The 72,089-nt window shown below is 38.8% G+C and overlaps 4 protein-coding genes across 5 annotated transcripts; 1 reads left to right on the top strand and 3 right to left on the bottom strand.

The window, feature by feature from the left end:
• Positions 1 to 1,607: 1,607 nt before the first annotated feature.
• LOC306854896 (uncharacterized protein) lies at positions 1,608 to 2,903 on the bottom strand. The gene is made up of 5 exons (XM_079393199.1): positions 2,842 to 2,903; positions 2,668 to 2,763; positions 2,372 to 2,518; positions 2,117 to 2,224; positions 1,608 to 2,021 (listed from the first exon to the last, which is right to left on the bottom strand). The coding sequence occupies exons 1-5, from the start codon at positions 2,888 to 2,890 to the stop codon at positions 1,810 to 1,812; spliced, it is 612 nt and encodes a 203-aa protein (XP_079249325.1). The 5' UTR covers positions 2,891 to 2,903; the 3' UTR covers positions 1,608 to 1,809.
• A 2,891-nt stretch (positions 2,904 to 5,794) lies between these two features.
• LOC306854818 (uncharacterized protein) lies at positions 5,795 to 10,695 on the bottom strand. Its single transcript, XM_079393051.1, has 3 exons — positions 10,631 to 10,695; positions 9,189 to 9,270; positions 5,795 to 6,809 (listed from the first exon to the last, which is right to left on the bottom strand). The coding sequence occupies exons 2-3, from the start codon at positions 9,268 to 9,270 to the stop codon at positions 5,986 to 5,988; spliced, it is 906 nt and encodes a 301-aa protein (XP_079249177.1). The 5' UTR covers positions 10,631 to 10,695; the 3' UTR covers positions 5,795 to 5,985.
• Positions 10,696 to 21,748: 11,053 nt separating this feature from the next.
• LOC306850618 (interferon-induced very large GTPase 1-like) lies at positions 21,749 to 41,486 on the top strand (the record flags this gene model as incomplete). The annotated part of the gene is made up of 4 exons (XM_079386337.1): positions 21,749 to 21,848; positions 21,963 to 22,577; positions 24,482 to 24,681; positions 36,705 to 41,486. The coding sequence occupies 4 exons, from the start codon at positions 21,749 to 21,751 to the stop codon at positions 41,484 to 41,486; spliced, it is 5,697 nt and encodes a 1,898-aa protein (XP_079242463.1).
• Positions 41,487 to 42,620: 1,134 nt separating this feature from the next.
• LOC306854573 (uncharacterized protein) lies at positions 42,621 to 49,379 on the bottom strand. Of its 2 annotated transcripts, XM_079392707.1 has the most exons (11): positions 49,245 to 49,379; positions 48,878 to 49,002; positions 48,662 to 48,706; positions 48,470 to 48,565; positions 48,249 to 48,383; positions 47,999 to 48,097; positions 47,767 to 47,901; positions 47,475 to 47,526; positions 45,251 to 45,274; positions 45,115 to 45,141; positions 42,621 to 45,006 (listed from the first exon to the last, which is right to left on the bottom strand). In XM_079392707.1, exons 1-11 carry the CDS (start codon positions 49,261 to 49,263, stop codon positions 44,480 to 44,482), a joined length of 1,284 nt encoding a protein of 427 aa, XP_079248833.1. In that variant the 5' UTR covers positions 49,264 to 49,379; the 3' UTR covers positions 42,621 to 44,479. The 2 variants fall into 2 exon arrangements, with proteins under 2 accessions (XP_079248833.1, XP_079248834.1); XM_079392708.1 differs by lacking the exon at positions 48,662 to 48,706 and having other exon boundaries at positions 49,245 to 49,333.
• Between the last annotated feature and the right edge of the window lie 22,710 nt (positions 49,380 to 72,089).

Below are 72,089 nucleotides of genomic sequence, written 5' to 3' on the forward strand. Positions count from 1 at the left end.
ACAGTAAACCTGCATGTCCCAACAAACCATAAATCATTGGACCCTGCAAAGCCTGTGAAAAATCAGTTGTTACATTTCCATGATTTTATGGTAGAAACAATATTTTTAAGTGATATGTATCCTAAAGAGGCCATTAAACATTGTTTAAAATATTGGTTTCATTTGTAGAATATTGGGAAAGGGGTGTCCCTCTAAACCACGATGGTGACAAGCTGTCCTCATAAACACTATACACTATAGTACACTCACCTAAAGGATTATTAGGAACACCACACTAATACTGTGTTTGACCCCCTTTCGCCTTCAGAACTGCCTTAATTCTACGTGGCATTGATTCAACAAGGTGCTGAAAGCATTCTTTAGAAATGTTGGCCCATATTGATAGGATAGCATCTTGCAGTTGATGGAGATTTGTGGGATGCACATCCAGGGCACGAAGCTCCCGTTCCACCACATCCCAAAGATGCTCTATTGGGTTGAGATCTGGTGACTGTGGGGGCCATTTTAGTACAGTGAACTCATTGTCATGTTCAAGAAACCAATTTGAAATGATTCGAGCTTTGTGAAATGGTGCATTATCCTGCTGGAAGTAGCCATCAGAGGATGGGTACATGGTGGTCATAAAGGGATGGACATGGTCAGAAACAATGCTCAGGTAGGCCGTGGCATTTAAACGATGCCCAATTGGCACTAAGGGGCCTAAAGTGTGCCAAGAAAACATCCCCCACACCATTACACCACCACCACCAGCCTGCACAGTGGTAACAAGGCATGATGGATCCATGTTCTCATTCTGTTTACGCCAAATTCTGACTCTACCATCTGAATGTCTCAACAGAAATCGAGACTCATCAGACCAGGCAACATTTTTCCAGTCTTCAACCGTCCAATTTTGGTGAGCTCGTGCAAATTGTAGCCTCTTTTTCCTATTTGTAGTGGAGATGAGTGGTACCCGGTGGGGTCTTCTGCTGTTGTAGCCCATCTGCCTCAAGGTTGTGCGTGTTGTGGCTTCACAAATGCTTTGCTGCATACCTCGGTTGTAACGAGTGGTTATTTCAGTCAAAGTTGCTCTTCTATCAGCTTGAATCAGTCGGCCCATTCTCCTCTGACCTCTAGCATCAACAAGGCATTTTCGCCCACAGGACTGCCGCATACTGGATGTTTTTCCCTTTTCACACCATTCTTTGTAAACCCTAGAAATGGTTGTGCGTGAAAATCCCAGTAACTGAGCAGATTGTGAAATACTCAGACCGGCCCGTCTGGCACCAACAACCATGCCACGCTCAAAATTGCTTAAATCACCTTTCTTGCCCATTCTGACATTCAGTTTGGAGTTCAGGAGATTGTCTTGACCAGGACCACACCCCTAACAGCACATCGTTTAAGATTCTCTCAGGACAAAACGGTCAGGTTTAAAACCATTTGGAGGAAGCGTCGTCAATAAAATTAAATCTTTGTTAGGGCCAAAGATTATTCAAAATCAAAAATAAACAAATGCAACAATAACTAGGTTATTATCAGTTGTGCAAAAAAAATGTAAAAATCTAAAATACCTGTTTATATTAAAGTCAAATTGGATGATGAACTGAGATGAGTGACAGCTTTTTAATGTGATTATAAAATAATTTTTTAATATGATTTTATACAACGGTTCAGTAAACAGTAAGATAATATTGTGATTTACATTTTAGTAACATTCAGTTATAAAACATTCAATTTCAGTTGTCAAGCAACTCTAGAGAAGAATAGTGTTACTAATCAGCTCAGTTTAGTTCAAACTTGATTGTTATTTCAGAGAGAATACAAGCTCTACTGTATATTCAGTAGAATGTGAAGAGCTGCTGGATTCAAGGAGAGCAGAGAGCAGCAGAGGAACAGGAAGCTCGGAGTGATACTCTCAGCACCATTACACAGGTTCCTCTTACAGCATGAGATCCTCTCAAAACCAAACATATTTGTAGCATTACAAACTGATTTAGAAACACAGCCTTTTGCAAGACGTAACATGCCTCCCAAATCCCCTGATGTAAACAAAGAAAAATGCAATTGGTGTGTAATCTGTATCAAATGTTTACAATGAATGATAGACAATCATAATACTCGTACAGATTCTCACCTGTTGCTGTAAAGCAGTGGTCTTCACTCTCGGAGCAGCGTAGTACGCTTGAGCAGCTGTGCCCTTCACAATGGTAACAGTGTTTTCCACTTGTGACATTTGAGGGATCTACAGAACGAAAACAACTCATGAAGCAACAATTCTTTAACTGCTCCATCCATTTAATCAGTTCACGACTGACAAGCCACATCCTGCATTGTTTTTACTGATTTTAGACAGTTACAGTTTTTTCACACGGTCAGAAAAGCACAATACCTGGAGCGTCTTTGTCGTTACAGAGATCTGTGTTACAGCAGGAAGTAGACACCTTTTTACTGCCAATGTTGATGAACCCACTTACACATTCACCTGCTGTAGCACATCCTTTATCCTTCTGTACATATGTATTGTATGGACTGAAGCCTGCAAAGCAGAAATGAAAAGACAAAATAGTATAAAATCACCAGTAATTATTTTTTTCAATTTAAAAATAATATACATTTTGCAGCACCAATAAATTACAGCAGCATCTCCAACAATCAAATATAAAAATCAATTTAAATCAAACATACTGGACTTCATAAAATATTTTGCACTTAAGCAGCTGTAGCATTGTTGCTGTACACAAGAGCCCTCCGAATGACACGAGTAACAGGTGAGAGAGTGTCCTTTAATAATAAAGAGACAGAGAGACATCAATTGTCTGAATTGGTATTTAAAAAAATAAATCCAATTTGTCTTTGTACCTGAAGTGAAAAGAATAAACAGAAGAAAAACTGAGATTTGCCGATCCATCTTTGACCAGGAGGTGAGTGAAATAATGAGTCTGTTTCAGTGCTCATTTTATAGCTTATCAGAAGGGGAGGGTCTTTATGAGAAAATGAAAGTTTAATAGAAGTAAACAGAGAATGAATAGGTCTAAATAAGCCAGTCAACAGCAAGACGAGACATAAAATTTTAATTTTAATGACATGAGGGTGAGTTCATGAACTATATTTCCCTTAACACACAAACAGTTTATTAGAACGTTTACAGTATAAACCTTTGAACTTTATAGTTAGACTTCAGTTACATATAGACTACATATGAAAGCTTAAGATATGACCAACGTTGGGTGATGAGAGAAAATTATAAAAATAAAAAAATGAGTCAAGATCAAGATGAGTTTACATCAGCTTTTCACTTAAATATATTGTATTGCTTTAACCAGCACTGGGTGCATGACTGATTGATGTAGGGAGTTGAAACATCCTTGTTCGAATGTAACTAAACCAGTTTAATTTCCATTGCAAATAATTTAGTCATTTAAATATTTTGGATGCATGCTCCTACAGATAGTCCATTGTCTGCATACCCAAAAAATGTGATCGACATGTGATAAATGAACAAGATGATCTTTTAACTTTAGAAGGTGAAGTGACATACTGCTAAGTATGGTGACCCATACTCGGAATTTCTTAGAAGACCAAGAAAACATCAGAGTGAGTTACTGATCACATTCTCAAGCACGTGACTAATGATGAACGGCAAATATGTACAGTGGTAGATAAATACTCATAAGTCTTTGCAGTGTTTAAGAGGAGCGCATATTTTGCTTGTTTTTCTTCTGTGGGAGAAACCAATCTTAAGCTTACAGTTATCTTGAAATTAAATATTGTTTTAAACAAGCAAATGGGTGTAGAGCACGTTGAACAGTCAAAGATTGTATGCACCTGCAGCTCCCTATTTTGGCTTGAGTTTACACAAGACTAGATAATGATCTGAGATATCATCGCTTTGCTGCAGAATTTCAACACCACTAACATCAATCCCATGTGACAGTATTAAATCTAGAGTATGATTTCGACAATGAGTAGGTCCTGAAACGTGTTGTCTAACCCCAATAGAGTTCAGAATGTCTATGAATGCTGATCCTAATGCATCTTTTTCATTATCGACATGGATATTAAAATCGCCAACAATTAAGACTTTATCTGCAGCCAGTACTAACTCAGATATAAAATCAGCAAATTCTTTAATAAAGTCTGCGTGGTGCTCTGGTGGCCTGTATACAGTAGCCAGTACAAACATCACAGGGGATTTATCACTAACACGTGTTTCTCTAGATAATGTTATACGCAGCACCATAACTTAAAACGAGTTATACTTAAAGCCTGCCCTCCGAGAAATACTGAGAATATTGCTATAAATTGTAGCAACACCTCCCCCTTTACCTTTTGGACATTTTTTGTATTTTCTAGTTCGGAGAACAGCCAGTTTCTATAGTGTGATATCTAGGTGAATGTAAATAAGCAATAATGTACTCGAGGCTGTGCTGTATCATGAATAAATCACGGCTGAAGGGCATTGTTAGGTGCGACGCGAATGTATAATGCACTATTATACATTATTTAACACACATATGTACATTTCAAATTTGCACATATCATAACTGTACATACATAATTGTATTTTTTACTATTTTGTATATTATTATTTTATTATCTGTGTCTTGTTGCTGTCATTCTGTTGCACTGTGGAGCTTCTGTCACTAAAACAAATTCCTGGTATGTGTAAACATACCCAGCAATAAAGCTCATTCTGATTCTAAATGAGCTCATTTTTAATTTGATGCCTGTTACAGGTCTCAGAAAAGTTGGCACGGGGGCAACAAAGGGCTGAAAAAGCAAGACATTTTGAAAAGATTCAGCTGGGAGAACATCTAGCAACTACCGTATTGACCCGAATACAAGACAATGTTTTTTGATGTTGATTGGCAAAAAGTATTTTATGTATTTAGAAAATACAAAAATACTAAGATTTAAATACAAAATACATTAGATTTTTTTCAAAGGTATTTAAATACAAAATAGTATTTTGTATTTCAAATACATATTTAAATGGCTATGGAAAGGGTTCACCATTTTCTCACAACTATAAACACACTTCTCAGGCTGTGTAGCCAATTAAAGGCTCGTTATTATGATTTATATGGTTTATTAATAAATGTGCGACTAATAGTCAATTAATGCTTAAAATGATTGACTACTAGTCGACCAGAACAATCTTCAGTTGAGAGCAGCCCTACAAAAGAGAATGTGTTTTTGACTAAAATGTTTGACTTTGACCTGGAAGTTTGTACAAGTGTGCAATAATAACGAGCCTTTAATTGCCTACACAGCCTAATAAGTGCTCAAGCTTGCCACAGTGCACCGGCAGATAGAATTTTGTGTCAAACAGCAAGTAGACTTCATTAACCTTTTTATTGAGAGTTTAGTTTCCACCTTCCTCCAACACACATACCTAGTTTTTTGGGTTTAGGAAATAGAATAAAATAAATTCCATTGCCTACTCTCTCAGGATACCTGGAATCAGTGTTACAAGTACCCCAAGGCACATAGTTTTTCCATTTTAGAAGCATAAACCCCATAAAAACGATGCGAGCTTCGGATCTTCCGATGTTTCTCTATGGCGATGAAACCTACAGATGTCCGAGTTCCGCTCCCCGTGCAACTGATACTCGACTGCCATTGGCTCATCTGCGTTCGATGGGCTTACCGATAGGTCAATTGAGTGGAAAAAACGTGTGGCAGCAATGCATCACCGTAGGTTTAACTTTAAGAAATTATAACAGTACAATGTACTTCTCAAAGTAATATTAATAAGGAATATCAAACAACTTCACATTTCCTTATCAATGTTTAAAAATTGACCAATTTTCAGTTTGTCATTTTATTTATTTGATCATTAATTATATTATCATTGAATTACACTGTGGCATTTCGCAGCACGACAGAAGTTTAACTAATATTTTGAATCCAAGTTGTCAATATCTAAGAAGTAAAAGAAGATTAAGAAGCGGTCATGAAGGTGGACAGTCAGATTTGACCCACACTCAGCAGCGTGAACGTTCACTCAGATTTGCAGGTGAAGGAATTTTCTTCAGTGTGAACTCTCATGTGGTAATTTAGGCCTACTTTACGTGCAAAACTCCTTCCACACTGACCACATATGAACTGTTTCTCTCCGGTGTGAATGGTCATGTGGTACCTAAGGCTTAGTTCTGTCGTGAAGCTCTTTCCACATTGATCACATGTGAACAGCTTCTCTCCCGTATGTATTCTCATGTGGTAATTAAAGGTGTTTTTATGGGTAAAACTCTTTCCACAATGAGTGCAAGTATAAGGTTTTTCTCCAGAGTGAAGTCTCATGTGGACTTCGAGGACTCCTTTTCGAATGAAACTCTTTCCACACTGTTTACAGATAAAACGTCTCTCTCCAGAGTGAATCCTCATGTGGACTTCAAGGTTTTGTTTTTGAGGGAAATTCTTTCCACACTGTTGACAAGTGAAGGACTTCTCTCCACTGTGAGTTCTCATGTGGGAATTAAGATTGCCTTTATGTGCAAAACTCTGTCCACATTGAGAGCAAGTATAAGGCTTTTCTCCCGTGTGACTTCTCATGTGGACTGTAAGGTATCTTTTTTGAGCGAAACTCTTTCCACATTGTTGACAGGTGTAAGGCTTTTCTCCAGTGTGAACTCTCATGTGAATTTTAAGGTTTTCTTTGAGAGAGAACCTCTCTCCGCATTGTTCGCAGGTGAAATTGACGTCTCTTTTTTGAAAGGAGCACTTTTCAGTCTGTGAGGATTTTTCTCCAATTTTGAAATCGTGATCTTTCTCATTCTGCTCTTTCTCTTCCATATGCTTCAGCTCTTGACTCTCCTCAATCAGGTCTAAAGTGAAAAACATACAAAACCAGTTTAATGGCATAAAGAAACAGACATCAAAACCAAGGAGTTTTCTGTATTTCAAATTCATGAAAATGTTCATATTTTCTTCAGAATATATTAAGTAGAAATTTGTTACTGTCATGAAACATATCTGGCTACAAACGCTTTGGTGGACACACGTTAATTGTATATTTATTGTTAGGCATATGGCCTTTTAATATTTTTTTCACAATTATACAATACACTGGAGCCGAACCTGAGAACCTCTGAGCTAAGTTGATTCCAAGCTACTCTGGCCCTTGAGGTCCACTGTCCTGCAGAGTTGAGTTCTAACCCTAATCAAACACAGCTGAACAAACTAATCAAGTTCTTCAGGATTACTAGAAAGATACTGGCAGGCTAAACATTTGTATATGTGATCCTGGACCACAAAACCAGTCATAAGGGTCCATTTTTTAAAATTAACATTCATACATCATCTGAAAGCTGAATAAATAAGCTTTCCATTGATGTATGGTTTGTTATTGAGAAAATCACCTTTGAAGTTGTCCAAATGAAGTTCTTAGCAATGCATATTACTAATCAAAACTTAAGTTTTGATATAATAACAGTAGAAATTTACTAAATATCTTCATGATTACTTAATATCCTACTGATTTTTGGCATAAAAAAAAATCTATACTTTTGACCCATACAATGTATTTCTACAAATATATCTGTGTGACTTACAACTGGTTTTGTGCTCCAGGGTCACATATGCCAATACAATGGGAATGACTGGAAGATGATGTCCGTCTGCCTTACCATCATGCCACTTGAAGACAGACATATCTCAAGACCTAAGATTTTATTCTCCACAATAAATTAAATAATTAATCCGAATTCCCAGTATTCTAGGGAGCTATCAGCAGGGCTCTGTGAGAAACTTTTGACATTTTTTGTTGATAAAGTGAGTGCCATTCACTTCTTTTATTTCACAGCTCTCAGACCTGTGTTTAAATTTGCTTGTTAGTCCATTTTTATTGTCATTTTCAACATGTCTCTTTAACTAAACTCTCTGATCTTGTTAACAAAATGAAGACTACTAACTCCTCACTGGATGTTGTTCCCCCTGAGATCATAAAAGTAGCCTTTCCAGTAATTGGACCCAGTATCCAAGTGTTGTTTAACTCATCCTTGGACACTGGTGTGGTTCCCAATTGCTTTAAGCATGCGGTTGTTCAGCCTTTGCTTAAGAAGCAAGGTTTGGATGAAAGTTGTTTTAACAATTTTTGGCCTGTCTCAAAGCTTTGCTTAAATGTGCTATATAAATAAAATTTACTTATTAATGTTGCTTTAAAGAACACAGGCATTTAAAGAGCTGTTGAGGCTGCGAGATGTCTTGTGGAGCACTTAAAAAAAAAAAGGTGAGCATGCCTTCAGTGAACTCAAAATGTGAATTTTATACGAGTACAACTCAACGCTTGTTTTGTTTTTTTTAGAAGCCAGAAGCCGTCTGGACAAGTGGTACCTCCAGTCGGACCGCAGCCAAAAGGACACCCCACGGAGCCCCTGCCCCTTTTCCCCCCGAGGTGTACAACAGATCTGGCCCTCAGAGCGATGAAAGTTACAGCTCGCGCAATCAGCCGCAACATGGGGAATGTTGAGCTGAAAGACTCTGAGAAAACGGCCTTTCTAGATGCACCCGTGAAAACATCAGCTCTCTTTGGAGCAGTGGAGACGTTGACGGACCGCTTCCTTGAAGCACAGAAACAGTCTAAGGCCATTAGCCACTTCCTGCCAAAACGCATGGCGCGAACCCTCCTACGCGTTCCGTTCCTCCTCAGCACAGGGTGCAGGAATACCACACACCTCTTCTGCTGCTGTTCGGCGTGAACATGAACCAGCGGTGAGGCCAAGACAGCTGTGGCCGAAGTGCCACAACAAAACACAGCTTTAATGAAGATTAATCTATTATTCATTTATACAGTGAACACTAAAGATTTTTGAGGATGAGAAGACAAAAATTACTTCAACAAATCCATCTTTTTGTGTTACTTGCTAAGTTAAGTGAATGAATAGTAGGGGTGTGCGATACTGACAAAATGACATCGATATTTTCTGGGATTTTTTCGATAAAATTAAGAAGAGGCTGTTACCAAACAAATGAAATCGGTATGAACAAAATTCATCTTTGCAGAAGTTGCATCTGAAGTGGCATTTAGATGTATTTACACACTGTTTAATGCAGCTCGGAGGGACATGGACACAATATGTCTGTACACATGAGTCTCCATGTCAAATAAAACCATTTAAATGAAGAAAGTTACATGACATTCTTCATAAATATCATTCATTTCTGCAGAGCCTTACATTTTAATAAGGATCAGAATGAAAACCCACCTGTTTGTTCCTCGGTATCTTCTTGTTTCACTCTGAATTCTTCAATCTTCACGTCTTCACTCTCCTCTTTAATAAACGCCATCTTTATAACAGTGTGAATGAACAAAAATAAAGCACAACTCAAATCAGCTCCCTAGTTCAGTATTCAGTGGACTGCTAACAGACTCAGTCAGAGTGAGAGTTAATGGTAAAAAAAAGTCATGCAATTATATCCATTTTGCTGTCAGGAGTGAGGCTTACGCTGAGCGCTACACCTACTGAACGCAATAGAATACGAGCGCAATCATTTTATACATTTCGCTAATATATTTGTTGTTGGAGATTAAGTGTGACGCATAGCATTTTAAACCTACATTTAAGTGTATTTTTATGATAGCATTAACTTCGAAATCAATGTAAGCTAGCTAATACTAGCTCAAAAGAGTTCATGTGTAGTCCTCTGTTTTTATTATTTCATTTTTAATTGAGTGATTTTAACTTTTAATTTAGCGCTTTAGAGTCATTTTAGATTGTAATGTTTTAATGTTAATAACCATAAAGCAAGTAGCAACTATGTTCAAATGTAAAACAACATCATTAAATCTTGGGCACAATATACATTAAATACAGTCAGTTTTAGCCTATATTTATTTGATTTATTATCAGTCCAAAAATAAAAGTATGCAGAAAATACAGCTTCAATAATCAAGTCAAATAACTGTATGAGAGAGAGTCGGTGGTAATATCATGGCCTTTCTTCTGATCAGTGTTAGAGGAGCGTAGATGTCATAATTACCGTAATACTGAGAGGACAACACTCAACGAGGTGCTGTTCACATGCTCTAAACTAATGCAAATGTGTTATTATTAGACTTTATAATTCTGTCTTTAGGTTGTTATTTCATAGCCTAGATATCTGACTCTGTGCTGCATGTCTTTCGTTTATGTTCATCACTTTCATATCAACACATCTATTGGCAAAAGTCAATACATAAATATAATGTAATAACCGCTTAATTACATTTTACTAGTGATGTGACGTTCGACTCAGACTTCAGTGATTAAATCAGTGAAATCATTGTGTGATTTGTATTTATCTCAAGGGCTTTTATAATGATTAAAGGGTTTAGAGTCACTCATGTACAGTACTCTGGTAGATATAACAGATGGTTGTTGTTTTAATTGAAGTTAGACTGGTAATGGGATTTTATTTGAATGATCAGAAATGTTCATCTCTTGCCAGAAGAGAGAAGAACAGATATGAATGTTTTCTTTCTCTATATTCAGATGAAAAGGCTAATGTTTGGAGACTGAATGCTTGTTTTCTATGAAATGAAGCAGCGCGTCTTTTACTGATGAGCTCTACGCTCACAAATAACGTGCACTAACCTTAGATGAAGCATTAAAATACAATTAAGACATTTTACATCGATAGCATTTAACTTAGAAAGTCAAACACAAACCTTTCCTCAGCAGAAGCACAGATGCAGACGCGCGGCGCAGCCTTATGACGTCACACCACCACACCAAAATAAAAGTCCTGCTCAAACTATTTTCTGTTTTGTGGTAGTTTCTAATAATATATATATATACTTTTTCAATGGAACAAATTATGGACCTGCTGTGGTGATGAAGATGTTACCCATGGTTCAGTTTATTGGTTAACGGATCACAAATCTCACGGTTCAGATCATATTATGGTTTCTGAGCCACCAAGAAAAGCAACAAAATATTTCAATGTAACTTCGCTTTCCATTTATTACTTATAGATAAGTACTTCTTCGATACCACAGCAAAAACCATAGCTCAACTAAGAAAAGAGACTAGTCAGTAGAAATAAGAATAAAAACACAAATTACAAGCATAGATAAATACAACAGAACAATGTTTCAAATAAAATATTCAGGTACAGAAATGTAATGTTCATAGTGTTCACTGTATAAATTAAATATAGATCCATCTTTGTCAAAGCTGTGTTTTGTTGTCTGATGTGCAATGATAACAGCTGCATGTATTTATTGTTTCATCTGTGTATCGACTATTCTGGAACAGGGAAAAGCTCATCATCAGGGCTTTATAGTGGAAGGGTCCAGTCCTATGACAGCCATTATAACCCCTGGGGGCTTTATGAGTGGGTGCGAATGCCCCTTTACATAAAGACGCATGTAAGAGTGCACTGAGGACCTGTCATCAAAAATGTATATTTTAATAAATTGAACCAAGTTTACAATCATAAAAGAAAACTCTGCCACAGATGTCATGTGACTTCAGCAAGCACAGACGGTTAAAGGTCAACAGAGAGCTTTCATTTGCTATTCAGGAAATGGATACACAGAGAGATCTCCACACTCAGGTATGTATTTAGTTCTTAATACAACAATGCAATACAACAGCATAAAGTTAGAACGACATTTTAAAATAAGCATTTGTTACACAATTAATACTGTACATATTAAGAAGCGTTTTATTGATCGAGGTACTTGATTGATTCGGTATTGATTCAGCACAGGGTCATTACAATGACACTGTTTAATTCTAGCCATCTATGTCATTTCAGTTAAAAATGTTTTAAACTAACATAAAAATGTAGTACCTTAAACTTTTTGTTATGCGTCGGGTGGTTGTGGTGAATAAGGCGCTCGACGACGGAATCAAACAAAAGGAGTATTCTTTATTAAGTGGCATCAACACACTTCTAGACATTAACTAACTTAAGAACGGACAGAGGACTAAGGGAAAACTCAAGATTTATAAAGGGATCGGGCAAACAAGGAAACAAGATAATTAATCTAACACAGGTGGGGAAGATCATTAATTAACAAAACTAGGTCAGGAACTAAAACAGGAAGAACCAAATATGTGCAAAACCAAACTGAACAGAAACAGAACCGTAACACTTTTATAACATACACATATGTATATACACATGGGAAAGCCAAAAGCATATATATATATATATATATATATATATATATATGCACCCGGTAACTTAAGTCAGGTGCATTGAGGGATTTTTTTATACCACAAGCTTTGTTGTGAAATGTTTAAAGTTTAAAGAATTTCAATACATTGACGAGTCAGTGTTTTGAGTGAATTGGTTTAATGAATAGAATATATATTGTCGCTCTCAGACGAAAACCTACATTCAAAACTGCAACTTTCAGGAAATGTGAAAGAACAGTTTTATTAGAATATTTCAATACCACATTGTCAAAGTTGGTATTAGGGTTTTATATATGGTTATACAATTATAGATAATTGTCTGATATTTAAGTGATTAATTAAATGATAATTGAGCATTAGTGATGACCACCTGCTGTAAACAAGCAGAATCACTGAAGGAAAGAGGAACAAGAACAGAAAAAAGGAGAAGAGAGGTGCAGGAAGACAAATACAACTCACGTACAGCCAGACAGCCTTAGATTAAAGGGGTCATATGATGCGATTTCAAGTTTTCCTTTCTCTTTGAAGTGTTACAAGCTGTTTGTGCATAGATAAGATCCCTGAAGTTGCAAAGACTAAGTCTCAAACCCAAAGAGTTATTCTTCAGAAAAGTTAAGACTCGTCCACGCCCTCCTAAAACGGCTCATTCAAACACGCCCCCACATGTCTACATCACGATGTGGAAATATTTGCGTAATGCCGCCCAAATGTTCACGCAAAGAAAGAAGGCATGGTTTCAGTAACCGCAATAGTGTTGATGCAGCCATGTCAGGGAGACGCTGTGTGTTTTTATGAGAAAGCAAAAGCACTTTATTTGACCTTCCGAAAGTAGATGCATTTAGGAATCATAGTTTAAGATTATTTACAACAGAACAGCACAACCCAAATGTTCAAATTTGTGCAACGCATTTTATGGATGACCGTTTTGTGACCCTATAGGAGAGAAAACTTTTTGAATTTGAAGATCAGGGTAAATTTAACTTAATTTGTCTTCTGGAATACATGTAAGTATCTTCTGTAGCTTCTGAAGGGCAGTACTAAATGATATTTAGGCAAAACAAGAAAAAGTTACTCATCTTCATTCTGTTCAAAAGTTTTCATGCCCCGGCTCTTAATGCATGGTTTTTCCTTCTGGAGCCTCAGTGAATGTTTGAACCTTCTGTAATAGTTGCATATGAGTCCCTCAGTTGTCTTCAGCAAAGATGGATCTCAAAATCATACAGTCATTGTTGGAAAGGGTTCAAATACACAAAAATGCTGGAAAACCAAAGAATTTGTGGGACCTGAAGGATTTTTCTTTCAGAAGTAACTTTGGGACTCATGAACAACTATCACTAAAAAAATAAATAAATCACAGCTGTGGATCATTCAGGTAACAACACTTTTAAACTTTTGAACAACTCAAATTCAACTATTATTTTCTCTTGTGGACTACATGTAAACATCTTATTCCGGTCAGTACTAAATAAACAATAACATGCATTTTGTATGATCCCTCTTACTTTGGTTAAATAATTAACATTTTGCCGATTCTGCAAGGTGTATGTAAAGTTTTGACTTCAACTATATATATATATATATATATATATATAATGAGTTCATTTGCAAAAACCAATAACTTTTTTTCAGAAATCACATTTTTTTTATTGCGCTTTCAAAGTAATATCAATCAAACTGCAGTTGGGTTGTTTTGATTAAGTAATAATAACTTATACAAATACAGGTAACTTACTAAATTAAAGTTCATTTGAAGTATGTTGTTTTTTTACATATAAAAAGTTTGTTTTATAGCATAAGCAGATAACTCCACATTTCATGTTTTAGAGTTTAAAAAAAACTTTTGTAATCTCCTCTGATGACAATGTAGATGCCTGACAAAGGTTGTTATTGTTGTGATCACAGACGGGATGAATGTGATTACACACAATACACGAAGCATTTCCCTCACCATTATAACGCGCTGCTTTTGCAAGGCTCCGTGAAAACATTTCAGCTTTTATTTTATTTTCCATCGAGGATGGATAATTTAAACGAACTTGATGAACATGTGATATCTTCTTCAGGGCGTAAAAGGAATTATTAATTATTGCTTTTGCTGTTTCATTTATATTTTGCAATTCTTTATTTTTATACTTTCATTTTCGTTTACAAAACTTTACTTTCTTTTGCAATGCTTCAAATCTCTTGCAAATATATACGGCATTAAATCGACTCCATACTGGTCGGCTTCTGCAGTAAAACGTGAACTCGCAATGCCTTGAAAGGCTTTTTTTTTTATGTGCCGTTTGACAGTTTTTGCGAATTTTTGCAAATATACCGTATATTAAATTCCCATGCCCCTCTTGACTGTATATTGACAGCAAAGGTTTCTCATTAAAAGCAATGGTGTTCCTAGTTCAATAATATACCACACCTTTAGCGTTTTAATAGTGGCACATAAGGGAATCTTCCTTTTTTCACAATTTAGGAGTGAGGACTGTTTGAAATATCATGTGGTTGTAATCCAGCCATATCTTACTTTGAAACCTTCTTCAGAAAATATTTCATACAATGAAAATAAAAAATACTGAGACATTCTTCAAAATATCTTCTTTCATGTTCCACAGAAGAAAGTCATTCGGGTTTGAAATGACATGAAAGTAAAATATTTTCATTTAAATTTTTGAGTGAAGTATCCCATTAATTTTGAAAAGAGGATCAGAAGTGACCAAATACAGCAGCATTTGAAAGACCTCTGGACACACCTAGAAAATCATTACCACCCTTGTTTTATTTAATCATTAACCCATACTTATCTATATAGATAGAGTATATGATGTTTTGCTTAAAAATGAATATTATACATAAATCATCAACCTTTTGCCATAAAAACATTGAACATGGTCAATCGGTTTTCATTATCAAGACATACAAATGTAGCATGATTTCGAGTGTGAGTGTGAGTCTCAGACTTGAATTTTCATCTTTACGGGTTTTTTTTTTTTTTCTTTTTAAAAAAATGTATCTGTAAATTTAACAGAAAATTCTGTTGTCTGATCTCCTGCGGGAGTCTTTGTCAATGGTATTAGATGACATGCCTTAGAAAATCTGTCCATCACCACCAGATATATTGTGTTACCTTAAGCTCTTGGTAGACCCATAACAAAGTCCAATGATATGTGAGACCAGTGGCATGTAGGGCTCAGTAGTGAGTGCAGTAGGCCTATGTTCTGGGTTCCTTGTTCTGGGCACACAATACAGGCAGTGACTCTTGAAACACCTTCACCGAGCCACGGAAGTTTACCTTGAGGAGGGCAGGGTAAATTTGCCTGTATTCAGCGCCTAGGGATTTTAGACATTTCTTAACTTCGTCAAACATCCTGCGCTTGCGAAGAATAGATGCAGAAAAGTCCTGAAAACATCACCGTGCTGTCTCTGAATTTCAGAGGGGAGCCACTGATCCCAAGCCCGCGCAGCATTTAACACTCACTGCTTGTCTTTTTTTTTTTTTGTTTTTTGTTTTTTTGAACAATTGTTTTTATTGAAAGAAAAAAAAAAAACGGCCAGACCCACACCACACACAAATTGTAAACAAACTACACATAAAAAAGAAGAAACAAAAGATTTAACAATATCCCCAAAAACGAAATACAAAAATGCACCGAGTGCCCCCCACGGACACAAACCACAACATGGGGAAGGCGACACGCACACAGAAGTGGCCCAAAGGGGGCAGACAAAGTCCATGCAGCAATCCCAAATGGATCATCCAATGATCTGGGCTCTTCGAGGATGATGTGATTGTCTCCCAAATCCGATCAGAAAATAAAGTTTGTAAGTCACCACTGATATCCTTAGACCAGATAATTGTTGTGGGTTTGTATGATTGTTTGAGGAGAAAAGAGTAAATATCTGAAGTAGAAATAACAGAATTATCAGTGGAGAGAATAACTTTTCACAAGGGATGTACAGGCAATTCTGTCAGCATTATCACCATTTCTGTCTAAAATGGAAATATTTAAATGTCTTCTAACAGTTATCAAAACACCTTTAGTTTATTGACCGTCGCAGCAAAAGAGTCCACCTCATAACATTCACCACTGCATCCATGAACATCATCCTTCCACAATGAGCTTCCCAGATTAAAGCAATGTCAACCTTTTTTCGTTGCAACAGTTCCAAAAAAACGTGTACATTTATGGAGGCCATTTAAACCACTGATATTACAACTTAGTATATTAATCTCAGTCATTACCATCAAATAAATAAGTGAACAAAAAATAAGAGAAAGGAATACCACTGCAAATTAATTAACTCAAGTCTGCCTCTAAAACCCCATTAAACAAAGAAAACCCACACCATAAAACTTTTGCAGACTGGGGTGAAAACCCCAGGCTGCCACCTTCCCCTATTTTAGTCAGTGTCAGTAACATGACAGCCAGTACCATTCTTTAGAACACCACCATTAGCCCTATTATAAGAGAACAGAATAACTTAAAATTCATACGAGCAATAAAGTGGGGTAAAATAAAAAAATCACAAATCAAAAGGGTGTATACTCTCCATAACGAGGAAACAAACATACTGTACATAATTGCATCATGTACATTGAAAACTGTACATTAGTGATACCAAGTTTCTTAGCATGAAGAACTGCCAGTAGCCGATCGTCCCATGAAGATCATTCTAGATTAATAAATCAGAAGTCGAGTCACTCGGTATTATCAAACCCTTATGCCACGTCCATCCCAGGAGAATGAGGAGCGGGAATGGAGCTCAGGAATTGACGCGCTTCGTCAGACCAGCAGTGACTGTTTCAGAAAGCCAATCGGGTCATCTTTCTTGGTCCCCTCAGGTAGTCCCAGCAGGCAGAGATTACTGCATCTGCTGCGGTCCTGTAAATCCGTCACTTGTCGCTCGAGGGCATCCAGACGGTCAGTGTGTTCGCCGATCACTTTTTTCTGCTCTCCCTGTTCCCCGATTTAAAAAGTCAACTTTAGAGCATATATTCTGGATTGTGGTCATGTGAGAGGCAAATTCGGTGCGCATCGCTGCTAATTCAGCCTTCAAAATGTCCTCAAATCGCTTTATAGTGCAAGAAAAGAAGATGAAAAACAGCAAAAGATGGGTTATTTACACGGAGCTCAGCTAATGTGCGTCTTGACTCATGAAAACGTCACGTGACCCCCCCCACTCGCATCTTGTCTTGAAAGTTGTGAAACCTCACCAAGATGGGTCGCGGTGGGTCGCTGCGTTGAGGAAGGTTTGGGGGCGAGTGATCGGTGCACTCTCTCTAGCTTTATACGACCCGCTTTCGAACCAATGCAAAGAGTCTTAGGAAGCCATGATTCGAAAAACTGTGTAGGGCTGTCACCTTCCACGCCCTCAGGTAACCCAACGATGCGGATATTCTTCCTTCTTCCTCTATTTTCAAGGTCTTCGGCCCGTTCACCCATGTCATGCACGAGCTTCACAAGGGATCGTAGCTTAGCCTTGATCGGGGTTACCACGTCTTCCATAGCATATATCTTGGTTTCCGCTTCAGTTATCCGCTTATCGTGCTCATCTAGCTCAGAACAATGCAGTTGTAACAACTGTGATATCGGGTCGGGATATATTGGCTGTAATCTCTGCAACCACATCACACAGCGGAGATGCAGACAAGCTCGTGTTAACACTAGTTAACGTCAGCTCGCTCGTCGGAACTGTTGGCAATCGGCGTTTTCTTGCGTGGTATGCTTTCTGATTGCCTCAAAAAGTAGTTATTTATACTCATAATGGAAAACGCCAGACATGAGCGTGTTAAAATTATAAAATGCGATTTGTAGTAGCAGGAAACTCAACGAAGGGACACTACCGCTTAACTACACACAGCCTCCCTTCAAGCCGCCATCTTGAAATACCCTGTGTTCTATTAGTTAAAAAAAAACAATATCCAAGCCACTAAATTGTTGCTCAACTTAAAATGCTCTAACAATCTCGTAGCTAAGATGTGAGGTTGGATAGTATTAAAAGCTGATGAAAAGTCAATAAACAACAGTCTAGCATACGTATTACTCCCTTCTAAGTGCTTGTACAGAAGATTTAATAAAGTTATTGTAGCATCCTCGACTCCTCTGTGTGCTCTATAAGCAAATTTCAAGGGGGCGAGAGCTTGCTCAGTTTGCATTACAAGCTCTTTCTTCACAAGCTTCTCAAAAGATTTCATTACAAGAGGTGAAGGCAACAGGCTTAAGATCATTTAAATCTTTGGGACTATTACTTTTAGGGACCGTAATAATAACATAAGGTACGCATTGAAGATATAAAGACATATTAAAAATATCAGTAAAAATCTGACTTAATTGGCTTGCACAATATTTCAACAGCTTGCCACAAATATTGTCTGGACTTGGACTCTTATTTAGGTTTAAAAAAAGTAAGGAGTTCTCAACTGCTCTCTGCTCCAGGACGAGATAATGATTGTCTTCAAGTTTACATCTCAATTCCTCAATCCCTGCATTAAAATCAAACAGATCAAATCTTACATAAAATTATTTAGAGCATTAGCAAGTTTAGTGTCTGACCTGAAGCCATCCATGGCAATATCAGTTTTATGCACACTTTGCTGTAAACCAACTATGGTTTTCATCCCAAACCAAGCTGAAGCAATATTCTTCTCAGCCAGTTTACTCTCTACTTTGGTTTTATACATTTGTTTAGCTTTTAAAATGTCCCCTTTAACATCTTTCTAAGGTTCCTCCTTGACTGTAAGACAACTACTTCTGTAGACTAAGCTTTACTGCTTTTGACATCCAAGGTTTATTGTTGGGATAGGCCTTAATATTGTTAGTAGTGATAATCATGCTCTCACAAAATGTAATATAAGAGCAGACTACATCAGTAAGTTCATCAATATCCTTACAAGAGTCTTTGAACCTCTTCCACTCGGTGCAGTCAAAACAGCCCTGAAGAAATGCAATGTATTCTTCAGACCAGATCTTTAACTCCTTGGTCTGATTTTTTTCTCTCTTAAGAATAGATTTATAAGTAGGAAGAAGCAATACACAAAGGTAGAACCTAAGGTTTATATGCTTATACTTACTGTATATGCCCTTAACGTCTTGTTTTGTCTGGTTGGGCAGGTCACATATTGATAAAAATTTGTTAAAGCCTTTTTTAGAGACACATGATTAAAATCTTCTAGAATAAAGTTGGGTGCTTCAGGTGAGATGTTTTGAAGTTTTTGCACAACATCAAATAAAATCCTCGTAGCAGTCCCTTGATTTGCTTTTGGATGAATATACAGAGATGTTATAAATATTTGCTGAAATTCGCGGGGCAGATAAAATGGATGAAGTGATACAGATAACAGTTCAACGTCAGACGTGCAGAGTCTTTCTCTAACAGTCACAGAGTTACAGTAACGTTTGTTAATGTTGAGACACACGCCCCCTCCACGGGATTTACCTGTTGCCTACTTTCCGATCCAGACGAAATGGAATCCATAAAAAAACTGATTGCTGTCCAAATACTGCTCCGTAAGCCAAGACTCTGTAAATGCCATGATGCAGATGATTCTATATTCCCAGAGGAAGCAAACATTCCCTTGTAGCTCATCAAGTTTATTTCGTAAGGACTGAACATTTCCCAACCCCACAGAAGGTAGTGGGATGGGGGTAAGCTGTTGTTTCCTTATTCGCAGTCTAATGCCTCCTCTTTTCCCCCACTTCCTTTTCTTAACTTTACATGGCTTATCTCCCGTCGCAGAGTTGAAATGATCCCTTCGATGAATGCAATCAGGGAACTGAAAATCCGACAGTAATCCAGTAATTAAATTCTGTGTATTCCATTGTAGCAATTGGTCTCTAGTGTATTGTATTCTCGGAGATTTAAATGTGATCCATTGACACACGATAGTCAAGTTGACCAAAATCCACAGAGCAACAATAATTAAAAGTTCCATAAGTACAGTGTCTAAAGGACATTGGTCATGACAAACCCAGGCAATCAAGCATAAAAAACATTAGTTAACTAAACTAAAACGTAAAAACAAACTAAAAACGTAACACAAAGGATGCCAAAAAACCTGCTGCCGGTCGCCGTATGTGCATGCACCCTAGTGCATTTTCTGCACTGAACCCCACAAAGAGTTTAACAACACTTGCAGCGCAGATTACAGTTCATATCCGCATCGGAGTGAGCATGTTTCAAGTTTTTATGGACATATTTCATAGTTAACATTTGGAAATTAAGAAATTAAAATGTAAATTTAACTGTTAATTTTTACAGTTGTACCATGAAATAAAATGTTTTTCTTAAATAATTAAGATTAAGCTTACAGTAATGTCAATTGTTTTTGTGTTTTGAAATAGATTAAATTTCAAAATGTTTTGGGCAATAAATGCCAGAGAGCGGCCATCCCTTAGTGATTGTGGCGAACGGTGTGCCCTGTCGATCTGAATCGGATGGTGAAAGCATATTCGCCAGAAGATTTGTCACAAACTCAGTAGGTTTACCATTTTCTGCGCCTTCTTTTATACCGACAATTCAAATCTTTTGTCGTCGAGATCTTGAGTCTAAGTCGCAGGTTTTTTCCTCAAGTTTTTCACATTCGGCCTCCAGGTGTGCACGCTGTTTCTCCAGTGACTTGATGTGGGTTTCGTGAACTTTTGCTGTCTCTTCAGTCACTGCCACTCTGGAAGAAATGTTAGCGATGGATACATGATGGATACATTCAGATCTGATAGTAGAAGTAGATGAAAGGACATCCTTTGACATTTCTGTCAAAGGATCCGCTCAATTTTGCTATTGCTTCCATTATATCTATGTTTGTCGGCACCGTTGCTTCAGCGCTAGTTTTATTAGCATTAGCAGGCAGCTCTTCATGAACATTATCGGTGCCTCCCGCTTCTTCAGTATTCGATTTTTCAGTTTTCTTATACTTTGACTGCATTGTTCAGAATGTTAAGTTAACAACTTATGATATTTAAGTGGCTACAAGGTGATTTGAGAGAAAACATTACAGACTTGTGGAGAGCTATAAAAAAAAAAAAACGTTCACTCCATTCAGTGACAGAAGCGCTCCCTCAGCATTAGCTTTTGAAACTTCACCCTCTTCTCTGGTACCACCAGCTTATTTGCATTTAAAGTGAAAGATACGAAAATGGCACATTTTGGCTCATACTCTAAAAGTGGCAATTTTAACAAGCTATTAAAAAAATTATCTGTAAGGTATTTTGAGCTAAAACTGTACATATAGACTCTGGGGACATCAGAGACTTGTTTGACATCTTGTAAAAAGAGCATAATAGGTCACCTTTAAAGCCTATAGGCTAATCAAGTGAAATCATTCAGTTTAGATTCATAGGCCTGGTTTCACAGACAGGCCTTGGCTTAAGCCAGGACTAGGCTTTAGTTAAATTAAGATATTTAAGCATCTTTTATAAAAATTCCTTAGAAGAAAACGTTACAGGTGTGCATCTTGAGACAAAACAATGTCACTGACATATTTTAAGATGCCCCTCTACCCAACCTCCAAGATCTTAAAGGGCTAAGGAAATCACTCTGGATCCCACACACCCAGCCCACCCCACCCAGTTTTGTTAATTCTAATCAAACAATATTGCGTGAAGCAATGTTTGACCTGTTTAATATTTTCTTTTCTTTCCAGTGATACAATGACAGATCTAGTTCTAGATGATGCCATGGACACTTCTCTAGAGACAGACCTTGGAGCACTTGAACAGTGTGACTCTGATTCATCAGATAACAGCATAGGTAAAAAAAAAACTGTATTTGCATTGCTGACTAAGACTTGTTCTTACTGTATTTTGCATGGTCCTGATATGTTTAACAACAGACATTTGGTGTTTTTTCTTTTTTTTTCTTTAGAGAACATAACTCCCAATCTAACCATAGTGTCAACTGGAAACTCTGCAGCCATCCAGTTTGGACATGACAACATTCTACTTGGAGAAAAACAACCAAATATTAAAAATGCAGAAATATACACAATTGTTCCTTTACAGAGGAAGATATCAGAACGTAACATCTCAGTGATCAACATGACTGGCTTACATGAGAATGAGCTTAACCTGGACTCTGCTAATCATGTCATTGGTCAACTAGTGAATGAAAATGAAATCCATGCCTTCATCTTTGTTGTGCGACTGGGCCAGTTAACAGATGCTGATAAAATGGGTCTTGAATGGCTACAGAGAGTGTTTGGTGACAAAGTTCTTCAGTTTGTGACAATTCTCTTCACCTATGAGAGAGAAGAAGAGTGTGACACTCTAAAAGATGATATGAAGAGAAACCTTGTTCTGGAGCAGCTGCTGGAGAAATGTGGAGGAAGATATCACACCTGCAACAAGTCTATGAACAACCAATCAGAGATGAGAGAACTGATGAAAAAGATTGACCATATGTTTAATGAGAATAAAAAGCAGCACTACACTGGAGAGATCTACAACACCACAATAAAACAGGGAGAAGAACTGAAAAACGGTACGTGTAAAAGTGGTAGGAAAAGTTTCCTGATGTTTCACATGTTGTTTTTCTCTGATGATGCCCTTTGCTGTATTGTAGAGTTTATATTCAATATTAGCAAACATATTAAATATTTAAATGTATTGGCACACGTGGACCTGCATCTGATGTACCAGCTGTATAAATGTTACATTTTCTTTGGTAAATTACGTTTAAAATAGGGCAGAGATATATGAGATGCGGCGGATCCACTTGCAGTTAGATATATTAACATAAAATAGAAAAACAAAGATGGGTAAACTCAGACCGGAACAGGAAAAAATACAGATATAAATACACAGGGAAATGAGTTAACAAGCCAGTGAATTACTATGATGACAAATAGGAGTAACTAGGGCAATAAACAATTGAGCAGGGGAACGAGGCAAACAGGAGGTGAGCACAGAAACAATAGGAAAGGAAAACATTTTAACTTAAATGTCCTTTAAAGGGGTCTTATGATGCGATTTCAAGTTTTCCTTTCTCTTCGGAGTGTTCCAAGCTGTTCATGCATAGATAAGATCCCTGAAGTTGCAAAGACTAAAGTCTCAAAACCAAAGAGATATTTTTTATGAAAGTTAAGACTCTGCAACGCCCCCCTAAAATGGCTCATTCAAAGACGCCCCCACATGTCTACATCACAGTGTGGTGGGATATTTTCATAACACAGCCCAAATGTTTACGCAAAGAAAGGGGACGTGATTTTTATTCTCGCTGTAGTATTGTTGATGCCACCGGTGCCATGTCCTGGAGACGCTGTGTTTCATTGTGAAAGCGAAACTGCTTTGTTTGGGCTTCCAAAAGAGGACACAACTAGAAATCAATGGTTGTATTTACAACACTGTTCCAGAACAGTTCAGCCCAAATATTAAGAGTAGCCTACAATGCTGGCTTGCACAAAGGCTGTTTCTATAAAGTGGGGCAATTCCAACTTTGCAAGGACAGTCTGACGCTTCTGACTCACAGCCTGTAAGTACAATTCTGCTACTGATGATTCAAACTCGAGTATTGTGCAGTGTAGAGTAGTGCTTGTTGTTTATCATTTCTCGGATCACAAATGCAGACATGGTAATGTTTGCGCGGCACGATGACCGTATAAAAAGACAGTATAAGTCATTATAATCAGTAATTATGTCCCCACTGGATGCAACAAATGCCTCGTTTATAATAGGTTTTATTGTTTTAGTCTCATTTCGCCGGGAAACGCCATCACAATACGGCGAGTTGTGTAACATTTCCTTCTCACGCTTGAGGTATTCGGCCAATCACAACGCTTCTCAGAACGATGAGCTTTGTAAAAATCGACACATTTCAGAAAGGCGGGGCATAGAGGGGCAACAGTTATGTACAGTATGTGAAAAATAATGTTTTTTTAACCTTAAACCGCATAAACACATTGTATTACACCAAATACACAAAATAATGTTCTTTTTAGCAATGCCATATGACCCCTTTAACACAAGACAGGGGAACACAAGACTGGGATTGTGACAGAGTCTACCCTCTAAAGAGCAGATTCTAGACACTCCTAAAAAGTCCAGGAGGGAGGTGGAGCAGAGATGGATCAGGGGATGAACGAAGGCAGGTCTATGTAGTGGAAGAGGGCCAGAAGACTGAAGTGGAAAGTCTGGCCAGGGCGGAGTAGGTGGAACAGGAGAACGCCAGGGTGGAGCTGACAGAGCTGACGACCAGGACAGAACCGGCTGGGCAGGTGGCAAGGGTTGAGTGGATGTGGTCGAAGATCTCCATACCAGAGCCAATGAGCACCACAACAGATCAGATGGGACCGAAGAACTCCAAAGCAGAGCAGAAGACCACCATAGCAGGTAGAACTGTCAAACAGAGCACAAACATGTTAGTAACGGTCTCTGTGGCTGTAACAGGACAGGCAGACAGCTCAGAAACGACCTCCATGGTCGTGTCAGGGCATGCAAAGAGTTCAGGGACGATCTCCGTGGTCACGTCTGGACAAGTCTCCTTGGCCATGACAAGGAGCACAGAGAGTTCAGGGAAGACCTCCTTGGTCATGACGGAACAAGCTGCGAGTTCCAGGGCTGAAGCCAACACAAGACTGAGCCCTTGGGTAGTAGAGTAGGTTCTGGAGCAGACTCATCATCAACATCAGCAGTGGGTTCACCACACTGGACATCAGTCTCAAATGCCTGGGCACTGCCTTACTAGCTTCAAGTGCAACGTTCATTATGGCCGGAAACACTGGTGTGGTGATTATGATGGCAGGAGACTGTCATGGTGGCCATGGTGGAAGAGGCTTTGGAATGGGAGCTACTGGCCTTGAAAGCGCTGAGAGCAGAGGACTAGTCGTGACGTATTGTCAAGTATGGTGACCCATACTCGAAATTGGTGCTCTGCGTTTAACCCATCCAAGTGCACACACACACACACACACCGTGAACACACACCCGGAGCAGTGGGCAGCCATGCTGCAGCGCCCGGGGAGCAGTTGGGGGTTCGGTGCCTTGCTCAAGGGCACCTCAGTCGTGGTATTGAGGGTGGAGAGAGCGCTGTACATTCACTCCCCCCACCTACAATCCCTGCCGGCCGGGGACTCGAACCCGCAACCTTTGGATTACGAGTCCGACTCTCTAACCATTAGGCCACGACTTCCCCAGTGATCATCAGAAGAGCTGGACGTGTTGGGAATCATGGTTGCCACTCAATCAAACAATTCAAAATCATGAATTAATAATTTGCATGTTTTTAGGCTCTGAATAATTTCAAAAAGAAAACTAACATTTATGTAACTAAGTTTTGAGAAACCGGTTCCTTTGTAAAACTGTCCATGTAGGTAGTTTTACAAAAACAATTGTTCATGTCTAGCATTAGGAAGGAAGTGACTGTAAAAAAAAATCAATTTATTTAAAAAAACGCTAACAGGAATCAATGCTGAGAAATCAAATATTACCAAATATTCATAATAATCTATTACATTCTATTTACAGTGAAGGGTGAAAAAAGAATGTGAATGGCCTTATAAGGGGAGCTGATCCCAGCAAAAACACTTGATTGAACCAGGGATAATAATATAGTTTTATAACCATTTTATTATGATGTCTTAATAATATAATGATTTTGATATTATATATAACAATTATAATATATCTATTTGAAGCACATTCTGCACATAATGCATTTATGTACATTGAGATACAATTTAGTCATCGGAATAAATTCATCTTCATTTTATGGGATCCTACATTAGCTATTCAATTTGTTCAAACTCTGCATTCATTTAAACACAGCTTGGCTGGTGGCTTGATTCAATAAAGGAGATGCAGGTAGGTGCTGTCTGTCATGCCGTTAAAATGTTTTTACTATTTTCCAAACATGCAAGTATGCAGACTTTTAAAGGGGTCTTATGATGCGATTTCTTGTATTCTTTTTCTTTACTGTGTTATGTAGCTGTTTGTGCATGTATAAGATCTGTAGAGTTACAAAGCTCAAAGTCTCCCACAAAAGGATTTATTCTATCTAAAAGAGAAGGCTGATCCAGACCGGGCTAAAACACGTCCCCACATGTCTACATCACGATGTGCAAATATTTGTGTAATGCTGCCTAAATGTTCACGCAAAGAAAGAAGGCATGGTTTCAGTAACCGCAGTAGTGTTGATGCAGCCATGTCAGGGAGACGCTGTGTGTTTCTGTGCGAAAGCAAAAGCAATTTATTTGGCTTTCCGAAAGTAGATGCAATTAGAAATCATTGATTAAGATTTGTTTACAACAAAACAGCACAACCCAGATGCTAGAATTTGTGCAACGCATTTTATGGACGACAGTTTCGTGAACCTAGGAGAGTACAAGGCTGTGCACAAAGGATATTTAAAAAAAAAAAAAAAGGGTAAATTCTGACTTTACTATGACATATGTAAGTATGTTTTGTTATTAGTTTAAGTATTTGCTATTGACTTTTCAAATGCGGAGTTTTGCACGGAACCATTGTGTGTGTGTGTGTGTGTTTGTGAGGGGAACAGGGTCACATCACAGCGGAGTGTACAGCCCGTCAGAAATAGTTTTAACTGCAGCTTGTGTACTGCAAATACATACGAGCATCATCACTGTGTCTGTCACGCAACTCTATTCCCCTCTCGGGCTTGAACTGATAAAACTAACTCAAAAGCTGAAGCTCGCGATTATGGAAAGGGGTGTTACATTTCCGACGCATGCTTGTGGTGTTCGGCCAATCACAATGCTCTATGTCAGTTGACTGTGCTTGTCGGAAGGAGGGGCTTTGTAGAAAACGACGCGTTTGAGAGAGGCGGGGCATAGAGGAACTACAATAACGTACAGTATTTGAAAAATAATGTGTTATTTGAACATTAAAGCATGTCAACATATTCTGTTACACCAAATACACAAAATAATGATCTTTAAAAAAGCATCATATGACCCCTTTAATGACAGCTTAAATTTATGCCATCACACAATTACATCACAGGTTGAATCATGGTATTAACATGAATAGTTGAACGTTTTAAAGAGGTGAAAAAAAAATTGTTTGTGAGGTGACAGGCCGGTATGGTCTAATATTGGTCTCAGTTGTATCATCAAATGTTAAAATAACAATAATTGCTTAAGTACAAAAATCATTTTCTAAACCTTTAAAAAAACTTTCAAATTTTAAATTGCATGTGTTTCCTTTCTACTTTAAGATGAACCCACAATCAGTAAAGAAATAATGGAAGACACTACAACATCAGAGACTGGCATAAAGCATGGGGTGAGTACATATTTTACATGTCAAAATGCTTCACAGGTTCGAATATAAAAAGAAAGCATTAAGAAAACACAAATTGTTACGGGGCTGACGAGATGTGAGACGTGCGGATCCATTTGCAAAGCTTTATTAAACAACATGGTCAAGACAGGCAGGGTCAGAGATCGGCAAACAGGTATGGTGGAGGCAAGACAGAGCAATCCGGGGCGCAAGCGTGGGTCAACGATCAGCGAACAGTATCCAAAGGGGCAAGGCAGAGAGATAATCCAGAGTCGAGAGCAATAATCCAAACGGGGAGCGAACAGAGTCCAAACGGCAGAGGCGAAGGGTAAATCCAGGAAACACGGGCAGGGTCAGACACGGCAGGAAAACAAGGCAAGACTAAGGCTAAGACTATAACAATGGCTCTGTAAAGTAGCTATCGCTGGGTGAGTGATAAACGCTAAACAATACTCGGCCCTGAGCAAGAGCAAGTCCCAGACTTAAATAGTGAGTGCGTGATTGTGAAATGATAATCAGGTGTGTGTGATGTGTGAATGGTGACAGCTGTGATCTGTGCAATGGATTGTGGGAACTGTAGTCCAGTGTGCTGTGTAGTGTAAGAGTCAACGTGGTGGTGATTGTCCGGAAGAGCATGGACCAGATTCGTGACACAAATAGATAAATGTGGATATCAAATGAAGAGATTTGTATTACCTCAAACAATGATTTTGTCTTTTCTAATGAGGATCAATAAAAAAAAAAATCTTTGCACTGCAGAAGTGGCACAAAATCTGCATCTAAAGTGGCATTTAGATGTATTTATGTAGATTGATTAATGGAGCTCAGAGATGCCACAAAAGCGTTTACAATTGTATAGATAAAATATAGAACTATGAAAATATACTTTAAATATTAAATTAAAAAATAGCAATAGAGGGCAGTAAATCACTGTGTTAATAAGTGAATCATTGATATACTAATTCAAATGATTTGTTCAACAGTGGTTGAATGAATGAACGAATGGTCTTTCTGACAGTTTTGTGAGAATCACGCTTTAATCTGATAGTTTACATTGCTGGATATAGCAAATGATGACAAAATTAATTTAAACAAGATAAATGGTTTATGCTCAATTTCTTAAGCATGCAATTAATTGTGATTAATCACACAAAAGGGAGTGATTAATTGTGATTAAAGATTTTAAATCTATTGACAGACTGTTATGAACTGCTCTGACACTTGGGTATAATTCTTAATGTTATTAGGGGTAATCCACAATCAAAATTCAAATAGCAGGCAAAGGGTGAAAATCACAGGGAAACTAACAAAACAACCAAAACTATAATGTGTTTTTAAAATATTATCTCTGTATTAAAAAATGTATTTAGTTACCAATTGTAGTAACCACAAGTTGCAACTAAATAATTTTTTTAATACAGAAATATGTTAAAAGCACATTTTAGTTCATATTCATGGTGTCTCAAATTAGCACAGTTGAGAACACTTAGATGTTCAAAGATTATCACCTATTAGTACTAAAGAATAATTTTTAGTATATTAGGCACAAAATTAGTGAGTGAAAATAGAGCACTTTAAGTACATTATGGAAGAGCACTTTTTTCACCTGGGTACAACTGTAACCCCAGTTCCCTTTCAGTCAGTCACTTTCGATGCCACGTTAGTGACCGATGAGTTGGGAATCTCACCAGAGACCAATCTAATTTGAGTGTAAACTAAACAAGCCAATGCACATTGGCATGCAATAATTGCATCCAACTGCCACTCCACGCAGCACGAGCATAAATGGGCATCAGGTGCAATGCATATTTAGCGTTTCACTTCGGAGCCGAGCGTTTGTGATCGTTCTGCTCCTCAAAGAGGCTTTGGTGTTTGTTGAAAGAGCGATACTCTGCAAGGAAGCCTCTGTGTGCAGGTATTACGGCACTGCAGTGGGTGGTCGGATCCTTCATTGAGTGAGTGTACACTAGAGGCTGCACTACCCCCTGTATTGTTGCAGCAGCCATCTCCTCTATGTACCTTAGCACAATTATAAGAGCACCTCCTAAAAGAGCATTCACGGGTGTGTCTTTTTAAAGGCGATATTGCATCTAGCAAACTCGATATTGCGTCTTTGTAAAGACGATGTTGCGTCTTGGTATAGATGTCGTATCATCTGTGCATTTCTGAATGCGGTTGTTACCTGGTGCCGGGTGATGGTCATGATCGCGTCTCACGTGTTAAAGGATTAGTTCACTTTAAAAAAAACTTTTGCTGATAATTTACTCACCCCCATGTCATCCAAGATGTCCATGTCTTTCTTTCTTCAGTCGAAAAGAAATTAAGGTTTTTGATGAAAACATTTCTCCATAAAATGGACTTCATTGGGATCCAAACGGTTCAAGGTCCAAATGATTGTTTTAATATTAAAAAGCCTACTGACTCGGTACTTCCGCCTAAGTCAACCGTGACCTTTTCCACGTAATTGCGTATTACATGACGTCACGAACGCACATCACAGAACAGAGCAAGGCGAGCATTTGTGCTTATAAAACTTAAACTTTTTAATTTATTTTTGAAATGACCGATTGTTTCGCTAGATAAGACCCTTATTCATCGTCTGGTATCGTTTAAAGCCCTTTGAAGCTGCACTGAAACTGTCATTTGGACCTTGAACCGTTTGGGTCCCATTGAAGTCCATTATATGGAGAAATGTTTTCATCAAAAACCTTAATTTCTTTTCGACTGAAGAAAGAAAGACATGGACATCTTGGATGACATGGGGGTGAGTAAATTATCAGCAAAAGTTTTTTTAAAAGTGAACTAATCCTTTAAGTATGCTGAGGTGGCCTGAGTCGTGGATGAGTCATGCTCTCATTGCGGGAAGATGACCATCTCTGAGTTGCAGACCAGACTCCATTACCTCCAGAGGGATGGAGCTCTAGTGCCACTGCCTAGATCCATTTCTCTTCCCTGGGGAGGACTGCTTCAGGTAGTTGCCTGGGTGGTCTAAGAGTGACAGTGAGGACTTCTCCTCTGAGAAACTAATCTCCCAGGGGATCTCACTCCACTTTGGCTGTGCTGCTGCCTTTGGGGATAGTACCAATGTCTGAATCGGACCCTGAGATGATGCTATGCTTGCTTGGGTCACCGAGGGGGTCAGGCTTGTAAGGGAAACCGGTCAGTTTAGCTCAAAGGGAATTAATTATGATATTTATAGGAAATTTGAACAGAATCACTGTTTTACGGCTGATCACCGAGTCAGCGATTCACTGAACGAGCCCCGTATAACATCAACTCTGGACTGGATATTAAAATCCAAAATATAGTGAGAACACTATTAAATAGCGCAGTAACAAGATCGGCAGTATAAGACATTAACTTGTAAGCACAAAACACTGAGTATGGTGACCCATACTCAGAATTCGTGCTCTGCATTTAACCCATCCTAAGTGCACACACACAGCAGTGAACACACACACACACAAGAGTGAACTCACACCCGGAGCAATTAGACATTGTCTTAGCTCAGGGTGTTGCTATCTTTCTCCTCCGAATACATAAATCAACATGTTATCTGGTCAGTCACATGGTCCGAACTTTCCAACTCTTGCAGAGTATAATTTGCGACATGATTTCTATAACCAGAATATCATACATTTGACAAAGAATTGATTGGAAAAAAAAAAAACGTTTCAAGCTAGAATTTTCACACTCATCCATACCAAACATGAATGTAAACCCGTAAGCTATTCAATAGTTATTAAAAAGACATACACGAGTGATTAGAACATTATAGACAAATGTGTGGGTTACATACATGATATGGAGTTATGCAATGGACTGATATTCGTATATAAGTCCTTTTAAGATCATTTTAGATATCAATCCAAAGAGCTTATGATCGTGATTTCTATCATGGATTTCCATGTGATGGTCATGCTGTGCATCTCTTTGACCATCAATCTTGGTTACTTGCCCCAAATTTGGCAAACTCCTTCCTGAGTAGGGATTATCAATAAGTGTTCTTTTGTGTTAATGTTGTAAACCGTTCTGTGAAAGAGTTGGTTGGTTAGGCTTGCTTCAGACTGTCTGGCGCTAAAATGTGATTTACGAACATCCTGTTGTCTTGGGCCTCTTTGTGGAATTTCAGCTCCTCATGTTTCAATGTTCTGATCGAATCTTAAATTGTCTGATGCACTCTGATACCATACAGGCTTGAGTGGAGACCTCCACCGTATCCCTAATCTTCGAGGCTGGACGATTGGTCTCTTGGGGCACCTCTTGGGGGTTCTCAGCACCCCACCCTTTTTTTCCTAGAAGTTCATGAAGAGCTTACCAGTTCATGGATGGCAACTTTTAATGCCCGAAACCATTCTGGTAGCTTTTCCCTCCTCACCACTTTTGATGGTGGGGCAGCCAGGGGGTACACGGAGATCCCGCCGGGTTGATGCTCATGTCTTTCATGCGGAGATCCTGCTGGTGAAGGATGTGATAGAGCCGGTCCCTCCAGGGCAGGGTTTTACAGCCCTTACTCCATTGTACCTTGAACCTGCAAGTTTTGAACCGAACCCTTCACAAGCTACTGTACGAAATGTTTTTTTTTTATTACTATTATTATGCAAGTAAAGAATGTGACAATGTTTACATGTGCCAAATACAGAATCCCATGGACCAAACATATGACATATAAGTAAAAAATATAGGCTAAATAAAGAAGGTGACAATATTTACATGTGATAAATATAGAATCACTTGGACAAACAAACATATATACTGATAGCCAACATTTCAAGTCAGTTCTGATTAGCATCCAGTGTGGATGGTGTTATTGGGGTCATAGGCAGCATTCCTCCTCCTCCAAACACGGCGGAGTTGAGTAGATGCCAAAGAGCTTGATTTTGGTCTCATTTGAACACAACACTTTCACCCAGTTCTCTTTCTCGAGCAGGGGGACCTTGCAGACACTGCAGTCCTTCACGGCGTAGTGTTGTAACATCTGCTTATGATCCTTGATGGTCATTGGGACTTTGTCTTAAGAGACCCCTTTTAGCCTTTTGACATTTGCATATAATTCACAGACCTGGTCCCACATTCGACCTTTATATGGGTGCTAAATTGCCAATGGTTGCCCCCCCACCGTCAAAAAGACGCTAAACTGCTATCTTTTCCCTCCATCTGACTTCAAACACATTCCAGAGAACTAAATGACCCTCGATACCAGACACCAGCGGCCTGGCTGACCAGTGGACTACCTCCACGATTAGAACACACATAACACACACGCAAAGAGACATTTCCTTTATTTAGACCATAATTAATCAGTTACAAAGGTATCTGGTATAGGCACGTGTTGTTTGTATGTTTCCTTATTATATTAGCCTAGTGACCACTCGTTATTTGTATTAGTAAGCTCTAAATACTCATATTCAGATGTATGAATGTATCTCTGGTTTAATATATGCTAGATGTTTCTTTCTTGATATCAAAATGATCTGCTCTTTATTTCTCAAACAATGATGTACACTGTGACCTCGTGAAATGCATCATAATATTCTTACTGTACTGTGGGAAGAATTACACCGATCGAGCAGAACAGTCATAAAACATGCAAATGAGGTGTCAAGGGGGACAAAGAAACACTTTCCCGCTGAAACTATGTGCCTTGTTATTGGTCAAACTAACCAAAATGGGTGTTACAGGGAAACCAGATAAAACTTCTCCCACACCCAAAAGGCGAGGTCTTCTCTTTACTTTTGGTGCCCTGGAGACACACATCACCGTGGAAACCTCGCGACTCCCCTTTTGGGGGGAGTCCGAGCTTCTGGCAGTTTTGAGTTCAGTAACTTTGGCGATTCACTTCGGACCAATCAACCCATGGCTGCAATGACAAAGCTTTCACTCCTAAAGGAATTCATCAGGAATCTATGCATTTATCTATGCTCTCTGCTACTTTTTGTTGTCTCCGTTTTTCTATCCGTGTCGAACTGTTACTCCCCTCTGGTCTATGATCGCCAGTCACTTCTGGATATTAAAGACTCTGTTGTGACCACCTATAACTCAGAGTTAGCAAGCTCTGTGGTTAGATCACAATCGTGTTTTCCAAACTCTATCTTGGATATTCCAGATTATCTGCAAAGATGGCATCCTGATATTTCCCGGAGAAAGCATCGCAGGAGACGCGGGAAGCGTGGAGGGGTTGCTGTCCAACTTTTTTGTTGCGCCGCATTTCCAGCTTCTTCTGTATGATGCGGAACTTAGGCGGTGGCCGCTGTGCTGTCTGGCGCTCGCTGAATCATCCTGCTTACTGGCTTCGACCCATTCACCTGGATTCTCTTTTTACAATTTCTCGCTACTTACCTCTCCTCTCCGCGGTGGAGTTAATCTTCACTCTTTCAACAGAGCCTATACTCCCGTCATCTCTCCACCGCCTTCCAGGATGGCTCTGATTAATGCTCGGTCACTAGTCAATAAGACGTTTTTATTAAATTACTTTTTCACTACTGTCTTGGATTTTATGTTCATCACAGAAACTTGGATTAAGGTTGGTGATCTGAGTCCTTTGTCTGACTTGGTTCCAGCAGGCTGCGCATTTTTAAATTTGCCCCGCTCTTCTGACCGCGGGGGTTTTAAAATTTAAAAAACTGTTTTAGTATCCACTGTCGTTCTGTTCCGTCTGCTGTTTACAGTAGCTTTGAAGTACAGTTGTTGCGACTGGAATGATCCTGTTTTGTTAGCGCTGGTGTATCGGCCCCCTCACCTAGTTAAATACTTTATAAATGAATTTACTGCTTTTATGAGTGATTGCATAACAAAGTATAACAATATTCTTCTGCTAGGTGATTTTAATATACATATGTGCTGTCAGTCTAAACCTCTGGAAATATTGATTCATTCAATATGGTTCAGTGGGTGAAAGATCCTACACATACACATGGGCATACTTTGGACTCGGTTCTCTCTCATGTTTTTTCTATTACTGATGCTCAGGTTTTTGATACTTTGCTCTCAGATCATATGCCTGAATTATTTACGTTGCCTTTCAGCTAAGTTCAAGCATTACTCCTATTGTACAACTGACTCGTTCCTTTTCTTCCCATTTTTGTGATGACTTCACAAACACCTTTAACAAGGTGTGCTTGTCTCTGTCCCTGGAGTAATTTTTTACCTGACTTGGATGCTGAACAGCATCTTAGTCTGTTTTATAATGCCTGCTCAGAGGTTTTGAATACCACTGCTCCTCTTAAACCTAAGAAGTCAAAACCTAAAACTGAACCATGGCTCAATGATAGCATCCGCTCTCTGATGCAAGCTTGTAGAAGAGCTGAACGAAAATGGAAAAAGGACAAATTGAAAATTTCATATGAAATCCCTGTTTTGCTACTTTTCAGAAAGCAGTGAAATCCCCTAAGTATTTTTCTAATGTAATTGCAAAGAATCACCATAGCTCTAAAGCCTTATTTTCTGTTATAAATTCTGTTAAATCCTCCTTTAAATGTGATTTCAAATCTCTCAGTGTCATTATGTGAAGGTTTCTCAAGGTTTTTCTGTGATAAGATTACTACTCTGAGATCTCAGTTGCAACCACTTGCTAATGTTTCACCTGAATTTTGCTGCTCTTCAGCCATATGGAGTGATTTTGATCCAGTCTCTCAAAGAAACTATCAACCATTTGAAACCTTCTTTTTGCTCTCATGATGTTCTCCCTCCACGTATTTTAAAACAAATTTTTGACTCTGTTGGACCTAGTTTGGTGTCGTTTCTGAATAAATGTCTAGTTTCAGGGACTATATCTGATAGCCTCAAAGAAGCTACCGTGACACCTCTTCTTGAGAAACCTTCTCTTGATGCTAGTAATTTTAATACTTCTCGACCCATCTCAAATCTTCCGTTTATTACAAAAGCACTGGAGAAAACTGTGTTTATTCACCTACAGTCTTTCCATAGTGTAAATCATATTTTTGAAACCAGTCTGGTTTTAAGCCTCTGCATAGCACAGAGTCTGCTTTATTATGGGTCCTTAATGATACTTTGTTGGCAACTGACTCTGGTGACTCCGTTATCCTAATTCTGTTAGACTTAACCTCAGCTTTTGATACATCCCAAGTTTGCATCAATATGTGCTATTGCATAGACCTGAACAACCATCAATTACTTTAACTTCAGAATTTAACTCTTGCATTGAGTTCTCAATGAGGCTAAAATATTATATTAAATGCACCAGCTCAGCTATGGAGTTTGTACTTGCGTTGCCTTTGTGTTAAGGGATTCCCTTTTGTTGACGTCTTTGCAGAAAGGGGGTTTCCCGAGGTTGCTGATTGGCTGAAAGTTCAGTAGTCGTTGAAGTGACGTCTTGGGCATTGGCTGACGAATGGTTTCAGAGTCAGTTGTGGAGTTGGTCTGGTTGAAGTTTTAGATGGGTGCTCGAGGTCGGACTCGGAGACACAGCGTTGGCAAATTTCAACTTAGCACACGAAACTCAACGAAAATAAATTAAGCAAAAGGATGTAACGATACTAGGTGGTTTTTCTTCTCATCGTGGTGTTAGCAGCTGGCATGTAAGCTCAAAGAGCACTAAAAGCAGCATCAAAATAATTAAATCAACATGTTATCTGATCCGTCACATGGTCCGAACTTTCCAACTTTTTACAGAGTATAATTTTGGACATGATTTCTATAACCAGAATATGATACATTTGACAGTATTGAAGTATTGATAGGAAGAAGTGTTTCAAGCTTGAATTTTCTAACTCATACATAACAAACATGAATATGAAACCTTAAGCTATTCAATAGTTATTAAAAAGACATACACAATGAGTGATTAGGACATGATAGTCAAATGTGTGGGTTACATACATAATATGTGACCTTAGACCACAAAACCAGTCATAAGGGTAAATTTTTTCGAAATTGAGATTTATACATCATCTGAAAGTTGAATAAATAAGCTTTTCATTCATGTATGATTTGTTAGGTTAGGACAATATTTGGCCGAGATACAACTATTTTAAAATCTGGAACCTGAGGATGCAAAAAAAATCTAAATATTGAGAAAATCGCCTTTATATTTGTCCAAGTGAAGTTTTTAGCTATGTATATTGCTAATCAAAAATTAGTTTTGATATATTTACAGTAGGAAATTACAAAATATCTTCATGGAACATGATCTTTATTTAATGTCCTAATGATTTTTGGCATAAAAGAAAAATCAATAATTTTGACACATATAATGTATTTTTGGCTATTGCTACAAATATACCTGTAGTACACTGAGATGTTCCCTGATAGAAGTTTACCATGCTACAGTTTACTACTTGTGTACAAACCTGGAAATTTGAAAAAGGTCCATTGTTTAATTGATTAATGTGAATTGTGTATATTTATTTTACAGGGAAAAAAACAGGCCTTTGGAACCGAAGTTAGACAAGATCAATGCCTTCCTCAGAAAGAGACTGAAAAAAATAATCTATTTCAGAGACTTCATCTTGAAGCCAGGTATAACAATAAACTCAGAACTGCAGATGTTTTTCAGTTAACTGCACATTCATTACAATCCCACGAATATTGTGCTGAGGAGGAGCTGGTTCAGACTTTCATACAAAAACTACTGATGATGGACTACAGAGCAAGATACATTAATGTTGAAGAGACTAATGAACCATATAAAACACAACAAAGAGACAATGAAACATCTAAAGATGAGAGTGATATTTTCAAAGAAATGTCTTTTTCTAACACAACAAGTCAGTCAGACCATGTTCACCCGATGGATGTTCAGATGGCCATGTTTCATTGTGCTGATGGTTTCCTGAAGCAGCTGATGGTGACTAAACTGTCCCAGTGTCAGTACGCTCTGCCTCTGCTTGTTCCTGATCCATTCACACAACAGATTGAGTTTCCTCTCTGGACATTCAGACAAATCAGCAAGAGCTGGAAGACTAGAAACACAGACAATGAAATCATCAGTCAAATCCAGCCGATCTACAAGGCAGAAACTCCAATGGTGTTTTTCTTCAGGTTTGGCTCTGTGTCTTCATCCAAGTCTCAGCTGATGAACAGTCTGATCAATGAGAAACACAACACGTTCTTCCACAGGAACTGCCCAGGCAGCAGCAAAACCAGAGTCCTGATGGATGGAGTGGTGGAGATCGCCTGGTACTGCCCTTCTGGGAAAAACACAGATAAATTCACTGACTGTGTTGCGTTCTGTAATCTACACGGTGATGCAGGAAACCATGAGAAACAGCTGCAGATCCTCACTGAGATGGCCTCAGTCAATGTTGTTCTTCTACCACGACTGGACAGGAATGACAAACATGCAAAAACAATCCAAAACCTGTACAAAGACAGAAAGCCACTCATTTGTCTTTTTACAGAGGATGAATCTGCTGTCATTGAGACAAAAAAGGGGAAATTCAAAATTGGTTTGAAAGAGAGAAATCAGTCAAATGTATCTAAAGAACTCAGAAGAGCTATAAATCATTGTCTCTCATATTTAGAACTAGACTCAAATTTTAGTCTTGAAGATGTGTCCAAACACTCAGATATCCTCAGAGTTGATGAGGAAGATGATAATGGCTGCAAGATAGGAAGAGAAGCAGCACATCAGATGATGGGTTTACTGGAGAATAAACATCTAACAGAAATCAAAGAATCATTTCTGCCTCATCAGGGGAAACTGTGGCATCAGTGGAGTCAGAAGAACAAAGAACTACATCGACCACAAGCGGAAGAGTTAGAAATGGACATAAGCCGAAAACAAGCCAACTTGAGGAGAATACGTGAGCAGCAGCATGCAGTTAACATACATATTTTTATGAAGTCATTTATTAATGAAATCAGCTTGCATGCTGAGAATAAGATCTATTTTCTCAAATGGCTTGGAATCTTTCTGGATGAATATATCTCTAAGGATATTTCCGCTCTTCATCAAAAATATGATGAACAGTGGTCAACAGTTGTAAAACTGAAAGAAAACAATGAAAAATCTGAGAAACTGGCAGCTGAACAAACTAAACTTGAGAAAATATCTGAGGAACTACAAACAGCAACGTTTGGTTTGGAGCACATCATGAGGGAGATCGGTCAGATCTATGAATCATGTTCATCTGTAAAGGAGAACAAGAAAGACCTGCAGATTCACTTCTCTTCTCTCCCGAGTCTCGCAGCAGAGATGATGATCTCTGGATTTCCTCTGGAGCTGATGGATGGAGACGCTGCTCATGTTCCTGTGATCTGGATCTCTGCTGTTCTAGATGAACTCATCCAGAAACTGGGAGACCAGAGAGTCTTTGTGCTGTCAGTTTTAGGGCTTCAGAGCTCTGGGAAATCCACCATGCTGAACGCCATGTTTGGGCTCCAGTTTGCCGTCAGTGCTGGCCGGTGCACCAGAGGAGCTTTCATGCAGCTGGTCAGAGTCTCAGACGAGATGAAAACACAGATGAGGTTTGACTATATTCTGGTTGTTGACACTGAGGGTCTTCATGCTCTAGAACTGGCTGGAAGATCAACAAGACATCATGACAATGAATTGGCCACATTTGTTGTTGGTATTGGGAATCTGACACTGATCAACATCTTCGGTGAAAACCCAGTTGAGATGCAGGACATTCTTCAGATTGTTGTTCAGGCCTTCCTGAGGATGAAGAAGGTCAAACTGAATCCCAGCTGTGTGTTTGTGCATCAGAACGTTTCAGACGTCACAGCTGTAGAGAAAAACATGGAGGGAAGGAGACGACTGCAAAAGACACTGGATGAGATGACAAAACTGGCTGCAGAAGAGGAAGTCTGTGATGCAGAATGTTTCAGTGATGTCATTAAATTTGATGTACGAAATGATGTGACGTATTTTGCTCATCTCTGGGAGGGCAGCCCACCCATGGCACCACCGCACCCATCATACTGTGAAAATGTTCAAGAACTAAAGAAAACTATTATGTCTCATGCTGCAAAATCAGATGAAATGATGCTAACACATTTAAAAGTTCGTATTAAAGATCTCTGGGAGGCTTTACTGAAGGAACGCTTCGTCTTCAGCTTCAGAAATTCTCTGGAAGTTGCAGCCTACAGGAAACTGGAGACCGAATACAGCAAATGGTCCTGGAGGCTTCGCAGTGCCATGCTGGAAACTGAGAACAAACTACACAACAAAATAGAAAATGAAGCAATTCTTGAGGTTGAGGAAAATGATCTTCAAAAAGAACTGAAGGAGACAAGTGAAGAAGTGAAAAAAATAATGTCTGAAATCTTTGATAAAGACAAAGATAAAGATTTACTGATTCAGTGGAAGACATCATTTGAAATCAAAATCAAAGAGCTTCAGGAAAACATTGTGAGAGAAACGAAGAGGAAATTAAATGAGATTCTTCAGCAGCGAGACCTGAAGAAAAAGATTGATGATCAGAGGACACATCATGAAAACACTCTCTATGAAAAGAGCAAAGAACTTGCCTTAAAACTCAAAGACAAAGCAAAAGATGAAGAAACACTAAAGGAAGAGTTTGATTTGTTTTGGGAACAGTGTGTGAATATGATCATCAGAGACACTCACACCTCAAGCAAAGACACTGACATATTGAGAGATGTGAGAGAAATCCTCAATGACATCTATCAAGGGCATCTACCTGTGGACCACTGGAAAGAGGGCAGTGAGTACAATATTTTCACTGTGTTGAGTTATTCTGAATATGTTATTTTTAAAAGGTCTACAAAAAGAGAGATTAGAGAGGCTGTAAAAACAGTAAAAGAATCATTTGGACATACTTCAACTTTGTCGCCAGAGGAAGAAACTGAAATAAAAGCATTAGTTATAGATGTTGCTCAGCAGACAAACAGAATGATCATGTCCTTTAACATTTCAAAGATGGGCTACAACATAAGCTGCATTCAACAACTCGCAGATTACATCAAGACAAGGGTTATAGAACATCAGGAAGGACCAGTGAAATATGTGTTCAAGAATGAATTCTTCATGGATTTGGTTTATTCCATCTGTAAGCGATCAAACAAGATGATCACTGACCAACACAGACTATTCCGGGACACCAATGACCCTGTACTCTATTTAGAGAGGAAGAGAGAAGAATACTATGGCATTTTCCGGAAATACTGCCATGGCGCAACATCAGCTGCTATTTTTGGTGAGATCATTTGTCAGAAACTCAAAGAGCCCATTGAGCAAAGTGTCTACAAGAAGACTTCCAGAGATTTGGCAGGTGAAATGAGATCAAACTGTGAATCGCTGAATGGAAATAGATCGAATCTGGAAAAACACATCCTGAAGACACTGGCAGAAGAGGAGGATTTTGACAAATTCATGAACTACATTGATAATCCCAGTGATCACTTCAAGAGTTTCATCAGAAATGAAGTCAGTCGGTACATCACAGATAAGTTCAGTTCCAGTGTTTCACCTAAAATGAAGGAGAACATTGAACTCCTGCAGCAGAAGATCATGAAAGCAGGACATGATTCTACTGAACATGTAAAAATAAATACAGGAGATGCTGGTTTGTGGTTGAAGAGTTTCACACAACAGCTCTCAGATGTGCTAGTATTCTCTGTAAAAGACCTCAGTGGAGTGAATCATGAAGATGTTGATGATTTCAACCTCCTAGAAGATGTGATGAAAAAAGAACTCCCTACTATAATGTCTGACATAAGCAGAGAGTTCAAAACTAATACATTTGATGAAAAACTAGACCTCAAGTTGAGGCCAGATGAGCTTTTGATTGATCACCTCTGTCAGTGCTGTTGGGTTCAGTGTCCGTTCTGTAAAGCTATCTGCACCAACACCATAGAAAACCATGATGAAGATCACAGTGTTTCTTTTCATCGTATTATTGGACTCAGTGGAATACATTACTTGAACACAGAAAACCTGTCTACTCATATCTGCACATCAGCAGTAGCAAATAGCAATCTATATTTTTGTCCCAGTGACTCAGATAAAATACCCTGGAGAGAATACAGAAGAGCAGGAGAGGATTATGCAAAGTGGAGCATCACCTCTGACCTCTCTGAACTGCCTTACTGGAAGTGGTTTGTGTGCAAGTTCCAGACAGATCTGGAAAAATGCTACAATAAAGCTTTTGTGGGACAGGGTGAGATTCCAGTTGAATGGAGAAAATACACAAAACAAGAAGCTTTTGAGAGTTTAGATAAATACATCTGAACAAATGAAATAAGTGTTTCAAACAGTCATGAAACACTAAACTACATTTTACATGTTAACAGAGTTGTTTATTGCACATCATAGAATACAATGTTAGTATCTGCTAATTTGAGTATTAGGATAAAACAATGATTATTTTGCACTATTTTCATCTTCTAGGTTTAAAATATACATTGTATCAACATCACAGTGTGTGATATTTCGAAGCATTATTGCTGCACACTGATGATGTGTCGGTGACTCATAATGATCCATGATACTGCATTGCCTTATCCAGTGAGAAAACATTGTCTCTTAATTACCCATGACAAAGCATGGTGCTTTCCTCAGACACTGTACTTCTATGTAATGATTGCATTTCAGCATGAGATAAATTGTCTTCCATAGATGTATGTAAGTCTCTGATACTAACACAATCCATCCATACTGTTAGTATAACCTGTAAAGCTCCTTGAGTATAATCGATCAAATGGCTTAGTTGAATGAACATCACAAAACAACAATCTCAAAAGTTACAAATGCAATTGCTCATTCATATATATTTTTGATTCAAATGGCTGTATATTTGTTTGTGAAGTAAATTTTAGCTATCAAGGGGCCTTCAATATCGAGGGATCATGGATTAGATATAATTGGCCATTTATACATAGATAACACTTTTGCATTCTTTACTTAACTTCACCAGAAATTTGACTTGCTCAGCTCTCATTTATTTAGATATTTTTAGATACAAAACTTTATTTGTACAGTTTCCTAATTTCCCCATGCCCAAATTACCAACTCACAATATCGTCAGTACAGTCTCCTAATTTAACAACGTTCTACTTAAATCAGTGGTTCTCAATTCTCAATTCCCCTGCTGCGCACATTTTGCATGTCTCCTATAGCAATTTATAAGCTCAAAAGGGAATTGTATATAATTAATTACAATTATTTATATCGGCTGACAGTAATTACTGTAGCAGAATTAAATTGCCACCAACTGATCTGTCCATCCAGCGAACATTCAGTGTAAGTTCATATCATCTCTAAGAAAGGTATCTTCTGTTTTCTTGGCCACAGAAAATACTTTCCTAAGTATTAATACATTAGAGCATGTAGTAAGGATCAAAAATCAGAAACTCATGTAATTTGTGCACAAGAGTTTTATTAACTAAACACTAACGCAGACTAGTCTAACAAACAAACATACATACGTACAATCATTCATACATGGGGAAAGGGCAAATGAGAGTTGATGGATGAAACCATCAGGAAAACCAGAGAATGCACTTATGGAAAAAGTAATTTAACCACCTGAGTAAAGCCATCAGCGCCGTTTATAACAGGGTCTATAACTTGTACTAATAACCTCTGTTTTGTTTAGTTAAATGTACAATACTTGCAATGCATTTGGTCGTGCCGAGTGTCCGGAATGCAGTCTCAGATGAAAGTCTTAATGGTTTCAAGGTTTTGGATTCCTGATCACGTTTTTCCGGGTTGAAGAGTGATGAATTCCAAAGGTGTTCTGAGGTAGAAATGTTCTTCCAGGTAGAAAATGGAAAAGAGCTAAGAAAGAGATCTGCTGAGGTCCGAGGATCCTTTGTTGAATGGAAAGTCAAGGCCACAAGGCCTGGCACAAAAACTTAGAGGGTCCAGAAGAGTTCTAGCTCACATCCTCATCTTCTCAGAATCTAACAGAACCGCAGACTGCAGGGGCATCACATGATGTGCTATAGAGGTCTGTAGAGCTTGGTCGAAAACAAGAACACATACACAGGTCTATTAACAGAACAGCAACATTCCGGAAGAAAACGAGACCCCCCCCCAAAACAAAGGGGCATATGTGTGCAAAAATCTGGAATGTATTTAAAACAGGACTTCACGGTTGTTTCTTATCACTAAAGCATAATTCAAGCAGAAACAGGACAAGACTTGTCATTTGGAGAGACTCCGGCACAAACCCTCCCTGATTCCCTGGATCGGCTCTGACTGTAGGTGATGGGCTTCCTTGGTCAGCACCAAAATGTTATTGTGAAGCATTAAGTGTGAAAATAACATTTAGTGCACTGAAACAGACTTTACTGTAATGATGATATAAATCAATATCACTGGAATTATGGCATGGCAGGTTTGGAATTTTACTACAAGCCAAAACATTCATAAAAGAAATCTTCCCAAATAACTGCGGTTCCTTCCTCCTTCTTTGTAGGCTTAATTTAAGGAGGAAAATGTTCAAAATTAAATGCAAATCAAATGACTAATAATCAATGGGGCAGCTCTCAACCCTCTTTCTCATTCCTTGTAGGCCAGAGTTCATTTAAATACATACGTCAATGAATTTGCATCATGAGATGATTGAACTTTTTCACATATCTCGAATTACATGTCCTTTTTTTACATTAGTAAATATATTTATATTGCAATTGTTATTTTGAAGATTGCATGATAGTAGAAGTGTGAATAGGCAAGACACTGAATTACTTTTTTAAAAATAAAGCTACTGTACATTCTCTTTACACAGACTATTTAATTTTGGGGGGGGACACAGGTCCCAAAGTATACGGCAAGCATGTTCTATCTTAAAAAAAAGAAAAAGAACTCCACTACTGTACACAAAAATGTAAAAAATAAATACATTTTCAAGCGCCAGCGTGAACAAATCTAAATGCAAAGAAGACAAGACAGTGTATGCATGACCGTACTTAACGTTTTATTCACCCAAAATACTCCAGTGCTAACTGAGATATAATTTATTACAGTATAGAAACTGAAAAGTGTTTGTAGTATATAACCCAATCATAAAATTGTCATTGGGAAAACTATTATAGAACACAAATTACTGGTTATTGTAGCAGTGTATTTGTTTTCTTAGCCAATTAAAAGTAAGAGATAAGAGAAAATAAAACCTGCACATTACAAAAGTAAAAAAAAATTACATTTCACATTTCTGTCCCCCCTCACTTCTGAAATGATGGCTATGCCCCTGTATATACTACATTAGGAAACACATTTTACAATGAAATCATCAACGCCCTGTCTGTCTCAACAGTGCCAAACATTGGGTAAATGTTTTCAGTCTCATTAAACTCTGTGTTAAAAGTGTAGATATGTCTTCTATTAACTACATCATAGAAAGAGACGTGTCCCTCCTCTATATCCAGATAAACTCCGATCTTAGAGGGTGTTGGCAGGTTGAGTTTAGTAACTGGTTCAGTCAGAGCCATCAAAGTTCCCAATTGCAGGTGCAGATTCCAGTACCCAGTTTTTGTGTTCATTGTGACATAGCCATTCCGAGTGGCAGATTCCTTCACAACTCCCACCCGCCACTCACATTTCTTCCTCACATCTACCTCCCAGTAATGATGACCTTTGTTATAACCCTCCTTAGCTTGGACACAAGTCCAGCCATCATATTTAGTACGCTTCCATTGGAATCCATTCCAGGAATCGTGACCATATTTTTTTGCTCTCAAATATTTTCCATCTTCAGAGACTAGGAGATCTGGGTTGGCTGTGTTTGGGTCCAGAACTACATCAGCTTCAAGTACAAAAGGAAAAGGAATTTTATTGAAATCCTACACTCTGTATAGAACATTTACATATGTCCCTTGATTTTGAAAGCTCAAATTTATCAGTTGAGCTTTACCTGTTGTTTTTGTTATCCATTTCCAAACTGCAAAAATGAAAGCAACATTTATTTTTTTTCTATTTTACCAAAAAATTCAAAGACACTTAAATGTGAAGCCACAGTTTTATGAAGGTCAGTGAGTCCCAGAAAATACCTGTGTTAGGAATGCGTATTCCAACTACAGAAGAGAAAAGACAACAAGAAAACACTTTTACATATATATTTTAATGCAGTTCCCTATCAAGGGAACTTCGAACTGCGTCCTCTAGAGGTCGCTATGGGGAACTCCATCTACGTGACCCGTGTCTGAAGCATATATACAAAAACACCAAATATTGGCCGGCGACAGCCTATGACGTCACTCCCGATGCGACCACAGTATAAAAGGGCGACGGGAGAAAGCGTCATCCTCTTCTTCGTCTTCAATGACTGTTTTGTTTGAAGCGTGCATCTCACGAGGTAAGTATGCTTTACTTTTGTAATGGCGAGCACTAGCAAGGCGTTTGAGAGATGTGTGCATCCGTATCCACGTTATCTGATGCTTGATGACTCACATGATCTTTGCGTCTTTGGTTTGCGCGCTGCATGTACTGCGAGCGTTTTTCTAAAAAGCTCCGCTCTAGTCTGTCTCTCTTTTCGAGGAAAGAGGAGCAGCCGTCTGCTTCCCGCGGTTCAGGACCCTCCGAAAATGAGCTCTTGGGGTTTGCAGGTGGTTCTCGCCAACGAGTTATAGAAGGGATTTTCCTTCTCGTGCTCGTCTCCCGCGAGCGAGGGCGAGCTGTTGGATGACAATGACGCGATTTCGCTGACGTCATCTGAGAAAAAGAAAAACGCTGGAATGATCAGATTCGCTGGTATGTGTGTTTTATACCATTCGAACTAACCTTCTTCCAGTACTGCAGGCTGGTATCAGGTGTAGTGCTGAGCAACTTTATTACAATGCTTTGGCTCTGAGGAGCAGCATTTTCTAGTCTGGCCCTTTTGTTCTTCAAACGAGGCCATGATAGGTGCATAGAGGTTTAGGTTAGAACTGCTCACCCTTATTAGGGTTTTAAGTAGCAGTTTCCCTGACCCCTTGTTGCCTTCTGTTCAGCTACCTATTTTTTTTACGGCACCGTTTTCTCCTTGGGCCCCACTCTACTCAGGGGAAGTCGTGGCCTAATGGTTAGAGAGTTGGACTTGTAATCGAAAGGTTGCGGGTTCGAGTCCCCGGCTGGCAGGGATTGTAGGTGGGGGGGAGTGAATGTCCAGCGCTCTCTCCACCCTCAATACCACGACTGAGGTGCCCTTGAGCAAGGCACCGAACCCCCAACTGCTCCCCGGGCACCGCAGCATAAATGGCTGCCCACTGCTCCGGGTGTATGTTCACGGTGTGTGTGTGTTCACTGCTGTGTGTGTGTGCACGTTGGATGGGTTAAATGCAGAGGGTCACCATACTTGGCTGAATGTCACTCACTCAGTTGGTTAGGCCTCGGTTTTTACCTTAGGCCCCACTCTACTCATGTATGTGCTGAGTATCCTCTCATGCTGAGAGTTGAGTTTTTCCACTATCCAGAGGTTTTCGCTCTTCAGAGCTATGCCTTGGTAGAGCTAGCATCGCTACCCTCATTTGAGGATCACTTATGAGCATGCTGCTCCCTCTAGAGCATTTGGAGAATAGAATTTTCAAATCCATGATTATGGTAAGTGCGCACGCTAGTCTCTGGGCACTTTCTGAAAGCCACGCTGTGGTAAGATCGCACACCAAGTGTTTTGTGGTCTTTTCTAAAAATCCTGTATGGTATGGGTTACGCGCTGAGGCTTCGTCCCATTCTTTGAGTCGGTTAGGCCCCTGTCTCCTTGGGCCCCACTCTACCTATGTATCCTCAGTGATACTATTTGAACGGGGACTACCACTAAGGATCTGTTGATACAGTTCCTTCAGCGAGCTCTTGAGCAAGCAGTAGCCCCTGGGTGACAGGCCAGGCTTAGTTACTATCCTAAGCGCTTGGTCGTATCCCCTTAAAGGAATCCTTCTTTCTGATTCCAAACCTTGAGTTTTACCCTAGGTCCAGGAGGTCCGGCCTCTATCAGGTAAGTTCCGGGGTATGAAACTCAGGCCTTTGGCCGAAGGGGATAATGTCACTGACAGCCGTCAATTCATCCCAGGGACAACTCCTTTATCTTTTGATAAGAGTTGATGCTTAGTGCTCGCCTTTGGTATGGCATGCACTTCCCTCAGCATGGCGGCGTGGGTATATCGTTCCCCATAGCGACCTCTAGAGGACGCAGTGTCTCGTTCCCTCTCAGGGAACCCCGGTTACATACGTAACCTAAGACGTTTCTATAATCATTCTCTGAGATGTAATTACTGCGTGAAAGACCAAAGCAATCCTCACCTGTGTTTTTGGATCTCTGTTTACTCTTCACCCACTGTCTGGGGACTGAATCCTTACATTCAAACGAGAAACATTTTAATTTCATTCATTGTGATTGAAGTGCCAATTAATAATAAATAAATAAATATAAAGTAAAATTAAATATTATAGATGTCCATAAAAAAATTATTATTCACAACATGTATTTAATGTTAACCATATTGGTCTTTTAGACCAATATTGTTAATCTTTTAGATCATATGTTCAGTTAGAAAAAAAAACAATGATTGAAAAGCCATGGACTGTCCTTTACCTCAGAGTTTTTTGACTGTAGTACTGTCCACATCATGCAGTCTATTACTGGAAGTATGCTGGACTCTCCCTGCTTCCACTCTTTGTGGAGATCTCTTATTATTTCTTCCAATTCCCCAGTTGGACGTAATGAGTTCTAGACAAAAGAGAAAATGAAACCTAAGATGTTTAATCCTGTGCGTGACAGGAACATATCTTACTCTGCTGATCTTTGTAAACATGCGGCCACAAACCTGTTTCATGTCTTTCAATCGCCAAAACAAGTCTGACAAGACATTTTTGGCTTTGGTAAATTTAATTTCTTTTGACAACTGCTCAGAAGAGGTCTGTTTCTACAGCAAACAAAAGAGAAAGCAATACTATTGACAAGAGTTGTAAAGTGATGATAGCTAGGGTTAGGTCTAGTTCATAATTTGGACACATTATCACAAAAATGATCACATTTCTGTAAACCTCATCACTCATAAAATAGTGAATCCAAACCTCTGCCTGGTCCGTTTGTTTTGTCTGTATGTTCTCGACATCTTTAGCCCATTGCAAAATATAATATTGCCGTTCTTCTTCCTGTTCTTTTGTAGTTCCTTTATTTTTAATCTTTTGAGACACTAGTATTTTTGACTGTGGACATAATGCAGATCATTTGAAATTTGAAAAAGACATAAATTAATCAAACTAAACTCAATGATATGCCCAAACATGTTTACCTGTACAACTCTGTCCAGTTCAGCAGCCAGTTCTCTGATTATGTATTTTGACTCATCAAGAGGTAAGTCATCTTTCTGCTGAATACCTCTGAACCACTGAAAAGAGATTTATTTTATTATGGAGATATATTAATGATATTGATTAATAATATATAGAAGATTTTATTAATAATACTTTATATGAATGTGTACCTGGTGAAAGACATTCCCAGCATGTTTGATTATTTTACCAATGTTCTAATAAAGATGAAGAAAGCACATACCATAAATAAATAAATAAACCTACTACATGATAAATACTAAGCAGCAATTCAGTGCCCCAAACAATGCTTATTCTGCAAATTTATGCTAATTTTTTATCATAAAGAGTGAACTTTCTGTACAAAATGTTTGATGCCATCACATCACCTGCTGTGGGTTAGCCTTCAGATCTGGCTTAATAAATGGGTATGACACAGAAACGCTTGCATCCTTCTTTGTGTGTGGACCCCGGAGATTACCTTCACTTAAGGTAACTCCAGTGCCTTGATTTTCTGCAACAGTGATAAATATTTTTGTGAATTCAGCAGATACTCATATACTCTACAAGAACTGAACAGAACTAATGTGGCACAGTGGTGAAAGATTAAAGTTGAATTAGCACATTAATAATGTTTAAGTCATTTATTGCACTATTACAAATTCCTGCCAAACAAAACATTTAAGGAAATTGTGAATAGACAAACTTGTGAAAACTGTTTATTATTATTAATCTGAAGAAATAAAAAACACATACCAGCTGCTGCAAATGCCATTTTTTCTGTACACTGTAATCCAATAAAAACTCTTGTGTTGTACACATTCTTGACTGTCACTGCAGTCGAAAGAAGTGGAGTTGTTTTCTGTACACTATATATATATATATATATGTGTGTGTATATATAGAGACCCCGCCCTGTCTAAAGTGAAACTGCAACTGATCTTTGTTAGGTTTATCTTAGTGAGATGACTCAGCCACCACTTTTCAGTGTCTGTTGCAACCGTCTGCTGCAGTTATTTTTCTACCTAACCACAGGGTTGAGGCTGTTGGGTATTGGGTTGTTTTTTGCAGTGCTGGGTAGTTTTTGTGTATCTCAGCCGTTGGGTTAGTTGTATGGAGTTTATTTTGTCTTTTATTATTCAATCAAACAAAATAAAAAATAAAAAAGCAAAAAAGTCTTCTTAAGGCTCAAAAGTAGAACAAAATTCTTTGCAGTGTGTGTAAATCTTTGAAAACCTTTATTTTTCTTTGTGCACTTCTAAAACTTTTCATTACAAAACCACAAATGTTGCTCTCTTTTCTGCTGTCTTTTTTTGCGGGTCTAAATCTTTTGCTTGCATCTCAGTTGGTGGTCTCTACCCACCAGGATGAAAGGCCTTTTTCTATTGGTCGCTCTCGATTGAAGTGACAGGTTGACCATGCCCACTACGTTTTCCCGCCACTGCTGCCACCAATTCTGAGAGAAGAGCAAGCAAGGTTGTAGCAATGGCGAGCAACAGGTCGTTTACTGGGTAAAATAACTAATTTAACATCTTAAACTCAGTGACAAGTGACCTTAATTATTCTCTCTTCTTATACTCTCCCATCTAAATATGTAACGTTAGCTAAGCCCATCTGAAGTTGGTGATACCGCTGAATAGATTTGATTATCCATTAGCCAACAGTATAGCTAGCTGCCAGAGCCCCAATAGTAATGTGTCAGGTCAATATTTTCAGAGATTATAGATTATAGTTACAGTGACATCAGGTTTAGGTAATCAATTGCTGTGTCTTGTTTCGAAGGCTGCGTCCTCCGGAGGTCGCAATTGTCGGCCACGCACGTCATCGAGGCAGACTCATTTAAAAAAAGTAACCGTGAGATTGCAAAGAAATAAAGAAATTACAGTACTTAACATCTCATGAGGAATAACAGTCAATTTTATTATGGTTACTTTTCTGAAATAAGACATCCTCGATGACGTATGCAGCCTACAAGTGGGACCTCCGAAATGGTACGCAGCAAATAGGTGGTGATCAGATCTGCGATTCTCATTTTTATGAACCAATATCGATTCTTAAATGCCAAGCGATTCTGTTTTCAGTTGATGAATGAACCGTGCATATTAGGGATGCACGATATTATCGGACTGATATCGGAATCGGCCGATAACGGCTTTAAATGTAAATATCGGCATCGGCCCGATATGGAAAATTATGCCAATATTTCTTGCCGATAAGAGGAATGTTAACTCACATGTGGTCAGGGTGTGCTAGTGATTAGATCACGTCAACAGTGTGGCTCATTCTTGAAGCAAAGTTTTGTCTGAATTATGATTAGATTCACTCTTTTGGATCGCTGCATTTAATCTGTGAAAGTGTGTACAGAATGATGCAACAGTAATAGCACGTGCAGCGGCAGCAGTGACAGCCTCCCCCAGGTCCTAATGGCCGTTCCGTAAGGATTTTTAATCTGTAGGGGGCGCTGTTTGTTTATTTCTGATTAAATCAAAAGTAAAATAGTCTACACATATAACACAGACTGTGTTTCTGATTAAATAAAGCAGTAATTGATGTCATAAAATAACGAGTATGTTTTGATTCAATGGTCAGAAGCTATAGCTTACATGAAAAAAAATTACAAACATAACACCTGTAAATTAAAGAATTTTATAAATTACAACCAATGGCTTAAGAGCGGCACTCAGAAACAGAAAATAGAACTTGATCTCAGGATCATTGAAGTAGTCTGCCAGGTTCCTGATTTTAGCACTCCTCTCGTCCTCATGACTATTAAAGTAAGCCTACAGAGCAGCCCATTGATTCAGCACTCTTTGTATGCACGTGTGGAGGCTGAGCCATCGTGTACTGCAGTATCTGAGCAGATTTAGCTTGTCTGTGTCTGTGAACTCCACAAATTCTTTACACACCTCACTTCTCTTGGCACTACAGGAAACACAAACAACCAAAAATAAGTACAAGAAGATTTACATGAATAATGGATAAACTGAGTCATTATACCCTAAATTTACAGAGAACAGACAAACTTTTCTTCTTTTATACTGACCTCTTGTGGAAGTGCCTATACCCAGTAAATCCTCCACTGGGGCCTTGTTGGCCTTCATGCCACATCCTGTGACAAGTTTGGCAAGGTGGCATATGCAACCCACATCCTGAACATAATGTTGCCTTATTATCAACACTGCTAACAAATTAAACAGATTGAAGGAGAAATGTAGGCCATTACCTATGGAGTCAAAACAATGCCACATACACTTCCAAAAGTTTTGCAAAAGAAAAGTTAAGTATTGAGCAAAAGAAAATGGAAAATTAAGAAAAAAAAGAAGAATTGCAAATAAAAATAAATAGCACAAAAATAAATATATAATTAATTGCAAAATGTAATGACTGATGTAAAGAAGCTTAGGATCCTTTATCCTTTTCTATCTCTGCAACATATTTTTTTAGCAGCAATGATTTTGCAACACAAATTTCCTTTGCAAAACCTGCCAAATCATTTGCAGTGCTCATTTTAATCTGCTTTGCAGTCAACTGTGACCTGTTTTCACTTTGGGAAAATCAGCCGGTCAATACCTCAATACCACGACTGAGGTGCCCTTGAGCAAGGCACCGAACCCCCAACTGCTCCCCGGGCGCCGCAGCATAAATGGCTGCCCACTGCTCCGGGTGTGTGTTCACGGTGTGTGTGTGTGTGTGTGCACGTTGGATGGGTTAAATGCAGAGCACGAATTCCGAGTATGGGTCACCATACTTGGCAGTATGTCACTTCACTTCACTGAATGTATTTTATATTTTAGTTTTATTTAGCAAATTTTGTTAAAATATGGAGCTGAAAAGAGATTTCAATCACTGACAAATCATATAATTATTACACATACAGGTGCTGGTCATAAAATTAGAATATCATGAAAAAGTTGATTTATTTCAGTAATACCATTGAAAAAGTGAAACTTGTATGTTAGATTCATTCATTACACATAGACTGATATATTTCAAATGTTTATTTCCTTTAATTTTGATGATTATAACTGACAACTAATCAAAGTCCCAAATTCAGTATCTCAGAAAATTAGAATATCAATTAAGACCAATGCAAAAAAAATGATTTTTAGAAATGTTGGTCAACTGAAAAGTATGCACATGAAAAGTATGAGCATGTACAGCACTCAATATTTAGTTGGGGCTCCTTTGGCCTGGATTACTGCAGCAATGCGGCGTGGCATGGACTCGATCAGTCTGTGGCACTGCTCAGGTGTTATGAGAGCCCATGTTGCTCTGATAGTGGCCTTCAGCTCTTCTGAATTGTTGGGTCTGGCGTATTGCATCTTCCTCTTCACAATAAGGTCAGGCGAGTTTGCTGGCCAATCAAGAACAGGGATACCATGGTCCTTAAACCAGGGACTGGTAGCTTTGGCAGTGTGTGCAGGTGCCAAGTCCTGTTGGAAAATGAAATCTGCATCTCCATAAAGTTGGGCAGCAGCAGGAAGCATGAAGTGCTCTAAAACTTCCTGGTAGACGGCTGCGTTGACCTTGGACCTCAGAAAACACAATGGACCAACACCAGCAGATGATATGGCACCCCAAACCATCAATGACTGTGGAAACTTTACACTGGACCTCAAGCAACGTGGATTATGTGCCTCTCCTCTCTTCCTCCAGACTCTGGGACCTTGATTTCCAAAGGAAATGCAAAATTTACTTTCATCAGAGAACATAACTTTGGACCACTCAGCAGCAGTCCAGTCAAGACGCTTCTGACGCTGTCTCTTGTTCAAGAGTGGCTTGACACAAGGAATGCGACAGCTGAAACCCATGTCTTGCATACGTCTGTGCGTGCTGGTTCTTGAAGCACTGACTCCAGCTGCAGTCCACTCTTTGTGAATCTCCCCCACATTTTTGAATGGGTTTTGTTTCACAATCCTCTCCAGGGTGCGGTTATCCCTATTGCTTGTACACTTTTTTCTACCACATCTTGTCCTTCCCTTCGCCCCTCTATTAATATGCTTGGACACAGAGGTCTGTGAACAGCCAGCCTCTTTAGCAATGACCTTTTGTGTCTTGCCCTCCTTGTGCAAGGTGTCAATGGTCGTCTTTTGGACAACTGTCAAGTCAGCAGTCTTCCCCATGATTGTGTAGCCTACAGAACTAGACTGAGAGATCATTTAAAGGCTTTTGCAGGTGTTTTGAGTTAATTAGCTGATTAGAGTGTGGCACCAGGGCTCTTCAATATTGAACATGTTCACAATATTCTAATTTTCTGGAATACTGAATTTGGGACTTTAATTAGTTGTCAGTTATAATCATCAAAATTAAAGGAAATAAACATATGAAATATATCAGTCTGTGTGTAATGAATGAATCTAATATACAAGTTTCACTTTTTGAATGGTATTACTGAAATAAATCGACTTTTTCATGATATTCTAATTTTATGACCAGCACCTGTATAAATAAAGCATTCAGCAAGGTTGCCAGATGTTTTCCAATATCAAAGACATTTGTCAGCACTCTAGGGTGTGGTTCAAAATTGTGAATTTATCCTAATTCTTAAAATTTATTTTATTTATATAATATAATTTTTTATTATATTTGTGCATTGAGACAATATATAAATATAATCAATCAATCTTAAGCCTGTTGTGAACCAAAATAGAAAAGAAAGAAATAAAGGTTAGTATGTTTTGTTCTGTTAGTATTAATGATTTCATTTATTATTAGGGAGATTTATTATACATCTTAAACTACCACATGACAGGTTAGTGTTATGGTCTCATTCTGCTTTAACTAATCAAGGTCTTCAGGCTCGCTAGAAACTTCCAAGCAGGTGTGATTTGGAGCTGGATGGAGCTAAACTGCAGAGCTGTGGCCCTCCAGGAATTGAGTTTGAGATCAACGCTCTACACGAAAGACTGCACATCTAAAGACCCCTCTGTCAAGCTCCTGGAAAAAGTGTAATTAAATTAGTTACTTGTGAAAATGTTAATAATTACAAAGGGGGTTATATCTGATTTTTTTTCCTCATATACAGATTTAATTGATTTATTTCATAAATTGCAGCAACTGCTGTAAAATATGAAACACCAATGTTTCAGGGGTTTAGGACACAGAATAGGACACATGCTTAGTCGATAACTTTTATTTGATTTGATTTGATCTGTAAACCCTCGCTTCGAGCTACCCCCGTATTTATTTTTAAATATTTTATAAATCCCTTCATGGAATATTTCATTCACATTTGGTGGCCTTCAGTGTCCAAAATTGAGCAAAAACATTGGGTGTCATCGTAAGACAGTGAGGAACAGTAAGTTTGTTTGTCAGAGGGAACAACAGTAACTAAGGGAGGGTGGGGCTTACCGATAGGTCAATTGTATATTGTTGACTGTATTGCTTTTATTGTCCTCATTTGTAAGTCGCTTTGGATAAAGGCATCTGCTAAATTATTAAATGTAAATATTCATTCATGTTGGTTTATCATGTATTGCTTAACGTAATGTTGAAGAAAGATTCAACTCTAAATTTGTTGGCAAATTAAGGGCTCAACAGCTACCAGTGCAAAATGTAAATAATTACATTCATGCATACAGATTTTTTCTCTTTATCTAAATACTTTGCATTTATAAACTTGTCTTCTTATTATAACTTTTCTATGATTTTATGTAATTGCAATTTCATTTGTTATGAGCAACGTCATAAGTTTCAATGGCCAAATGAACCTGTGCAATTTTGCTGAGCTAATGACAAATGATGAAACTTGACCTCTGCATACCTCAGGTGTTGTAACTGCATTCAGCTTCCACCAAAGGACAGTAGAAACAATAAATCGAAGCATCAAAGACCGCTTTTGCACTGTCAGGTTACTTTCACTGGCTGAGGTATTGAGTGTGTATGTATGTATAGTTTCGGTCTTTCTTTACGTGACTAACTCTGAGAGCATGTATTGTACTTCAGATAACTGTACATTCATGAAATTATTTGAATATGTGGCCGCCTTCGTTATTTATAGTCCATCACCTCCTGGCGATTTATTTCCAAATTCAAATTGAATTCAAATAAGAAAGGTGGAAACCCTCTCCAACAAGTACACACTACTGCTCAAGTCAAGTCAAACTTTATTAAGATCCCTTGCGGGCAATTTGGATGCAGCGAAAACCAGAAACACAGCAGATCCATACAATACATTCCAAAACATAAATACATGAATAAAATACAGTAAATTTCCTTAACAGATTCCTTAAAGACCATTTAACAGCCGAATTGCACAGGGAGCAAACAAATATTTCTAATATTTAATTAAATAAGAATGAAGAGTTATGATAATCATAACTTTTGTCTTGGACACATTCAACTGCAAACAGGCATCATCGCACCATTTCACAAAGTCGTCAACCACTGGACCATGACACATTTTATTATTTTCCATTAGACTCACGATGGCTGTATAAGAGACAAAACACAGCCTCGAGGAGCTCCTGTAGATGTTATCAAGGGAGCTGAGAGACTACCATTAGCTCTCACTCTTTGAGTTCTGTCAGTTCGAAAGTCTAAAATCCAACCCACTAAATTAAAATCAAGACCAAAATCAGTAATTAACTTGTCTGCTAAAATATGAGGTTGTAAAGAATTGAAATCAGATGAAAAATCCATAAACAAAAGCTTGACATGTGTTTTGCTCCCTTCCAAGTGCTTTAATACCAGATTTAATAAAGTTGCTGTTGCATCTTCGACACCTCGCTGTGTTCTATAAGCGAACTGAAGGGGGTCTAAATGATTTTTAGTTTTAGCCAACAAATCTTCTTTTACTAATTTCTCAAAGCATTTCATTATAAGAGATATTAGTGCTATTGGCCTAAAACCATTTACAGTTTTAGGCACAGGCACCACAGTAGCCTGTTTCCACAAATTAGGGACTCTCTAAAGAGCAAAAGACCACTGAAAAATATTACAGAAAACTGGAGCCAATTGCTCAGCACAAACCTTAATTAAATGGCCCCCTATGTTGTCTGGTCCAGGACTTTTTGTCTTCTTACAACCCTTAAAAGAAAAATCTAATTCATCAAAAAAGTTATTATAGTCACCACCACAGCTCATTTTATAATTCATAGACTCCTCCTCAGCCAACTGACTACTAGAGTCATACCCAGGTAACTTAATTCTCTTATGGCGCTTTTCCACTGCATAGTACGGCACAGTACAGTTCAGTACGGCACACTTTTGGGGGGTTTTCCACTGGGTACAGTACCTAGTACTTTTTTAAGTACCAACTCGGCCGAGGTTCCAAGCAAGCCGTACCGTTACCAAAACCAAACCGAACTGAGCCGAGCTGTGCTGTGTTGTTCTGAACCGAGCTGAGCCGAGTCGAGTCGTACCACAGAGTGGAAAAGCGCCATTAGTCTCACACCCTTTAGATCCAGTTATAACTGTCATCTCTTTCCAAACTGACCCCACATTTCTTCTACTCAGCTCTTTCTCTAGGTTTGGTTTATAATTTAACTTTTCTTTCCTCACTTCCATTTTAATCTCTTTCTGCAATTGCAATCTTTTTTACCAAATCGCCCTCATAAAATGCTCTACATCTTTCATTCATAAGTACTTAAGGATTTAGTGAACGATGGCTTTGGCAATATTTTGACAGTCTTACAGGGGATAAGCATATCTTCACAGAAAAAGTTATAACTACTAACAACATTTGTGAGTTCATCTATATCCATGCAAGAGTCAGAAAATGTTCCAATCCGTACATTCCAGGCATCCTTGCAAAGATGTAATGGACTCCTCGGGCCACACTCTTAATACTTAGTTTGTGGTTTTTCTCTTTTTAAAACAGTTTTATATACTGGGACAAGCAGGACAGTATTATGGTCGCCGCCTCCACAGAAGGCTTAACAACAGACTTATATGCACCTTTAATTGATCCATAGCAAAGGTCAAGAGTCTTGTTAAAACGTGTGGGGCAGGACCATATTGATAAAAGTTCTGCAAACACTGCTTTATGGAACATTTATGAAAATCACCCATAATTAAATTTGGGGTATCTGGAGATATGCATTGCAGTTTGTGCATAACACTACCAAGAGTCTCTGCTGTGTTTGCCCTCGGATGAATATAAACCACGGTAATGAAGTACACACACTCTCTGTCACAGTAACAGAACTGCACCACCTCAAACACCACCTCCTTACACAACAAAGAACTGTTGTGCATTTCCTAATAAAACACAATGGGCCCTATGATCTAAGCGCATGGTCTAAAGCGCACGGCGTAGGTGCACTTAGGGCGTTTCCGAATCCACTGTTGCTAGTTTAATGACGGGAAAACGGTCGGCGCTCCTGGGCGCATGGTCTAAACGGGTTGTCCCTGTTCTCTCAATGAGTAATGGGTGTTTTTTTGGGCGTAACGTGCAATAAACCAATCAGAGTGGCATCTCCCATTCCCTTTAAAAGCGAGTTGTGCTCGCGCCATGGCGGATTCGCTATTTAAACGGCGGAATTTTAAGGTGCACAGACTGAACGCATCTCCAGAGAGCAAACGGATCTGCTCATGCGCGAGCAAACAGGTAGGCTAATTCTGATACACACAATGACTATTCATTATGACATATATGACATTTTTATATCTATGTAGCCTACACAATAATATTCTTTTACACTGTAATCCTTTAATTTGTAATATTTGGCATGTTTGTGTGCTGCTGCGCAGCCCTGTGTGTAATAAGAAAAGTGAACGCGCGTTGTGGACCTGCCCAGAGGTGCTTTTTCCACTAATGCGCTCTTTAAATAACAAAAAAATAGCAAAATAGAAACGCGCCAACAATGCGCCTGAACACACCTATTTTTTAAACCAGCACGCCCATGGGTGCATAAATGGGCAGTAGCCCCTCACTGCAGAACAAAGATCCAGGGGGCGGGGTTGGATCCACATCTAGCGGGTGGGGATGGGTGGGTTTAGGGATCAGGGGGTGGAGACGGGTAGGTTTAGGTATATGTAAGGTGGGAGGAGTTGGATCTAGATCCAACCACACCCCTGGATCTTGTGTTCTGCCGTGAGGACCATCTCTAAATGGGTGTAAATGCATTTGCTATTTAAACAACTTATTGCGGCACATTGCGCTGGGTGTATGATAGGGCCCAAAATAGGTGTTGGACTTGAAGCAGCACTGCACAGGCCGTTCTGTTTGTGACATCAAAGTACCGCGAGAGCGATTAGACAGTATTTTTTTAATTTTTGTTTTGATGTCAAATAAGTCTTGCTGTTTTGCTTTCTTTGTTAAAGCAGTGTTGCTGTTGTAAAGTTATACAGTTACAGTTGTGTTGCTGGGTTTTAGAGCAGGTTTGATTTTTGTTTTTTCTTCTATATCCATCTGTATTTACAGCAATTTCACTGTCCACTCAAAAGCAAGATATAAGCATCCATATAATCATGTTGAAAATGTACCATTGCCTGTAGATCGTCGATCTTACTTCTGAGGACGTTAGTCATGATGATAGGCGGGAGAGGTGTCCGGTTTAGCAGAGATTTCCTCAGCCTCACCCGTACCCCTCCTTTCTTCCCTCTCTTCCGAATTTTACGAGGGTTATGATCCCATCTAGTAAGCAATCCGTTGTTATGAGCACTGTTTCCATGCGGCGAACGTAGATCTAAAGGATGATGAATGTTGTAAGACCGATGCCACTGAAGGAGAAATTCTCTGTCGTACTGGATCCTCACCGGTTGTTTAGCCGGTGATGCATTCAGACACGCAGGAAGGAGGAATAAAGCCCACGATAGGACAATAAACAATACATCCATTTTTTAAACTTTAAAACAACTTTACAAACTTTTTTAAAAAGAACAAACACGACACACGACAAACACGTCCGCTGTTTCTACTTCTGCTACAGCGCCCTCTCCCTCTGTGACAGAATGGAGAAAAAAAGTAGAGGAAGCGAGCCGGCGCGCTCGTAAAGCTCAGACAGCGCGGATTTCAAATGGCGTTGCCTAGCATCCATCTGGCGAATCTCCGCTCTCTACCCAACAAAACAGACTAACTCCTTCTGCTTTCCCAGTTAAACAAGGACTTTTCAAACTCTGCTGCTGTCTTTCATGGAAACCTGGATGAATGATGCCATCCCGAACAGCACGCTTCATCTGCCGAGCTTTCAGATGTTTAGACCGGACCGCGACGCAGAATCAACGGGGAAACCGCATGGCAGCAGGACGTGCTTTTACATCAATGAAAGGTGGTGTACAGATGTAACTGTTAAAGAAGATGTGCTGTTAAGGGGTGCGTTTCCCAAAAGCATCGTTAGCTAACTATGGTCGTTAGTTTCATTGAACTCTATTGGTAACGACGGAACTTGCGACCACAGTTGTTTTTGGGAAACGCACCCCAGATCTAGAAACGCTCTTCAGTAACTGTAGGCCTTTCTACTCGCTGCGGGAGATTTGCTCGTTCATCCTCGTGAGTGTTTACATTCCACCGCAAGCGAGCTTAGCTTTACAGAAATTCGCTGATCTGATCACAGACACAGAACAACAACACTCAGACTCTGTTTTAATCATTCTTTGGGACTTTAACCTAACCTTCAGCCCCTCACAGGTGAAAATAACCTACCTAAATTAAAATGGTAACAGTTCTTGACAAAGTGTGCTTACACAAACAAATTAGGTATCTTTGGAAAGAAGAGACTCTGGGCTTTACTATACTATTTTTCCACACTGAATGTTTTTTTTATTTCATATACAAATACATGAAATAAGTCCTGGAGCAATCCAGAAAAGTAATGGATCGAAAGCCACGTGTCTCATGAGTTCATATTTCAAATTTGAAGAAGATACCATGAAAAATGAGATGCAATATTTTCCTGCAATATTTTTTCTGAAACCATTTATAGCCCCCCCCACCCCCCTGTTTGAGGAAAAATAACCACCAAATGGATTGCAGAATTATACAAGCTATTTTAGTCATTATACATGTTCCTGCATAGTTTTTCAATTATAAAATAATGGACAGATTTATTTGAGCACTAAAAAAATACAAAAATAATTATTTGAGTAATAAAAAAGGAACATTTAAAAAAAAAATGCTTTGTATATAGTATGTATACTGAAGTATTCTTCGTTATTCGTTATTACAATGATAAATATCACTGCCAGACGTGAAGTGATATTGCCAGACATGGTCATAGAGTCAGTAAACACACGCTGATGTGCTTCCATTCAGATTATAATCAAACAGATGGGCCATATAATCAATAATAGCTGATCAATGAATCACAATGATAGCCGTCATAGAGTCGCTAATAAACACGCTGATGTGCGTCCATACAGATTATAATCATGCAGACACGGCCACATTCCCCACACAATACACACACACACACATATAAAAAATGTAGAAGAAAAAAAAAAATTTTTTATGGATAAAGCAGATCGCTAAGTTACGCCCCGCTCAGATGACAGCCACCAAGACGCTGTTTTTGAGCGTAATTTATTCCATAACGGACGCGAACAATAACTCTCTGAAGAAATGAAACGTAAACAAAGGAATATTCATCCTTATTACAACGTTATTGTTTCGCTGGACTAAAAGTGCTCGCTGGGATGTTGTTCTGTGGACCCTTACCTCTCTAACTAAACTGGGATTTCAGCAGTGGACGCGTTTGTGGCTCGTTATTACAATGATAATGGAACGTACTGCTTTTTTATTCTGCCTGTTTTGATGTGTACTGCTTACACAAATGTAGCAAATACATTCCTTATAAGCTTTCCATCGAAAAACAGCGATCTGTCGTCGATGCTTGAGGCTTAGACCTTCAGAATGATATATAGTTTGTCAAGATTAACAATATTCTTTCACGTTAAATTCATTCATAAACAATAAACTAGTGGGGAAAAAAACGCTTCAGTGCGCTGTCGCTCTGGTAAACGTTAACAGGTTAACTTATTGGAATAATTTCTCTTTGCCACTCTGATCTCCTTTTCCAGTGTGTATTCGGCCTGTTTATACAAGACTCGGTTCCCATTCCTGTAAGCATCTTCTTTGGCTTGACGGAGCTGTCTGAGTTTTGCAGTGAACCATGGTTTGTTGTTGTTATAAGTTAGATGAGTCCTGGTAGGAATGCATATATCCTCACAGAAACTGATATAAGATGTTATAGTCTCTGTGAGCTCGCCCAGATCATTTGCAGCAGCATCAAAAGCACTCCAATCAGTAAGGTCGAGACAGGCTTCTGAAACCCGCTCTGTTTCATTAGTCCATCTCTTTACAGTCCTTAATACAGGTTTAGCTGATTTCAGTTTCTGCCTGTATGTAACGGGACTGTAAGTCTCGCCTCGTAGGGGGAAAATTAGAACAGTACCCTGGAAGACTTAAAAGCAAAAGGATCTTAGTCCCTGCTTTAGTGCTTTGAGCCTCAGTATGCAATATGTTATGTATATGTTTTACCTTACACTATTTTATACTACAGGATAGGTAGTGTAGGCTTCAGGTAAGTATGTCGACACGGTGGCTTCCTGAAGTGTATGTGGTGAAAAATACATTTAAATTCACATCCCCACCCACCTGATCCTAACAGTGCAAGTGAGACGCCCCTACCCCAAGGTAAATTCAAAAATAACTGTCAAATGTCTTACGTTTTGAAAATTAGTAATTTATTTTCCTTCTTTTTGTAAATTATATTTCTGCTGGAAGGATCTGTTTCAATATCATACAATACCAAAAAGTAACAAAAAATAAAATAAAATAAACAGTTTAGAGATTTCCTTGTTTTCTTGAAAGACCTTCAAATAGTTAAGACTTTCAGAACAAACCTCTTTTAACACCTCAAAAGTGTTTCCCCAAAATTAATGTCAGTATTGGACAAACTTATTTACAGGCAACACTGGATGTATATGACTCTTAATAGTTCAATCCAAATGACTCACTTCAAATAACTCATTTCAATATGTAGATAACCTTGAGATCACTTAAACGATTCCCATGAATCAATTTTATGATTCAGTTTCCAAACAACTCAGTTATCACAAACACAGTTCAAATCGGTGACAAATCAAATCAAAAAGACAGTTGAAACCCTCAGTTCGTTCAAACACTCAGTTCGGTTCACACTATATCAGTTAAGTGTCCGTGTGTGTGTGTGTGCGTGTGTATCGAACTGTTGTACCAGTCTGTGGCAACGACAACTTTGATGTGATGACTTGCGGTGACTTGAGATGGCTTAGTGAACAGCTGAGACAAGACAGTGAGATGTCGAAAGGATGGCAGGGCAATAAACAAAAAAAAACCACAGAAAAGTTTCAGCGCGGCCCAGGAAAACTCAGGAACTTTCAACAAAATGGCGCAGCTCAGCCCAGCTCGCACGCATAAATTAAATGATCTGGATCACAAAAAACGTCTTTCAAAAACAAATCTTCACCATTGACGATCGTCAGTCTCCCAAAAACGAATCACTCCTTCAAGGTCGATCGATCAGCTCACATACGCATCCTCGCGCACCGAAAAGTGCACTCAAATGATTCTCAGAAAAAAAGTCTCTCGTTCCAACACGGTCTGTAGATCACCCAGAAAAACAGCAGGACGCTCAAAAATTCTTAGTCAGATTAACGGGAAAACAAGTGTTCTGAATGAAACTCACGGCTCTAGCAACTCTCTCTCGTGCTCTCAGCCAGTCTCCAACACCATTCTCCGTCCGATGACGCAATCGACCGAACCTCAGTTTCAACTGCGTCTACAGTTTCACATGACAACGTTGATGTACACTAAACTCACGAAAGTTAATCCAAACGTGCACCACTGTTTTACATTACAGCTTCGACGGAAAAATATCGACCTCTTGTACAGCAATCGTGGCGTGTCTGCCTCGTAAAAACTATTGTGCTCTCTTCTGCTTCCCAGACGTCTTTGCATCTCCCGCGAGCGCGCCGGAGAGAGAAAAACCCGTCAAAATAAAAGTCCCCATAGAGAAAAATACCTCCGTTACATGTAGGTCGGTATAAGATGAACCAAACAGTGATCAGAGAGTCGTAAAGCTGCCCGTGGGACAGAGTGATATGCATCTTTTATTGCTGTGTAACAGTGATCCAATATATTAGTTTCTGGTAGGACATGTAACATGCTGTCTGTATTTTGGCAGCTCGCGGGAGAGATTTGCTTTATTAAAAAAAAGTCACCGCTCGCCACTGATATGTCTTCTTTAGAAAAAAAAAAACAGGAAATAATAAACCAGAAAGAAGGAAGAAGGCCACATATTCAAATCATGAAATGAATGCACAGTTATTTGAAATACAATACTTGCTCTGATAGTTAAGGCCACTTAACAATAGGTGTGTTGTTTAAAGAGAAACCAAAACCTCCTATAAATAATGTACTTTGAATAATACTATATTGTGGAAGCACTCCTCTGGTGTAAAATGTCCATTTGTGCTCATCTCACTCTCTTCTGCTTTTAGATGTTTATTATTCACGGTGGCTTTATTTACATATTGCACCACTTTGATCATTTTCAAACAGTCAACTAAAGCAAACGCTTATCCATAACTTTCAGTGAAACATCAACATCTAAACCTCACAAAAATGCTGTTGTTAGCTAATGTTTAATATTTTACAATAATTGAGGTAACTCTTGTAAAGTAACTCTTTACAGTAGAAATTAAGATATAAATTAGGATGTTTTACATTAATTTTACAGTTTTTGTTTGGCAGCTGATTTTGCCAGTCATTGACTTTTTTTTTTTTTTTTTTTTGCATTCTTAAACCATTATTTCCATTAATTGTAAATGTTTGGCACCATGCTGCCATGCATTTCACCATTTTTTAAAGGAATGTTTTATTTATTTATTTTTGTACAGTGTGGCTCTGCCACTGGTTGGGAGGGACAATATTTAGCTCATTTACATATGTCTGAATTACTTACATCTGTTCAAGAGTGAATCCTCATCCTACAGCAGAAGCATCTCAGACACTTTCTTTTCACCATTCACAATGTACCTCCACTGGATAATATTTTTTCTTGCCTCAAAAGGTAAGTTTGTAAATAATTATTGTTTATCATAAGTTTCCATTTTTAACATTAGTTAATGCATTGGGCATCACAAATGACAACAATGAACAACATTTTTACAGCATTTATTAATCTAGATCAGGGGTGTCAAACACAGTTTTCAACCGTTCTCTGTAATCAGTTTTTACCGAAATAGTGCTAATTTGCGTGCCGGTGTGTCGCCAAAATTTGAGCCGGTGAAGGGCTGCTGTATGTGGGGAACTGCAAAGATGCTGTGACTGACTCCATGACCTGCCCATAAACAAACAGTTCCGAAATTAGAGAACATATTTTAACATCAAATTAAACTAAATAAAGTATTATAACGAATAAAATCTATTTATGTTATGCAATGCAAAAGGCGTTTCCATCATGGGAAACGACCGCTGCTTATGTTGCATTGCGTAAAATAATATAATTTACAGCACGGTAAATACTTTATAAATGAAATAAAATGTATAATTTCACTGTAGAAGTGCACCAAATTGGCGGCAGTGGCACTGACCCAGCTAGAAATTGTATTGTTCTAAGAATGTTCTGAGAACACTAAGTTCTAGGAATGTTTTCAGTGGCAAATTTTATTTTATTTCCCAGAATGTTTTCCTAAAATATAGGATAACTTTCTGTAAAAACATCCTAAAAATGTTTATTGTTAACATTATTAGAACATTATCCCCTAACATTCTAATAAAGATTTTAGTGGGAAGCTTCCGATTGGACATTGGATGTGGACTCAAATGTTACAACCCAACCTTTGTTTGATGAAGCTCCAAATACATACAGAGATCAAGACATACATAATTTCTCAGAAAGAAAGACTAAATTAATAAATGAAAATACATACCTTAATTGGATCGCTAAATAATATTGTTGCAAGCATGGGAGAAAATCGAACCTGATCCAATTTTTTGTGACAGACAAAAGTTTCGGAGGCAGTGTGCAAATGAGATTGACACAACGTGAGGTCGTATTTATTTTTTAATGTGCGATCATTTCGGACTCAGTGTGCAGAGACCTTAAGAGATGACTAGAAGTTAAAAGAATGAGACATAAAACGAGATTGGTTTAAATAGGATTGGTGTATTTACAATGTTCACATAAACTTTAAAACAACAAGACAAAACCAGGTAAGCTCTTTTAAGGTAAACCAGGTAAACTTTTAAGTCTGTTAAAAGAATACAGTTCGCTTGTCTATACCCTAAAACAGTCTAAGAATCCCAGTGTGTTGATAAGTCCAATGTGAGTGTCCACAATCCACAGAAAGTGTAATCCAAAATTCATAGATGGTGTCTGGAAAGGTGAGCTCTGAAAGTGGTAACTCCTCTATCCAGTTTGGTGACTGTCACCTCATTTGTTTGTCATGCTGCTCTCTTATTCAGTTGTAGTTTCCTGCTTCCTGTCATGACAGGCCAACCATACAGTTCTTAAAAGACACATACACACTTAAAATCTTAAGAGGAATAAAATGGACTAAAAAACATGTAGACCAATTAAAACTCTCTAATACCTTAAATCACTGTAATAGTTAGAGTGGTAAAACGTCTTTTGTGTGACAGTGTCACAAACTGTTGATTTGAAATTTCAACTGAAAGTGTCTGTTAAAAGTACAATAATTTTGGTAGAATCTTTTCTAATCTTCATGCTAAAACAGAGGTAAACAATTTATAGTCAACATTTAGAACACTAATTGGCTGATAGTTACCACATCCCTATTTATATGTATTTATTATATTTAATATATATTATATTTATATTTTCCCTCCTTTAAAATGACCGAGATAATCGCTTCTCTCCAGGAGGGTAGGATTTCCCTTTTTTGTACCACCCAATTGTATGCCTTTAATAAAGTTGGGGCCAAATGATCGAACATGGATTTGTACAATTCCGCAGGGTAGCCATCCGCTCCTGGGGATTTACCTGTCTTTAGTCTTGGCACGGCTACTTTTAACTCCATTGTAATTTCCACTAATAAAGGATTATTTTGTTCCTCTGACACTGAGGGTAACTCTAATGAGGCTAAAAATGAATCTATCTGCAGATCGTTATTAAATTTAGATTGTGAATAGAAAACTTTGTTGTATTTGCTCTAGTTTACGATGTACAGTTGGGCAAAAAAGTATTTAGTCAGCCACCAATTGTGCAAGTTCTCCCACTTAAAAAGATGAGAGAGGCCTGTAATTTTCATCATAGGTACACTTCAACTATGAGAGACAGAATGAGGGGAAAGAATCCAGGAAATCACATTGTAGGATTTTTTTATGAATTAATTGATAAATTCCTCGGTAAAATAAGTATTTGGTCACCTACAAAAAAGCAAGATTTCTGGCTCTCACAGACCTGTAATTTCTTCTTTAAGAGGCTCCCTGTCCTCCACTCGTTACCTGTATTAATGGCACCTGTTTGAACTCGTTATCAGTATAAAAGACACCTGTCCACAACCTCAAACTGTCACACTCCAAACCCCACTATGGCCAAGACCAAAGAGCTGTCGAAGGACACCAGAAACAAAATTGTAGACCTGCACCAGGCTGGGAAGACTGAATCTGCAATAGGCAAGCAGCTTGGTGTGAAGAAATCAACTGTGGGAGTAATTATTAGAAAATGGAAGACATACAAGACCACTGATAATCTCCCTCGATCTGGGGCTCCACGCAAGATCTCACCCCGTGGGGTCAAAATGATCACAAGAACGGTGAGCAAAAATCCCAGAACCACACGGGGGGACCTAGTGAATGACCTGCAGAGAGCTGGGACCAAAGTAACAAAGGCTACCATCAGTAACACACTACGCCGCCAGGGAGTCAAATCCTGCAGTGCCAGACGTGTCCCCCTGCTTAAGCCAGTACATGTCTGGCCCGTCTGAAGTTTGCTAGAGAGCATTTGGATGATCCAGAAGAGGATTGGGAGAATGTCATATGGTCAGATGAAACCAAAATAGAACTTTTTGGTAAAAACTCAACTCGTTATGTTTGGAGGAGAAAGAATGCTGAGTTGCATCCAAAGAACACCATACCTACTGTGAAGCATGGGGGTGGAAACATCATGCTTTGGGGCTGTTTTTCTGCAAAGGGACCAGGATGACTGATCCGTGTAAAGGAAAGAATGAATGGGGCCATGTATCGTGAGATTTTAGTGAAAACCTCCTTCCATCAGCAAGGGCATTGAAGATGAAACGTGGCTGGGTCTTTCAGCATGACAATGATCCCAAACACACCGCCCCGGGCAACGAAGGAGTGGCTTCGCTTCGTAAGAAGCATTTCAAGGTCCTGGAGTGGCCTAGCCTAGTCAGTGGCTCTGGTTTGTGCCCGGCGAGGAGAACGCTTCCTTCCTTCTCTGACCAGCATCACGAGATTTCCAGGTTTCCTTTCTCTTCCCGACTCACTAATGCGGCGGCCGCTGACTTCACCAACCTCGTTGGTTCTTTGGAGCAGGGGTACGCCACAGTCCCAGCGATCGAGGAAACGCTTACTGCACACCTCTCACCGACTTCCACCCCCTTGTGGAAGTGCTGCCCTCTCCTTCCAAGCTGTGTAGAACCACCTCTGCTTTGATTGGTAAGACCTACATGGCAGCGGGACAGGCAGGTGCAACTGTATCTGCCCGGTTTGAGTATTACTGATTTTATTGATGGCTCTATCTGTTTGTTATTTCCTTAGTCTGTAGGATAACAATTTCTCAATGACGTCCCCCTATTTCATAGTATCTTTGTTTTAAGAACATACCGTAAGTTTCTAATGTAATTCTTTAGAATATATTTAATCTGTTTCTTTAACTTTTTTTTTTTGTTTATATATATATATATATATATATATATATATATATATATATATATACACTCACCCAAAGGATTATTAGGAACACCATACTAATACTGTGTTTGACCCCCTTTCACCTTCAGAACTGCCTTAATTCTACGTGGCATTGATTCAACAAGGTGCTGAAAGCATTCTTTAGAAATGTTGGCCCATATTGATAGGATAGCATCTTGCAGTTGATGGAGATTTGTGGGATGCACATCCAGGGCACGAAGCTCCCGTTCCACCACATCCCAAAGATGCTCTATTGGGTTGAGATCTGGTGACTGTGGGGGCCATTTTAGTACAGTGAACTCATTGTCATGTTCAAGAAATCAATTTGAAATGATTCGAGCTTTGTGACATGGTGCATTATCCTGCTGGAAGTAGCCATCAGAGGATGGGTACATGGTGGTCATAAAGGGATGGACATGGTCAGAATTAATGCTCAGGTAGGCCGTGGCATTTAAACGATGCCCAATTGGCACTAAGGGGCCTAAAGTGTGCCAAGAAAACATCCCCCACACCATTACACCACCACTACCAGCCTGCACAGTGGTAACAAGGCATGATGGATCCATGTTCTCATTCTGTTTACGCCAAATTCTGACTCTACCATCTGAATGTCTCAACAGAAATCGAGACTCATCAGACCAGGCAACATTTTTCCAGTCTTCAACCGTCCAATTTTGGTGAGCTCGTGCAAATTGTAGCCTCTTTTTCCTATTTGTAGTGGAGATGAGTGGTACCCGGTGGGGTCTTCTGCTGTTGTAGCCCATCCGCCTCAAGGTTGTGCTTGTTGTGGCTTCACAAACACTTTGCTGCATACCTTGGTTGTAACGAGTGGTTATTTCAGTCAAAGTTGCTCTTCTATCAGCTTGAATCAGTCGGCCCATTCTCCTCTGACCTCTAGCATCAACAAGGCATTTTCGCCCACAGGACTGCCGCATACTGGATGTTTTTCCCTTTTCACACCATTCTTTGTAAACCCTAGAAATGGTTGTGCGTGAAAATCCCAGTAACTGAGCAGATTGTGAAATACTCAGACCGGCCGTCTGGCACCAACAACCATGCCACGCTCAAAATTGCTTAAATCACCTTTCTTTCCCATTCTGACATTCAGTTTGGAGTTCAGGAGATTGTCTTGACCAGGACCACACCCCTAAATGCATTGAAGCAACTGCCATGTGATTGGTTGATTAGATAATTGCATTAATGAGAAATTGAACAGGTGTTCCTAATAATCCTTTAGGTGAGTGTATATATCTTGCTTCACCTTGATTCATTGTAGCCCTGTAGTTCATTATTAAATTTCAAGGTCTAAGTTTCTTTAAATTAGATGTAATGGATATAATTTTACCTCTTACTACTAGGGGTCGACCGATATGTGTTTTTCAGGGCCAATGTCGATACCGATTATTACAGATCAAGTAGACCGATAACCGATATTTGGAACCGATATATGTGTCTGGTGTAAAAATGAAAATGTCAAAATTAATAATAACAAAAGCTCTGACAAAAACGTTCTTTAAATGCTTTTAAACGTGTCTTTAATTCCTAAAACTAATAACATAAGTGCAGGGAGCATCCAGAAACATTCTGTAAACATTTTGTAAAATTTAAAGTAAACAACAAGCAACAAATAATGGAAAATAAATGTAATAGCTCCCTGAAGTTTTATAAGCTAATAAAATGGGCAACAATTAATAGTCCCAATCCAGCAACACCAGGTTGTGGTGCAGGAAGCAGAGCTGCTCGGAATGCTCTCCAGTGAGCTTGCTTCTTCTCTTGTCATAAATGGCAGACACTTCACTAAAGACACGCTCACTAGGGACTGATGAGGGTGGTGAACAAAGAAATGTTCTTGCTTCTTTGGCAAGTAACTTGAAGCGCGATCTTGTCTATTTGGCTATGGCAGGGTGTCTCCAATCTCCTTTGCCTTTTAGGGGCTTGGTCTTGTGCAGCGGGCTCCTCTCCACCAGCCTGCTGCTCTTGATTGACTATCTCTGTTTCAGCATGCTTTTGTGTAGAGCACCTTCTACATCTTATTTAAGCCATTCTTTGGCCTTGTTTAGTGTAGAGGCAGAGCAAAAGGCATGACTCCTATAACGTGGATCCAAAAGACATGCCAGAACCACAGTTTTTGAGTCTTCAAGTTTGGCGACTCGTTTGATTAGGCTCTCCCTCATTACCTCCCTGAGCGTTCTGATGCCCTGTGTTGATGAACACCTTAAGAAAAAAGAGACGAGCAGAAACAATTGATTTCCACAGCTTGCAAAACAACTGCAAATAAAAGACATTAAATCTCTCAAGATCTCACAGAGGATTATAAAGTGATCTTATTCACAAAGCTCATCAGTGATTGGAAATGTCTTGTTGTTATTAACAGATTTTTAATTGAATTGTTCAGACACACAGACATCAAGAATAAGTGAATGAATCTCAACAACGAATCTTAGAATGTCAAGAATCCAATGAAACGAAACACTGATCTCAACAATCTCGGTGACTTGATTCATGCTGCAATGCATTGCTGGGAGCCAAGGATGACTTTTGTATGCTTCACTACAAGCATGAATCATGTCACCGTTGTTGAGCTTTATATACTGATTCTTGATGTCTGATGTGTTTATATGCTTCTGGAGCCTAAAGGATTTTGTGTAAATTTTAATATGCTGCCAAACTAAAACAAACTCAATAAATTATCAACAAAAACTTTTGTAGTCGTCTGACAGAAATAAAGTCAATCTTGTTGTTGGGTTTGAGGGGGGTTAAAGTAGCTCCCAAAGTAGCGCAACGACCATATCTCAAATATCAAAACATGTAATTGTAATATGTAATTTCTATACCTCAAATACATATTTTAGTCACCGTTATGCAGATTGATCATAAACACAGCTAAGGCTTCCTACCAGCATCCTTCACGTAACTTTACATCTACCACAGTTTTATCATGGGTAGAAGGCAACATTTTTCAATACAAGCATTTCAGTTAAATGTAATTTGTGCAATGTTTTAAACCTTTAACCCACAGGAGAAAATCAACCCTCACAATTGTTTAAAATCAGCCCAATTCCATGCAAAAAAAAAAAAGTGGATTTGGCAACCCTGCATCCAACACGAGCTGCATCCAAAGCAGTAACTAAATCAGCATACTATCATCTCAAAAACATTGCAAGAATTAGATGTTTTGTTTCCAGTCAAGACTTGGAGAAGTATATTATTATTACATTATGGAGAGCATAAGTCTAAGTGGACGTCCATGACATGCGGAGTCCCACAAGGCTCAATTCTTGCACCTCTCTTGTTTTGCCAGTCAAGACTTGGAGAAACTTGTTCATGCCTTTATCACCAGCAGGGTGGATTACTGTAATGGTCTCCTCACCGGCCTTCCCAAGAAGACCATTAGACAACTGCAGCTCATCCAGAATGCTGCTGCCAGGATTCTGACTAGAACCAGAAAATCTGAGCATATCACACCAGTCCTCAGGTCCTTACACTGGCTTCCAGTTACATTTAGGATTGATTTTAAAGTACTTTTACTTGTTTATAAATCACTCAATGGCCTAGGACCTAAAAACATTGCAGATATGCTCACTGAATATAAACCTAACAGATCACTCAGATCATTAGGATCGAGTCAGTTAGAAACACCAAGGGTTCACACAAAACAAGGGGAGTCTGCTTTTAGCTATTATGCCACCCATAGTTGGAATCAGCTTCCAAAAGAGATCAGGGGTGTATTCTAGAAAGCAGGTTATGTGACGTACCCAGGTAAGTTTGAGGATAAGTGA

This window comes from Barbus barbus (genome assembly GCF_936440315.1).
Source record: "Barbus barbus genome assembly, chromosome: 3".
Classification (NCBI taxonomy): domain Eukaryota; kingdom Metazoa; phylum Chordata; class Actinopteri; order Cypriniformes; family Cyprinidae; genus Barbus; species Barbus barbus.

Bases quoted from the DNA above. Each gene is read 5' to 3' on its own strand.
- LOC306854818 (XM_079393051.1), bottom strand. From the start codon at position 9,270: ATGGCGTTTATTAAAGAGGAGAGTGAAGACGTGAAGATTGAAGAATTC. The intron at 6,810-9,188 runs GTGGGTTTTCAT...TTTTCACTTTAG, and splicing joins AGATACCGAGGAACAAACAG to ACCTGATTGAGGAGAGTCAA.
- LOC306854896 (XM_079393199.1), bottom strand. From the start codon at position 2,890: ATGGATCGGCAAATCTCAGTTTTTCTTCTGTTTATTCTTTTCACTTCA. The intron at 2,764-2,841 runs GTACAAAGACAA...TTATTATTAAAG, and splicing joins GTTTATTCTTTTCACTTCAG to GACACTCTCTCACCTGTTAC. The intron at 2,519-2,667 runs GTATGTTTGATT...TCTGCTTTGCAG, and splicing joins AAAATATTTTATGAAGTCCA to GCTTCAGTCCATACAATACA.
- LOC306854573 (XM_079392707.1), bottom strand. The intron at 48,098-48,248 runs GTTTGGATTCAC...TGTTTGCTGTAG, and splicing joins AACAAACGGACCAGGCAGAG to AAACAGACCTCTTCTGAGCA. The intron at 45,007-45,114 runs GTAAAGCTCAAC...TTGTACTTGAAG, and splicing joins ATGGATAACAAAAACAACAG to CTGATGTAGTTCTGGACCCA.